A 72,089-nucleotide genomic window follows, 5' to 3' on the forward strand; every position below is an offset into this window, starting at 1 on the left:
TGTTTTAAGCTGGTCTTTTACAACTTATGATGATGGAATGCTATTCCCAGTAATCGGCAGCTTTGAATCATTAACACAACCTAGCACAGTTCCTAGGTTTATCATTATGCCAAAAATATAGTCATTTTATGGATACTAATTAAACCGTTTGCAATCTGCAGTACACTATTGGGAGTAATTACCAATGTCTGCATAAGTACCACATGTGAAACTGAAGCAAGTGGTTGTTTTTCAAACTTTTAATTGTAATTATATTTGGTCAGTACTGTAATGTTATAGTTATATCAGCAACATTAAGAAATGCAATGGTTGTTGCATAGTAATCAAATTACTATGCACCAATCATTTGTCAGTAATTATTTCTTGAAATTATTGTTCACCAGTTTAATTTAGCGTTGGTCAAAGTTTTACTGATAATTTAATTGGTCCCTTGCACCAAGCTGGATGTCAAATCAGTTTGAGTATCATCCCACTTTCCTCACTATCTAAGTGACCGTGACAATCCATGTATAATTAAACTGGCATCATATTTGTATAGATAGGCAGTAGCAAATGGGTGAGAGTCACTTTGGTTGCTGCACTTTTATACATCTACAAGCAAATTTAAGCAAGTTTAACATTAATTTTCTTTCCGGCATATTTACTTACTACAAACTTTAGAATACTGATATAAATGCCATAATCTGAAATAACATTACTTATCTTTTGGTAAAGATGCACGCGAGTGGAGAGACAACCTGGATCCAACTATTGCTGCCAATACAGTCAAAGCAAATCATACCACAGGTATGAAAGACAAACAGCTTAATCCAATAAAAAAAATTAAGCAATGTATACCAATCAGATCAACATCAATTAGTTATTTTTTCCTCAGTTCAAAAGGAGGAACACCAATATGGTTATAATTTACTTATTGGAATAGACCACATAGATAAGCAAAGGAATACAGTGCTACCATATGTACTTAACTGTCTGTGATTAAGTAATGTACCCTTATCACTTTTTAACAGGTGGATTTTGTGCTCCGTAATGTCTTCAGGGGTGGGAATGGAATATCTTTTTACTTTTGCAACCAAAGTCAGTATAAATTGGCCAGGTTAGATATAGCCTAAACCATTTGCAGAATAAAGCTTTCTCTATTTCATCTATGCCAATCCTAACCTCAGAGTAGCATTCTTTCTTGCTGTAGTGTAATTTTTCTATTTGCCACACCAGCCTCCTTATAGCCTGAATGAGATTATCCAATTGGCGCTGAATTAAGGCAGTTTTGTGCTTTGATCTGCACCAAATAAGAACTGGATTGAAACTGTTGGAGGTGCCATCTTTTGGATGTGATGTCTGCCCTCTCAGGTGGATATAAAAGATCCCGAGCCCACTATTGGAAGAAGAGCAGGGGAATTCACTCCGTGATCTCCTAGGGCCAATATTTATCACTAAACATCACTAAAAAAAACAGATTATCGTGTCATTTATCACATTGCTGTTTGTGGGACCTTGCTGTGTGTAAATTGGCTGCCGTGTTTCCCTGTATTACAACAGTGACTACACTTTAAAAGTACTTCATTGGTTGTAAAGCAGTTTGCGACATCCTGAGGTTGTGAAAGGTGCTGTCTAAATGCAAGTTCTTTTCTTTCTTTTTTCTTTAGGACTTTTACAGGCAGCAGAGAGCAGACATTTTCTTAGCAGTCTGGGTTGAATTGGAACAAAGTTAGAAGAAAGAAAGAACTTGCATTTATATAGAACCTTATCTCAGAAACATCCCAAGACACTTTACATACAATGAATTACTTTGAAGTGCAGTCGTTGTTGTTGTTCAGGTGAATATAATAGTCCTTTCTACATAGGATTTGAGGGACTTCAGTTATGTAGAGAGACTAGAGAAGTTGGGAGTGTTTTCCTAGAGCAGAGAAGGTTAAGGGGAGATTTAATAGAGGTGTTCAACATTATGATAGCTTTTGATAGAGTAGATAGGGAACAACTGTTTCCTGTGGCAGGAGAGTCGGTAACCAGAGGACACAGATTTAAGATAATTGGCAAAAAATCAAGCGAGGAAATGAAGAGCAATTGTTTTAAGCAGCGAGTTGTTATCATATGGAATACACTACCTGAAAAGGTGGTGGAAGCAGATTCAATAGTAATTTTCAAAAGTGAATTGGATATGTACTTGAAAAGGTGACATTTTTAGGGCTATGGGGAAAGAGCAGGGGAATGGGACTAATTGGATAGCACTTTCAAAGAGCTGGTACAGACACGATGGGCCAAATGGCTTCCTACTGTGCTGTATGATTCTATAGCAATGAGATGAATAATCAGTTAATGTATTTTGGCGGTTTTCAGTTTTGATAGCAGACAAACTATTTACAAGATGCAAGTCAGCCCAAAGGTAGAAGCTTGGTACTTTGAAGGATAATACGTGTTTTATTTGTAGATTCATTGTTGGCTAAGAGACTGCTGGTTAACATCTTAATTACCTGACCACTGAGAAGGATTCATTTGATCATTCATATAGGCCCGCTTCAACATCAAAGACATATAATTGGTCAGTAGCCCTCGGTCCTTAGCTCCTTTTTTGCGCTGCCTATTCCATGCTGACGCCTGTCCTGTTGCGCATCCACAGGTAGCTTGCCCATTTCAGAAGGTGAATTTCAGAACACTCACCTCACCGGCAGTGGCCCTCAGGTACATGCTGGGGGTGGGGGGAGGACAGTGGGAAGTGGGCCAATTGCAGTCACAGCAGCCGGCAGGAGTGCTCCACATGATTTTAAAAAAAAGTGGAAACTTACCTTTTTGGTGGTGGCTACTTGCTAGGCCTCATCCACGCCCGGAAAATCCGAGCAGAGCAGACCTGATGCCTGCTCCACTCAGGGCAGTCCAATTTTCCTGAGGGGTCGTAAAACAGACGCTAGGCCCCACATTAGCATATGCAAGGAGTCTAATGCCTGTTTCAAGCAGTCGTCCTAGATGCCTGAGAATCGTCTGAGGCCAATATGGAGTCTGATGGTTTTTTAGTCATCCTTAGAGTGCAGAGCATAGTCCTGAGAAATTGGACATTTTTGCGCCCGTTTTCTGGATAGAAACAATGGCCAATTTCTACCTCATTATATGTTGTGCAAACCAAGTAGTGTGCTGTTGGATTCTTACTGTGTTTTTATGCTTATTTAGTTCTAGCCTAAATGTACTGGTTTGACAGTGTGGGACTTACTGCCTTTTGGAGTGGTCAGGAGAATGTGGTTGGCAACCCATGTGGCTTCTGATGCTTCATAGCATAATAATATGAGAGTAATTGTTAGTCCAGTGGAATGCTATCCTGTTTACGGCAAACAAGGATATAAGTTTCAGTTCATAGGAGACTCAGTTTGCTTATGAAAGCTGCCTTTTTCTCTGTGAACATAAGGTTAAAGGTGCTGGGGGGGGGGGGGGGGGGAGAGCCCGATATGTAAAATAAATCTTCATAGTAATTTAAACATGAATATTGAACAAGGGAGAATACAGCAGGTGCTTTTCAACAGTGAAGTGGGCAACAATTAAAAGTAATTTCATAACATTTCCAAATTCAATCATTAATGTGTTTTTCTGAGTTGCAGTAACGGGATTTCCCCAGTTGTTCATTAATGCAATTCCCTGTGTGTTAATTAGTGGTCTAATCTCCACGTTTACCCTCAGTTGTTAATTAGGTCTAAGGGAAAATTAGCAACAGAATATCATGGGAACAGGAACTGGCCAACTTGAGTCTCTTAAGAAACATCATTTCAATATAAACAGCTGAGACAGCCATTATAAATATTTTAGAGGAAGCATCAATATTAAAGAAATGCTGTATTAAGGCTGCTTTTATTGGCATGTGAAGTCTTCATGGACATTATCTCTGTTTTTCTGAAAGATTGCAAGAAGGAAACTATGCCATTTGGGAATATTTTGATTTGTAAATTTGATTTTCTTACAGCCAGTTTTGTGTTACAAAGGTAAATAAAAAGTTAAAAGCTCGCATTAGAAAAGAGTTGAAGCATATGTTACACGCCGATACGGCTTGTCTCTGCATGATTGTGTACTACTGAAAATAATGAGGGGTAGCAATTTGGGCGTGCCCATCTTTGGGCGTGCGGAGGTTGGTGGGGAGATGGTGAGGGAGTGCAGGGTACATTCCCTGTGCCTGACTGGTGGGGCCTGAGGCACCCCCGATATTCAGCCTCGGACTTCATTTCAATGGAGTCAACTAGCTGGCAAAGAGTAATCCAAGATCGGGCTGCTGCTAGCACTCAGCTAAGTGAGGATTGGGGGTGGGGAGTTAGCAGGCCCAGGGGGAGGAGATCAGAGAGCGGTGGCGGGAGGGGGGGGAGGGGGAGGAAACAGGAGGCTGTGGGGGGATGGGACCAGAGGTGAGGTCGGGTGGAGCAGCAGCGAACGGGGGGGGGGGGTGGGGGGAGGGGGGGATGGGGGGCGGCGAGGGTGGAGTGGGGAGAGCGTGGGCGAGCAGTGGGGAGAAAGCGCGGCCCGTATTCTTTAAATGTGGGGTCGGAATGAGCAATCCTGTTCTTCCTGACCCCACATTCAGGTAAGTAGATTTCAAAACCTTGCCTTTTGTTAGCAGTTGATCTCAAGGTCTGCTTTTACTGGCGCCGGCTGCCTCAAGGCAAACCAATCATGCAGTGGGGGCCTCAAACAGGCATCATGCCCCTTATTTGCATATGCAAATTGAAAGTCTAATTTTTTTTCAAATACAAATTCACGTTGCTTTATTTCACAGTACTTTGGATTTCAAGTGTTGTTCCTTGTGACAAAACAGACAAAGTTGAAACTGGAAAGCAACTGTTCTTAGGCAGTTAATTGATTAAATCAACAAGTTTTTTTCCCCCTCTACATGCCCGTTTTTCCTGAAAGCACTGGCTTATATATGAGTACAGTCCCATTGGTGTCAGCAGCTGGCCAGACCTTGTCTAAGAGACCATTTCTCCTGTATAAACTTAAACAGAATGTTGCCAGATCTATTGGACAATCACAGCCAAGCAATTTTGTCTCAGTCCAATATCAAAGATCTTGAATACTTGAGTCTTGGCTCAGTGACAGCACACTTCAGAAATTTGAGCACATAATCTAAGCTGCTGAATTAATCTATGGAGGCGCATCTAATATATAGCAACGTTCGTAACTCTTTGAACAATGTACTTGTTCTCACATACTTTCATGTACTTGTTACTTATGAATATGAGGTGAAGTCATTACAAGGCTATAGCCATTATTAAAAAGAACAAAACAGCATCAAATTCATATAAAATACTTTATACCCAAACTTCTGAAAGTTATTAAAACATAATCAGTAAACAAAACGTTTTGCCTTGCATATTATTTATTTTCGTGATGAGGGTACATATTCCATTTTAAGAAGAGCAAAACACCATTTGAAAAGTCTATGCTTTGTAATGGATCATCAATCACTATTGATTGTGTGAGGGGTCTTATAGAGCAAGGTGCATGTACAATACTTTAAAGCACTTATTTGTGAACTGAGCTCTTATGAGCTTTAAATGTACTGGAAATGTACAGGGCCCCATTCTCATCCAGGCACAGCATCTGTGCTGTGTATCAGGATAGCTTCATTAGATGCATATTGATGCTCTGGAAATTGAATCACTCGCAGAGGAGGGTAATACATATTTATACTGTGCCAACCATAAAGAGATGGAGCAAGATGCATTCCCTCTATGCCATTATTAGAATCAGACCACAGATGTTTAAGGAGTTCAAATTCCAGAGCTGGCTGGCAACCAACTGTTTGCAGTTGCAGTGAATTTTATCATTTTTCAACTATACTAATTGGTAGAAGATCCTGTACTCAGCCAGTATTCTAGTAGAATAGAGAGAGGAATAAAGTTGAGACCATTCTCCTGCACATCTGATGTCAGCTACTCGTCAAGTGATATCTGTAGCATTTATTTCCAGACCAGGCAACTTTCCACAGTAGCAATTAGAGGACAACTGCATTCATTTGAATCGCCACATAATCCTAAACATTATAAAGGGAGGCGTCGACATACTTATGATGTATCTTTACCATGACTCTGAAAAATCATGGGGCGACATCCTAGCGTAAGTGCCGGGATGCGCTTGACAGAACCCTCCGCTGCTGCCTCCGGCAGGCTTTCCTGGGTCACAGGAAGATTCTCTGATTTCCATACCAATAATGAGTGACCACGCCACTAGGGTTGGATCTCGGCTGTCTGCCATTTTGGGGGAGGCTGGTAATAATGACTCCTGAGGTAACAATGCAGAGGCAGGAAGAGAAGCCTTTGCTGGAGATGGTCTGACTACGATTGTATAGGTAAGAGTGGAACCAAGCAAGGGCAGTCACACCCTTTATATTCTATGCATGACACAAATCAAACATGTAATTATATTTTATTTTATGAAAATTCCATTGTTATTTTACACTAATGTTTTTTTATTTAATTAAAATAATAATTCTACTGAAATAACTCTATGCTACACATAATATAAATCACAGCTTTAATTATTGTATGAATATGATAGTTCTCACAAAGGTTAATTTTATGAATTCACATTCCTGGTGCAGAGCTTCATCCATATGAAGAACAAATTCATAAAATGACCCTCTTAGCAATTCAATAGAAACATTAGATATAGTCAATCATTCCCCGATGAGCAGAGATGATAGTTCTGATGTCTGAATATTGGGTTGACATCCAGCAGGGTATTCGTGTCCGATTGGGAGTGGGGTGGCGACATCCCATTGCATCTTGTCAGTCCTCCTGGTAGGGGGTTGTGAGTCCGGCTAATGGCCTGTCCTCATAAAAAGGGTCTTCGTTATGCAAAACCCCAGAGCACAATCTGCTGGATGTAAAGCAGTGGACAAAAGGGTTAACTCATGTGCTGCTAGGCACAAAAGAGAGGAGAAGAAGGTTATATATTTATTAACACAGATCAGAGGAAAAGGTAAGCGCACAAGGGCAATAGGCAGTAAATTGAGCAAAACACCACCAGCATATCAGTAATGTAATATGGAGAGATGCACACATTGGGATCTATAAAAATAATAACAGAAACTGGATTATGATAGAACATAGAGATCTGTAACCTTGTCGGCAGGGGGCAGAGAATGTAGATGGACACCTCAATAAATGGAATGGACAGATGAATAGAAATATAAATGCTATGATAGAGTAGATCTACATACGGGATGTCAGTAGGGGTAATGCTGAAGAGATGGCTACACAATGACTAGCATTTACACATCTCAAAAGCCATAAACAGAATAGCAGATTAAAAATGAGGTACAGGTGGGATTTTGTGGACTGTATTGTACAGTCACCAGAAACATTGAAAAGGGTTGGAAGTATGACAAATGGGAAAGTGTTGGACAGATAGGGAGGCCCATTGATAAATTCATCAAATTGTAGAACTACATGAATGCATAGTGGATGAATTGTTGGGCAAAAACATCGTGACAGTCAATTGCAAGTAAAAGAAAAGTAGCACAGGCAAAGACAAAATATATAAACTAAACATAAACTACCAAAACAACAGTTACAAAGGAAGGGACACAACTATCCTAGATTAACAAACATCTGATATAATTGAAAAGAAAATGAATGATGTGCTCACATCCTATCCTCAGCAAATTACAATTTTGTAGACAAAATAAAGATTTTTTACTGTTTTTTTTATCCGTCACAAACATTAATAATCTGTTCACTAAACTTTAATCTCTATGTAAGTGGCATCTTATCAATCTCAGTAGATGACAGATATACTTTAGGTTATTATTTTTCAGTATTGCAAGAAAATTATTTCAGGATGGGCCAAATTATTGCTTCTTGTTCTTTAAGTATTTGACTGAAATTTAATCTGCCTGATTTATCCAATACTGTACCTGAGACCCTTGTATTGTGGATACAAGCATGAGTGTTTAGTCTATGAACAAAGCTAATGACCTCTGATTGACTGCCCTAATGTCCAGCTTCACAGTTGGAGCACGGTTGATTGTAACTCCTTCGTCACATGTATCTCGTGTTTCATTCTTTGATGTTTCTCCTTTCATTTAATTCCTGAGGGTGTTCATATAGATCTGATGTTGCTTGTCTTAATTTATGTTACTTTTTTAAATCACAAATTTAACTTGAGAAATTTTCAATAAAAGGCATATTTATTGATTGATTGATCTTTGATGCATTGAGATTTGTTCGTGATGAAATGCTTTTGGCCTTCGTTTCTTGGTGTTGCATGGGAATTATTCCAGGGTGTTTGACTCACTGACTGGTATCTTCCTCAGCTTTGATTGCTCTTCAATTAAGACCAGAAACCCTGAATGTCTTAACTGTATAGGTAATTTTCATTTTTTTGGGAGAAGGGGAAGCAGTGAAGATGCATGTTTGAATTCGCCAATGTGAGGGACTTCAATGCTGGGGAATGAAACATTTTTACAACAGTCAGCATCAAGCAATCTTAAGCCAAATATAACAAGGGTTAGATGCAGGGTTAAGATTCATGTACACTGCTCCAAGAATGTATTTTTAACTTTGCTTCAGAAGAACAGCTGACTAAACCAACGAAACATTTTTCATCTTCTCACATCAGCCACCCTTATGATCTTTCCAAGCGAAACTGTGAATCTTGGACAGTTTCAACTATCAAAGAAAGTAAACTTTTCATCCCATCGCTGTTGACTGGACTCTAATCCAGATCTTTGAGGTGGAAGGATAATGTTCTAGACCATGATGCCACTGAAATATATTGTACTCTATATAATTTTGCAGAATAGTGATTGGAACATTCAATTTATCTTGTGTCAAACTAGAACATAATTCTCTGAAGAGTTGTATTCAATATTATCGAAATATACATGAGGTGTTACCTTCCAAGATATATGTAAAAATAAAATGCAAAACCTAAGTTTAAAGAGTATGGGGAAACACCTTATTTTTTTTTTGTAATATACATGTGAGCTCTTTAAAGGACCTTCCATTGATATCACTGTACACCCTGTCAAGTTTACCACAGAAATGTAAAACTTTCACAACTTTCAAATGTCTGTATTAGAGAGATTAATGAAAATATGGCTTGGTTTGAAAGCTGTCTTTGGCAGACAACTTTTGTGCAATGTGGGGAATGAACACTTAATACAGATTTTACTGTGCACCAAATTATTTTTTTTACAAACAAACCCTAGTTTTCTATATTTATACTCCCTTATCATCATCCACAGGATAATTATTCCAATTTCCTTTGGTTTTTTAGTTGTTTTGACCTGTTGGATAAGTATCTGTAATTAACAACTCCGACAATTAGTGTGCAGCTGTCTAATCTATCATACGTAGGCATTTCAGGTGTAATGGTTGCCATGTTCTAAGCAGTCACCTTAATAACACTGTTAAGATAGAGTAATCTTTTGGGATACCATTGCCTTGTTGTTCTATTATAGGAAGCAAAAGAACAAATTATACAAAGTGTTTTCATTTTATTGGCCTGTTAGCAACTTCAAAAAAGGATAACTTTGTGATAATTTCCTAGAGTTCATTGCAACATTATCAATAACTGTCTCCCTATAAATAGCCAGTTGTACATTTCTGTTAAATCAAAAGCAAAATACTGCACATGCTGGAGATCTGAAATAAAAACAGAAAATGTTGGAGAAGCTCAGCAAGTCAGGCAGCATCTGTGGAGAAAGAAACAGAGTTAATGAGCTCAATTTTAGGAGGGAGGCGGGTTGGCAGTGGGGGGTCGACTGGGCGCGTGGGTAACGCGGCCAATGAAATCGGGGTGCTCCGCACGCGATCGCAGTTTAATTGAAGGTACTTACCTTTGCTTCCGGGTTTCGCGCTGGAAAGCTGCGCAGCGGGCGGACTGCGCAGTCGCATCATTGGCTGTCAGCTGGAGGAGCCCTATTTAAAGGGGCAGTCCTCCACTGACTGATGCTGCAGAAAATAGGCAAAATTACAGCATGGAGCAGCCCAGAGGAAAGGCTGCTCCCAGGTTTAATGATGTCTCACTCCAGGTCTTACTGGATGGGTTGAGGAGGAGGGGGAGGACAGAGATCTTCTCCCAAGCGGACGGGAAGAAGTGGCCTGCCTCTGCCACCACGGAGGCCTGGCTCGAGGTGGCAAGGAGGTCACCAGCACCACCAACATATCGCGCACCTGCATACAGTGCAGGAGGCGCTTCAATGACCTAAGTAGGTCAGCCGAAGTGAGTACTCTTACTCATTCCCCTACACTCCGTCTGCCACATCACCGCCCCCACCCCACATCTCCTTCTGCACTGCCAACACAACTCTATCACGTTACTCCTCACACCCACTCAAAGCTCATCCTCATCTTACTTGCACTTACTCACCTCGTCAGTACTCATCCCGCCACTACCACTCAACCCAATCCTCATACAATCTCATGGCTCGATCTCATTCTCACTCTGTCATGCATCTCTTTCACGGCCAGCCTCACTCAACCTGCCACTACCTGTGCTGCAGCCACAGGGCATGCATCACTTATGTGCAGTAGGAAGCGTGAAGGGAATGCACAAGGGTGTTTGAGGGTTTGTCATGGTTTTTACTTCTATTTAATTTCTGAGCAACTCACAGTACATATTATATTGTCACCACTACTGCCACGTCTTTGCAAATCTTGTCTGGTTTGTGCAATAATGCCCTTTCCTGAGGATCACAATGAAGACCCAAAACTGTGCCACCCATTGTGTCACTGCAAAGTGGGTGTAGGTGTATTTGCAGGGCTCTTTTGTGCAGACGACTGAGAGACGTTGGCGATGTCCCCGGTGGCACCCTGGAAGGATGCGGAGGAGAAGTTGTTGAGGGCAGTGGTGACTTTGACAGCGACAGGTAAGAAGATAGTGCTCGGGCCAGCCGGGAGCAGCTCGGCATGAAGGAGGCTGCAGATGTCCACGACTACATGTCGAGTGACTCTGAGCCTCCGTGTGCACTGCTGCTCAGAGAGATCCAGGAAGCTGAGCCTTGGTCTGTAGAGCCTGTGGCGAGGGTATTGCCTTCCGCGACGCATCTCTCTCTGCGGTTGCCCTCCCTCCTGCTGTGCAGGTGGATGTGTCACAGCACTGTGTTGTGGAGCTCCACGTGTCAGAGGTGGCTGGCGAGGCTGGTGATGCTGTTCATCCTCCGAGGAGGTCATGACTGCAGCTATGGCGGCCCCCATCCAGAAGATGTACTTTTGAGGGGGTCCGCAAGGTAGGTACATTTGTCTGCACGCTGGGGTTGAGGTTGCAAGTTAGTGAATTTGATTGTTAGGAGGAGGGTGGTGGAGGCCAAACTTTGTCCAAAGTGACAGAGTGGCCTCATGCAATGAGTGAGGGTCTCCCCCCCCCCCCCCCCCCACAACCTGTCAAATGGACCTTTGCAGCTGCCACAGGCTGGTGGTGGCTGCAACACGTCCATTTCAACTGGGAGTGTTTCCCCCAGTACGGGAAACTGTCTCAGTTGAGTTGAAAATCCCACCCCTCCTAAAATATCATATCAATCAGGTCTGCTAATGACTTGAAGTATCTACTTAATTAGTTTAAGTGGCATCCCGCCAGCTTTAATTGCCGGCGGGAGTCCCGCATGCGGGGGCTGCGTGCGCATATATGCACGTCACTGGGGAACCCGGAAGTGGGCGGGTTGGAGCCGGGCTCCGGACCCACCCCAGGAATCCCCAATTTTCGGAGCGTCCCCCGCCACAAACCCGCCGGCTCGGACGTCCAAAAATTGAGCCTAATGTTTCAAGTCGAAGACCTTTCGTCAGAACTGGAAGATGGAACCAGAAGATCTTCCAGTTCTGACGATAGGCCTTCGACCTGAAACATTAACTCTGTTTCTTTCTCCACAGATGCTGCCTCACTTGCTGAGCTTCTCCAGCATTTTCTGTTTTTATATTGTACATTTCTGTTGTCCACTGTTGATGTTTTCCTGGTCTGTAAGGAAGGATACTCTTCTGGTTCACCATCTTCACTGGTGGAAAATATCCATCAGGAAGGTAGAAACCTTAACACCAGCTGAAAGGAAAAACTGTTGGTGGGCTTGCGATGGATCATTTTAAAACTTTTCGAAGATTAGTTGAAAAACAGGATTGGAGAAAACATCTGCAAAAAATCTCCATTGATCAACTTACTGTGAAGACTCACAATTTGGATAAGAGGGGTGTATATGTTCTTCATTTCTGTCTGATTGATTGATTAATATGTTCACTCAGTTAATAGTAGTCCTGTCTTTATGTGTGTGGATTAACTGCCAGGCGCTAGGGTCCTATTCCCTGTAGCATATATCTGATGATTTTAAATACAGCTATTTTCCTTGAGCCCTTATTCCCAAATGTTTTGTTGTGGATATATATACAATTCAAAAGCCCTTCAATCATACTCTAGCAAACAATGGTAAGCATTATCTTTATTCACTTTCGAGGCAATTTTTTTTGTACTTTGGGTTTCAGTAATCTAACACTTATTGAAGCCTTGAAAATACTAGTATGATGAATTAAAAGGATTCTGTGGATATTAAAACTGCTTAGTTGAAAATAAATCCAAACAATTAAGTATTTTATATCAATTAGTTTCAAAGTCGGATAAGTTAGAAGAATATGTAAATATCAAAACAATTCTAAATTACAATGTTGCTGTTAATCAGAAACGAGTGACACTTGTCACGATGCAAATACAGGTCTGAAATCAGGTATGGAACCAAATCCACAGTTATCAAAAGAACATATGGCCTCAATATCATTGGCCGAGTGTTTGATTACTGCAAATCTGATAATATGATGAGGATGATTAGATTGAAGATTGTTTCTTTTACCATCTGCATTAGCTAAAAAGTTTTGTTAGTGGGCTGGGAAAGGAAGGAGATTTTCTTTATTTTTGGAAAAAAGTTGAGTTATATCCTTTTTTACATCGGACTTGAGGGACTTCAGTTATGTGGAGAGACAAGAGAAACTGGAATTGTTCTCCTTAGAGCAGAGAAGGTTAAGGGGAGATTTAATAGAGGTGTTCAAAATTATGAAGGGTTTTGATAGAGTAAATAAGAAGAAACTGTTTCCAATGGCAGGAGGGTCAGTATCCAGAGGACATAGATTTAGGGTAATTGGCAAAAGAATCAGAGGGTAGATGAGGAGAATTTTTTTAGCAGCGAGTTGTTATAATCCAGAATGCACTGCCTGAAAGGGTGATGGAAGCAGATTCAATCGTACCTTTCAAAAGGGAATTGGATATATACTTGAAAAGGAAAAAATTGCAGAGCTATGGGAAAGAGTAGGAATGGGACTAATTGGATAGCTCTTTCAAAGAGCCAGCACAGGCATGATGGGCAGAATGGCCTCCTTCTGTGCTATATGATTCTATAATTCTATTCTATAATGTAAACATGCATAGAAGCATTTTAATGATGGTCTGTTAATTTCCTAGTTATTAACAATATGCATATTTCAAACTATGTCTTAAATTCTGGCGTTGATAAGGAAAGGAGCAAAACTAGTGTGCTAATCTTAAAACAGAGGAATTAATGAGAATTTCATTTCAATGAGGCTGAAATTATATTCAAAATATATGCAAGCAATTGAAAATGAATAACTTTATGTCAAAGAAGAAATTATATTTAATTATGGGGGTAGTATAAATTACAAATGAAGTAATGAACATAAAATAAGAAATATAGAGAATGAAATGAAAAGAGACAGAGGTGGTTTAGAGCACCTAAGATGCTTGTAATGCCATTCATGCCTCAGAAACTAGGACTATGGTTATGCATAGCACTGCCTGCAGACAAACCGAAGGTTGATGCTAACCACAAAGGGAAAGTGAGTTTTGTGGCTCCTCTCAAATGAGACTCAGGGGGAGAACTGGAATGGAACCAGGGTAGTATGGATACCAGGGATGAGGGGCTTCAGTTATGTGGAGAGACTAGAGATGCTGGGATCGCTCTCCTTAGAGCAGAGAAGGTTAAGGGTAGATTTAATAGAGGTGTTCAAAATCATGAAGGGTTTTGAGAGAGTACATAAGGAGAAACTGTTTCCACTGGCAGGAAAGTCAGTAACCAGATGACACAGATTTAAGATAATTGGCATAAGAAGAGGGGAGATGAAGAGAATTTTTTTACACAGCGAATTGTTATGATCCGGAATGCACTGCCTGAAAGGTTGGTGGAAGCAGATTCCATAGTAACTTTCAAGGTGAATTGGATATATACTTGAAAAGAAAAAATATGCAGGGCGATGGGGAACGAGCAGGGGAGTGGGATTAATTGGATAGCTCTTCCTAAGAGCCAGCTCAGGCATGGTGGGCTGAATGGCCTCCTTCTGTCCTGCATGATTCTATGATTCTATGATTCTGTGGAATATTGACAAGAGCTAAGAGATCAAGTGCCACAAAGGAGCTGCAGTCTGGGAAAATAGGCAGGGACGGAATAGAGCTGGAAGTTATGATCAGGACAGACTTAAGTTGTAATGTCAGTATTTAGAGGAGTTGAACACTCTATACGCCTGTTTAGGATAGATTTCTTGCTAAACCTATGCAAACTTTATCTTGACTATCATAAATGTACCAAACTCGCTATTGGGTAGCTGGACACTTAACAGTTAATTCATTGAAATCCTATAAGTAGTGTCATGGTGAATATCATTAATGTACAATAAATTATCCTAGGTGCATCATTATTAACTTAAACACTGATATAAATTAGTCCTCAGAAAGGTTATTACTTTATTCTGTTTATGTTTCAGAGTCTCCTAAATTGACTATGCAGAAGAAATGATTTGATAATGACAAAAAACTAGTAGGTTGAAGACATAAGACCTGAGTCCTGAACAAAAGGTATGTGTCCTTGGAGATAATTAGATGACAGTGGAAGAGATGGTAGTGCTGGTATGATAATCTTTGGTGTAGTTTGACTAGAACCTGCAGGATATATGCCTTTTCTTGCTGAATTACTATTCAGGGAAGTGGGACTAATTGGATCGCTCTTCCTAAGAGCCAGCACAGACACGATGGACCGAATGGCCTCCTTCTGTGCTGTATGATTCTATGGGATATTAACAAGAACTAAGGGACCAAGTATCACAAAGGAGTTGCAGTCTGGGAAAGTAGGCAGACTGTAGTTGAAGGTGGAGACGAAATGGAGCCGGAAGTTATGATCAGGGCAGTTTGAAGTTGTTTGTGCACATGTGAGCCCATTTTCAAAGTTAATTCTTGCCCTGACATCCTGCCATATTGCCATACAAAAAGTTTTTCTGAAAACTTGCTTAAAAGTGCACCAATATGTTAACACTTAGTCATATTTTCCAAATGCTCAATTAAAATTGATTGAGTCAAGAACAAGGGGACAGATTCTATAAAATAAAAATTCACAGGGCAGGGTTTTTCTTAACTAACACTGGAGTAATCAGATGTAAGGAATCTTACAACACCAGGTTATATAGTCCAACTGTTTTATTTGAAAATCACAAGCTTTCGGAGGCTTTCTCCTTCGTCAGGTGAGCGAGTGTGGGATTCCATGGAAGGTTACCGCATTTATAATCAGAGAACAATACCTGGTGATTACAGATTATCAGAGAACAATACCTGGTGATTACAGATTATCAGAGAACAATACCTGGTGATTACAGATTATCTGTAATCACCAGGTATTGTTCTCTGATTATAAATGCGAATCCCACACTCGCTCACCTGACGATGGAGAAAGCCTCCGAAAGCTTGTGATTTTCAAATAAAACAGTTGGACTATAACCTGGTGTTGTAAGATTCCTTACATTTGTCAACCCCAGTCCATCACCGGCATCTCCACATCATGGAGTAATCAGTACCTTGCTATGCATAAAAGTAGATGACTTTGCCTGTTTGTAGCAGGAATGGATGTATCAGGACTGTAAAAGGTGGAATGGGTAATGTGGTGACAGAGAAAAAGGTGAGTCAGAATCTGACTTTACCCCCAGGAAGGGCTTTGCAAACCCAGAATAAATTGCCCACATGTATCGAGGGAGCAGTGCCTAAGGAGATTAAGACTCAGCAGGAGCTCAAGACTGACATTGTCAAATGATAGTACCTGTTTTAGAGAGATCCTTAGTGGCTCCAGTCGCTCCACCTACGGTGGTTACATTGACAGAAACCATAAATTTCTTTGTTACTGGTGGGGGGAGCGGGCTGCAGGCACCCGGTGGGGCAGGGGGGGGGGTGATTTTTTTTTTGGCATTTCAGAGAGTTGTGTTTGCCTATATTCAGGAGAGACCTGATGCAAAGTTCCAGACGACTGGTAGGTTCATGCATTTTTGCAGAAATCCTGACAGCCAATTGACAATACAGTAAAAGTTTATTCCTGGGGTTGGCTTTCCCATAGACTGTACCCATGTAATGATGCAGACAACATCAGTTAAACTACGAACCAACCCCTGGGGCTTTCATTTCTTCACTTGTGAATTTGGTCTGTGATTTTGAATAAACTATCCTCTTAATCAATGACTAATTCCTAGTGTCAAAACATGAACATTCCTCCTGAACTGATCATGTGTTCTCTGGTCATTTGTTCAGGATGCCCACCAGCAAGTTGACTTTTGGAAAGCTGTGGGTATACCTTAAAGCCTGATACAATCAACCAATCTTCAAACACCATTTGAGCATTGGTATAGCCACACACATGTTTATGCGTATCACTGGAGCAGCTTTTGATGCATTTAAAGGTTTAGCTGTGCTACAACTTTATATAACTATTTTCTCTTTCAATTGTTTCACAGCAGTTCCCATTGAGAATGATTTAGGATCAAAATATATTGTCTGCTACTTAATTAAAAATAGCACAAGGCAACTTTCAAAATTAATGACAAGGTTTATGGATCACTCATAAACATTCAGAATTTAAAAATTCACAAAGTATACTATTTTCAGTTGTTTGTTCTAAGTTTCTTGCAAATTCTCATCGTTGCATGCCCATTTACAAATATGGGGACAGAAATATGCTGTTCTATAGTGACCTAAATATCGCTGTGGAACAACAGACCGGCATCAAATTTTGCACATCAAGTTTGGCACCTATGCCTCAGTATAGACTAAGATACTACTTAAACATCATCTTGTGATGTGTACTGATAGAAAACTTAGTTCATTTATCTTTTCCATTTTTCCATAAGGAAGTATTTTCACCTGGTTGCTAGATTTTTCAAGTAGATTCAATTTCTGGATCACCGGAAAACAGAATCATTGGAAAAACTACCATAGTGACTACAATTTACTGCAGCACATACTCCTCAAATATGTAATTTACTTTACAACATTGCCTCTAAGTGCAAATAACCCAACACCAGTGTCATTGGAGACACCCAGTGAAATCCCCTCGCAGCAAGGGTTTTGGTGCCATTGACTGCACTCTTGTTGGGGCTTACATATTTTCATCCTCATCTATGAACATCATCATCTTCACATCATCACAAAATATTTCCTGGTTTTCTGAACAACTCTGAATTGGAAATTGGGATGATTCAGGATATAAAATGACTCATAAAACCTATTCCAATCTAATCTAGAGTTAAACACAAATCAAAATTCAGTAAATGGAGAAAGAATAAGATGTGTACAAATGACCAATGACAGACATACGGTACCTCAGAATTTTGACCTTTAAATACAATGAAATGTGTTAATGTTCATTTTGATTGAAATAGTTCTTAATTTAAAAAGTAGTTATCTTGGTATTATAAGGGATTTTAATTTTGTTAAACAGGGATTGCACATGGATGATGCAACCATCTGGCCACAGCTAATAAAGCAAAAACTGCTGCTTAAAATAGCACTTTAATTGAGTTGAGGGCACACCTGTAAATTGTATCAGTTGTATTCAATGGCCAACTGCATTACATAGCTAATTTAACTGTTGTTAAAGTGATCGCTTGTGAAATTATTGTATTTGTTTGATTGCTTCTGTCAAGATAATGTGGATTTTTTTTGTTTAATACAGGCACCAGAACAACATTTTTTAATAAGTACAAATCATTTTTTATAAGAAAGAATATTATGGAAGGAAGGAGTATTGTGAAAGGTACACTCTATCTCCTGTTAACAGTGATTGGAATACCAGGCAATCTGACTATCATCGCATCGTTCACCCACATTGCCTACTGTGATCACAAGCTGCTCCCGGCAGATACAATAGTGTCCAACTTAGCCATTGTGAATTTACTGGTGGTCTTGGTAAGATGCATCCCAGAAACCACAGCAGCGTTTGGGCTAAAGCAACTCTTTGACGACTATGGTTGCAAAATTATAATTTTCATTTACAGGACCACCAGATCTTTGTCAATCTGGTTGACTTTTCTACTCAGTGGCTTTCAGTGTATTAGTTTGGCGCCTATCACTTCAAATTGGTCCACTGTCAAAAGCCAAGCAGCAAAATATCTTGGTGCTGTTCTTGTCATTCTGTGGCTGCTGAATATGTCCTTAAGTACCCCAGCTGTATTATTTTCTATTTCCTCAGCAAATAACTCAACTGGCAAATTTGCTGTGAATCTTGAGTACTGCTTTGTGAAATTTCCTTCGCAGACAGTAAAGCTTGCTAATGGCGCACTGCAGACCACCAGAGATGTCATTCCCATTGTCCTTATGGTACTCGCTAGTGCTTACATTTTGCTAGTTCTGTATAGACACAGGCAGCAAGTGAAAGGGATTCGGAGCTCAAACAAAAACCAGGGATCCCCAGTTGAGACCCGAGCAGCCAAAGCGGTGGTCACTTTGGTTACACTTTATGTTCTTTTTTTCGGAATTGATAGCATTCTGTGGGTTTACACCCTGACTGTTGCTAAAACTATGCGGACCTCTCTCATCTCAGACCTCCGAGTTTTCTTTTCCTCACTCTATGCATCAGTCAGTCCCATTGTAATTATTATTTCCAACAGAAAAGTCCACAACAAATTAAAATGTACAAAGACAAAACCAGAAGCAGAGTTGGCAGAAACTGTTCCTTCACGTATTTGAAAGTACTAAACTGGATTAATTAAAATGAACTCTGTAAACAACAATAACATTGAACATATTTCTGGATTGAAATTAATATTAAGATTCTTATTCATTGTATAATTCACACCCATATTTAGGTAGTCTCAATATTATTTATAAAGTCTTAGCTTTGAAAATTGTCATGCTGCATTCAGGATTGCAGGAACTCAACTGAATTAAATAATTTCATGCAAAATAGTCCAGTTGGAGTAAAGATCTGCTTCTTACTCTCACAAACACACACAGACTAGGTGCGTATGAAACACTGTAAATCCACTCTTCCAATTTTCAGATTGGATTAATCTTTCCTATCTCCACACTCTTACAGAATGGATGCCATGGGCTATCAGTCTCATTAATGCATTTTCTGCTATAATGCATTATACCCAAAAGCTTATAACAATTGCTTTGCTACATGTAATAAATGTTCACTACAACAATGTTAAAAATGGATAAACAAAAGTTTGAGCAAATGTTCTTATTAAATGGAGCAGATATTATTTTATTGAATGTTGAAATATAGTAATGTATGAAAAATCCTACAGTTTTACTATTGCATAATGTTTTGCAAAGTATAAGACATTATTCTGTTATATGTTGATCGTGTATTATGGACCCTTTTGAGGTCACAGTTAGGCACATACATGTTAATTTAAGCTAATCAAATAATGTGGCACAAATGCTTGGAAATGGTTACTGTATTCTTTATTAGATTTATATGAAAAGAAGCTGTAGCACTAACACAGAATAGATAAAAAAACGATGTATGAATGACATTTTAGTCATAAACGGGATTTAATTTTACTTTAACTTTATAATGAATGGAAGTGGGTTTGTACATTTGGATCATATCAGAGTAGTAGCTTCATATTGTAAAACCTTAAAGGGGCTACTTCATTTCAAGCTTCTGACTTTGCAAGGCAGAAACTGATGTTTATAAATATTAAAATATCATCATTTTATGCTACTAGATGCTGCATGGTGTAACTACAATCTACAATAATTACAGTGGATGGTAACAATATTTGTGTTCTTTGACTATTTGTAAATGAACATTTTTGAAAACAAGGCTCTTTCAATTATACTATTAAAAGACACTTAAAAAAACTCAGTGCCTAAAATTTCTTTCATTCTGGAATAGCTTTACTTTTCATTACAATGACTGGTAAAAAAAATAACCAAGCCAATCTTTTAACTTGCCAAAGATATCAAGTACTCACTACACTCCTTTTAGAGAGTTTAAAATTAGTGTTGGAAGTGAATCAGGGACTGATTTGTTGCATTTATGAAATCATATTTCATGCTTTGTGTCCAGTGTTCATATAAATTATACAGGATGTGATTGCCCTGCGTCGTAATATTATATAAAAAAGGCTATGTCAAGAAGACATTTTGAGCAGATTTATAGAATAATTTATTAATACTGTGGGGTTTGCTGTAACTTGGTGCTAATTAAAAGCAATGACTGGAGACCACACCCAGGAATAGTATTAAAGCCACTAATGGGAGTAGAGGCTATGGCCTCGATTTTATCCCCCCCCCGCCAACCCAAAGGGCAGGAAAAAGCTGACAAGGGGTTAAAATCCCGGAAATGGCGATTCCAGCTCCAATTCCCTTCTTCGGGTTAATAATTGGAGCCTATGAATCGCAGCCATCCAAAGTAATTGGGGTGCTAAATTGGGCCGTGTAGTGCCCATTGTTTTGGCACTACACGGCCTCTAGAACGTCCAAGGTGGTGTCTTGGCTGCGCATGCACGTCTCCAGCGTGACGCACGCTGGATGTCATCTTGGTATAGGAGTTAGCGCAATTGCAAATACCGAATGCCAAAAGCTTGTAAAGTAATGAGAAAATGGATACAATTAGTGTGCAACACTCTAAAGTGATAGACACCATTTTGGCATTTAACGCTCAACTCAATGCACAGTCTTAACCACGACCATCTGAATATGCCTCAGAGTGCTGGGAGGACCCCCATCAGCACTATTTAAAGGGACCATGCAGGATTTACAGGTTAGTGGTTGATCATTGCTTCTGGCTGTCGATACATTTGTAACTGTTTTTGGAGGACTCCTATACTTGAATACTAGGACACAGGGACATGGCCTAACATTTAGAGCCAGGACATGCAGAAGTGAAGTTGGGAAACGCTTCCACACGCAAAGGGTGGGAGAAGTTTGGAACGCTCTTCTACAAACGGCAGTTGATGCTAGCTCAATTGTGAATTCTAAATCTGAGATTGTTAGATTTTTGTGAACCAAGAGTATTAAGGGATATGGGGCTAAGGCGGGTATATGGAGTTAGGTCACAGGTCCAGCACGATCTCATTGAATGGCGGAACAGACTCGTGGGGCTAAATGCCACTGCCACTTGCTGCCTCCTGTTATGCGCCACCTTCTTCTGTAAGAAAGCGAGACGTGTGTTTGGGGGATGTACCTGTCATGGTTGAATAGCTGCCAGTGTGTGTGGCCTGTGAGTTGTGGGTGGGCGGCTTGCAACAGTGGTGTAAGAGTGAGAGGAAGCATCTGATTGGAAGGGTTGAGTACTGATGGAAAGATTTTGTTGGTATGTGGTTGATGGGGGGTGTAGTTCGTGGAGCAGTGGATGCGGCTAGTGGTGTTGGTTGGAGACACCACTTGACAGTTGACCTCACTCATCTTGACCACTCATGTCAAAGCATTAAACTTCTTCCTGCACTGCATCCATGTTCGTGGTGCTGTGTGCCTGGCATTGACTTCATCCCCCGCTGCCTCCCACTGCCTTTTGCCATATGTTTGGAGGGCCTTGTGCCTGCACCCCCCCCCACCCCCCCCCCCACGGATATAGGATGCCCCTTCTTCTGTCCACCCCTTGCACCAAGGTTTGTAGTGCATCAGCAGAGAACCTTGGTGCACACACTCTCGCAGGCCTGGTACCAACTCAGATCGGCAGATTGGTGAGGTCTGGCATGCAGATTGGAGGGTGTGGGATTTAGTAATGTGCAACCTTTATTCAATGTTTTAACATAACTCATCAGTGTGTAAACATAGGGACGAGACCTGCATCTGTGTTTTATGTGTGCAATGTCTGATCTCCATTCAGACTCCATGCAGACAGCAGACTGTTATTTTTTAGCAAATCACAAATACTGGGTACCTTTAAGAGATTTGAAGAGACATCCTCCCTTTAAGAGATTGGGGCTCCTCCTGATGGTGGAAAGTGCGAATTGCATTGAATCGACATGCAAGGCCTGGACTTCAATGCAGATTGACGGTGAGTACTGAGGCTGGACAAGTTCTCGTCCTGCCTGCGCAGGGGCCACTGGGCGCGGGGTAACAGCGGATCATGCCAGCTACGTCCAATAATAGGCCCTATTGAATTTCCCTCCTTGTATCCCTTTGATCAAGGAGATGAAAGGCTCATTTTATCTGTGATAATGTACCGGGATGGATTTTTTTCACCATCTGCAGATAACTAAAATGATAAACATTTCTGAGTAAAAACCTTTAGAATCCTAACCTTAACAATGTTATGGATCTGACAGCATGTTCCAGTTGAGAGATTTTACTCAGTTTTTATATATTTTCTTGTTACTTTGGAGACCTATTGACTAATTGCAAAAATAATCATAGATTTGCAGTGAGAAACATAGTAACCAGTATCAAAATTTTAAGCATAAGGATATTTTCACCTGTATGTTTAATACATTTTCAATATGGCTGACATGATACTATCAACATGTTGTTTATACTTTTACCAATATAAATCCTATTACACATCTGTCTTTAAATGAGACAGTGCCAAAAAAAATATTTTTATTCCCACTTTCTCTAGAACTAGATACACAGTATATGAGAAGCCTCTTGCTAGGATGATTTAGGGTAGGTGAAACTACTATGATCACAAGCAGAATTTTTTTTGGGTACAAAACTATCATTCTAACCAAATAAGGTAATGCTTTTGGAGGCTGCAGTACCATAAATATTACAAGAGCACTCATATATTTGGTAAATGGATTCCTGATGCTGAAGGGATAAAAGTCATAAAGACTGCAAACTTATTTAAAAATGGGAAATGGTTCTTGTACTCTCAAGGTACACAATGGCACACAATGTAACCATTCTTCAGCAACACTTCCTTCAGCTTGGCAGCTAGTGTAGCCTACAGTAATGGCATCAATATTTTAATTCATGTTTGGCTTTTGTGCCACTCTATATTGTGTCAAAGTTAGTACTGAGATAATTCAGCATGTTGTTTACAAATAGACCCATCTTCAAACCAGGACAAATATTGGGATAAAATCGGTAACTGTTTGTATTTCATCCCCTTTAGAATTTTCTGTTGCTAATAAGATAAAACATATAAGGCAATATGTCTCTGAAAGTGTAGCAAGTTCAATTTATTTTGATCCCATTTTTCCATAGCTTAGCAAAAGTTTCCTCGAATGTAGGCATTAGGAGAGAAGTGATATCATCTATTGCAGCAATTTATAGTTTTCCTGAATAGGATTGTTATAGACAGAAGGGGACAGTGTCCTGACAACCAACCACCCATCTTATCAAACCACAGATTGGTACAAAGCAATTCGATTAGTGATCACAATTTTCTATAGCAAATCGTATTTATACAGACATTGCATTATTAAGAATGAGCAAAGGTTTTCATTTGGCTATTTCTTCAAGGATATTGTACTGGTTGCATTTTGTTAATGCTTCTGCAAGTTCTGCACATCTAAACAAATTGTTATTTTCAATTTTTTTATTTCTTTGTGACAGATTCTCATGTAAGTAGAAAAATAGATTTATTGAAATATTAAGTTTTGTTAAAAGGCACTGCACGCAGAAATAATCCGATAGCGAAACAATAATACAACTCTCTCAATGATGAATCCATACTGTTATTTTATTTAGCCCCTACTCAGCACCATAGAGTAACCCACTAGCTTATCTGTTGTAGAGTCCAATAGAGACTGACATTTAATTAGAATGAGCACTTTCTAACCGTGTTGGTAAAAAGTCATCCTAAGATTAAGTGCTTGAGAATATTGCAAACTGCTGAGTAAACTGGAACTCTATATAGCTGGCAATACAAATGTTGTGACGAGCACTTTAAAGGTTGATAAATCATTAGGGAGGAATGTGGATCTGGGTCAGAAGACAGATTGGTTTAGTCAGACTGTGGTAGAATTACAATTCTGCTTTTAAAGTTCAGTTTTTGCCCTTTGAAATAAAATCTTGCAAATTTACCTTCTCATTGCATCAACTGCTGTCATTCTGCCATTTGAGAATATGGGCCGACAGGTCGTATGATTGGGAAGTTTATCAGACTGGTTATGGGATCTGGAAACATTGCAGTATGGGTAAATTGATCTGAGCCGCCAAGTCATTTACCTCTATTTGCAAAGAATGGAATTTAGGAGGACTTTTTGTTTACATAAAGTGTGCAAACATTCCATTCAACACTGTCAAACCTCAATTAATAAACAAATCATAGTGACAGGGAAGGATTCAACCCAACTATACAGTTAAACATTGTCTGATTCACCAGTGTGGTGAGATTTCTGACCATCCCAGTGATGCCCGTCCCCTGCCCTCCACGCCCCCACCCCGACCCTGCCATAATTGTGGCACAGGAATCACTTAGATGCAGGATCCCCAGCCTACGCTAGGGAGCTGTGCCAGTTTGGGGGCAGAGTTTGTTACAGCAGCTCTTGCAGGAGAGACAGTATTTGAGCTCCCTGGATACTCACAGGTGGGCGACGAGACACATTTATTAAAAATGCTTATTGTTTGTGAAAAAAACATTTTCAGCTGTATTAATAAAACTGCACCAGGTTACCGCTCTTAAATGCATCTTAAGTACACCAATGAATATTTTTTATTGCAAAAAAAAAAGAAATTATGCTCTGTTAAGCTGATGGATTGCGCTGATTTATGGAAGATTTTACGTTTGTGATTATGTTAATGCATTTTAGTGGAAACTCACAATAAAACCCAGCCAGCACAATTTTCAGATGCAATTTATGCAGAATTGCCGATTGCGCCCAAAGCGGAAATTCAGGGCCTACATTTTGGGGATGGGGATTGTGCCATCCACCTGCTCAGTGTGTGTGTGCACAGATCTCTCTGCACCTCCAAGACCCATTATTCATAAATTATCTATAATGTTGCAATTTTATATTTATGCACTGAAAGTATTAATTTCCTTCTCATTATTCATGATACCAACATATCTCTCATCTTCAGACCTGTCTAACAGTGATTTGTAACTCTCCAACTAACCCCATCTAGTAGTGTGGATAGTTATTAAAGATCCAGAGAGCAGCAGCACTGGATTACTTTGACACAACTCCTTCATCACAGCATGCTGAAAAGGTCATAGGACTTACTTCCTGAACCTTAACTATCCTGAGACATTTCATGACATTACTGTTTATGGGAATTCACAGCAGCTCTATTTGTCATCAATATTTACAGCTTTTATGAAAGATGCTTATGGGCGGGATCAAGTGCGATAAAATTGGGCTATAAATGTCTGGAATATGATAAGTCAGAGTTGTATTACAAACAAAAGAGAATATAAAGAGCAAAATGTATCACTGCAACTGTTCTATGCAACTCTGTAATGATAATGGTAGTGATTTTCCTCTTTGTAGTGCCCTGCTCATTTTCCAGGCACCGGAAAATGGCTCACTGGAGGTCAAGCTTGGGTCCTAGCTCTGCCGAAGAGGACAGAGATGCAGACTTTAGGGGCCTAAACTTTAAAGGAAGAATGCTTCCTGTGCAACAGCAATTGCTGAATATATTGAACTGTTTGTCAGGGAGTTATTGCGCCATGTCAGAGATTGTAGAGGAGTCCAGTACTAACCTGTGTGGGGTTCTGGTGCATGGCATCAACACTCTGCAGTCAACAGTCTGCAGAGCATGTGGTCACCTCAATGGATGCTGCAGCTGGGCCCTCCAGAAGTCTGTGGCACCAGTATTAGTATCTTTCGGGGATGCTCATATTGGGGTCATGAATGCTCTGGATTCCACCATTTCCTCTGCCTTGGACAGGCTGGGAGACTGAATGACCAGGGACTTATTTCGCCTTGCAGATGTCCTGCAGGCTGCTCCCCAGCAGATCAGTGGGAATGCTGAGCCGCAGCCCGACAGCCGGGGCAGTCATGTAATGGGAGTGGAATGTGTTGCCCTCACTTAGAATGACAGCACATCTGCACCCTTGACACCCATCCAAACAATGCCCACCCTGATGCTAGACAGCCAACTGGGCTGGACTCCCCCGGTAACCATTGAGTTGCTGCAGTCTGCAGCCGGGTCCTCTCACGGCCAAGCTCCTTGAGGTCACCCACTAAGAAGCATCTCAAGAACTTTTGTCTGGGCCACATCATTCTCCCACCTCCCTGCTGAAGCCACTGGAGGAACACCATAGTAGGTAAAAGATCACTTAAAACAGGTACTTTGGGCTCACACCTGGGTGATAATTAATGTGTAGGCATTTCTGTAGGCCAGCCAAATGATAAATATTTTTGTAATCTTTTTGTACAGGTTGTTCCTATAGCAACTGGTAACCCTGCAATGTCATGTAACATGATTATCAATGTTGGTCCTTGGGCAGATGCAAGTTATGGGAGCGTGAAAGAAGGTGGTAGTGAGATAAAAATCAGACCACAATCTTTTTTTCCTCTGGAGCCAATAACACCACAAATCAACCAGTTTTTAAAAATAAATTCAGGACACAAATTTCCCAAGAAGTTGCAGTATGCCAGACAAATGTGCCTATCTGCTTTCTTGCAAACATTATAATTTCAGTCATGTGTTGTTATCATATAAGATTAGATTTGAGGATGATAGTTACACTAATTCTTTATAATTGCCATTCCATATGTAGCGCATCAGATGAATCTGCTCTCTTAAACAAGGTAAACATGATAATATCCAAGTAATTAAATGAGCACGGGGCAGCAAAGTGTTCATAATTAGTTATTGTCACAATTAATTAAAGTATGTTTATATTGCGTGCTGTATAAAAGGGCTCCAGGTGTTAGCATTCATACAGTGTTGTGGATTAATAGCAGTGTTGACCTTTATACAGGAAAAAATTCTTATACTGAATATTTAAATTCATACTTTGAGCATTAATCTGCTGATGTTATTAGAATTTCATTATATTAAGTAACTTTTAAAGTTGTATTTTAAATATTGTTTGTGAATTTATGCAACATAATAAAGTAAAAAATTGAATTAACAGATATTGCACATCTTGATGACTTATAAATAATTTTGCATGTGAAGGGTGAAGGGATCCGTACGAGTGCATTGCAGTCCAACAACACAATCAACCAATTATTTGAGGCTGGGAATTTCCTCAGAGTTTCTCCCGCTTTGCCGCCAGATTGGAGTATTGGAGTGTGGCAGAAATAGGATTTTCACCACATTTTCAGCAAAGTTACGGCAATGGAGCAGGAGCAGCTCTGAGGAAATTCCTGGCAGAAGTGATATTTCCACAAAAGTAGCTTTATTCATATCACGGCTACACTTTTTACGTTTGTGTCCTAGGGCAAAAGTTGCATTTTCAGCAGATGAAGAATTCTTCATTATATTAACAGGGAGACTGGTTGCTCACTCCCTGCTGCATTTGATGGGATCCATCAGTCTGCCAAGGGCCCTTCTTCCTTCAGTAGGGTTCTTTATAGTTTTTATTTCAGAACAAAATACCATCATAGGCAGATTAAAAGCAATACTACAATAATGTTCATGTTACATGTGAATCATGTATTGTAGGGGAATGGGATAGTGCAGTTGATTAGAATTCTGCCCTTTCACCCTTGGGACTTGAATTGGGGTCTTGCTCAGTCTGCAGGGATCAAAGTTCCCTTTATCTTTACCAGCTGCAAGGGTCCCATGTGAAAGGAATTTGAAAAGTTTCAACTCAGTTCCCAACGGGTGAAAAACTATCCATAATTTGCCACAAATTGGAAATCTCTCACAGGGGCTATGTCTGGTGTATAAAATAAAAAGATCACACTAGTGCTGAGTGCTCTCCTAAGATTAAAGCACAATGGGAGAAGGGTGAGTGAGTCAGTGCCAATATTGCCAGAGGTAGAAGAGATTGCAATCTTTTGGCCATCATCATCCATCTCTTCTGTTTCCTGGCTTGAAGACTCTGGAAGGAAAAAAACACTACAGTTGGGTCTGTACGACCAGCATACTATCTTAATCAGCTATTTTGTGGATAGTTGGGCGAGGGATTGAAGAATACATAGAAACCTTATATAAGGGAAAATGTATGTGACCATAAATCTACTGAAGGCATCTTGTCTCTCACATCGCCATAACCCACTGCCAGGCTAGAGTTGGTTTCAGTAATTGACAGTGCTTCCTCTTCAGGATGAGTTAATGTGCTTTCTTCCACAGTGGCCTGCTGTTCCCTGCAATTATGTGCTGTCTTCTCCTGTAGGAGGAATTCATAGTGCTAATTGGTTGTAGTAGTCTCTAACCCCGCAGTCACAAACTGTTAGGATTCATGGAATGGATAGTAATAATAGTTGGTGGCAGAAAACAAGGATCTAGGATTTGAGACTTCAATGTGATAGCATGTGTTACAGGATGTGAGGCTAGCGTTTCCTACATTATAACAGTGACTACGCTTCAAAAGTACTTCATTGGCTGTGAAGCGCTTTGGGACATCCTGAGATTGTGAAAGGTGCTATAGAAATGCAAGTTCTTTTTTTCCTTATGAGTGATGCCAGGTTACAGTGCTTCCAGGGCAAGGAACAAGGTGTCATATGATATCCCAAAGGGCACTGTTTGAATATTGGGATGGGAATACTCATTTGCCTCTCTGTGTTTCAGTAAGCTTTCCCATTATTCAGCTGACAGCTCCAATTTACCTTTTCTGACCTTGTGAGGGCATTAGTCTTCATACAACACTGTATGGTTTGTGGTTATTGAGGTGCCACTCACTGCCACAGTATCCTCGTTCCACATGATCTGTGCTGCTTTATTTGATGTCTTTTTACCAGCTGTTCCAGTGATGGCATCCCTTCGTTGTCTTATTTTTGACAGCAAAATTTCAACATTAGCCTTAGAAAAAATTGATGTTTACCATTTTCCCCTTCTTTCGTGACCTCTTACCAAAGCCTCCTCCACCCCCCTTTAAATAGAATGAGCCCTTTGTCTGATAAAGTTGAGCTCTTGTTCCGCTCCACTCCCTGTCTGAGTGTTTTGGGCCCCACTGCGGGCATATTTGGCCTATTACTGGCTGGATTCATGGCTTTGCCCTGCCCAGCGTCATGCAAAGTAGCTGATCTGCGATGGGCAGTGGATTTGCGATGGGATCAGCATCCTTGGATGTGAGCGGGTGGAAGTCCCACCCACCGTACTTCTGCCAATGTATTGGGGAGCCAGGAATTTTGGGGTTCAAATATTGGAGATCTTTTTAGATAAGGCAAAAAAATTAATTATTTGAGTAATTCCATTTTTAGCCTTCATTCATTTTTGGGTGTTACTGTACTGCATACATACCATTGATTACATATGATTGCATTAGCATAGTTATATTTGCAACTTGTTTATTATCAGGTGGCATTCTTGGAAGGCTTTCACTGAATCAGTTTAATGAATAATTAAAGTGTAATTAAAGGTTAATTTTATGCTCTTTATTTAAATCCATGTGTGTTTATGTAAGTTAAGGGATTTATGTGTATAAGGTTAAAGATAGAAGCATATTAGTAGTGCAACCTCAATTCCCAGCCACCCTGTGTGGAAATTCTCTAATTAACTGGATGACATAAACTCAGTTTCAGCATTTCCCTTCAACAGAATTTTTTGGAATACTAGCTCATGTATGTTGTCGGGGTGAAAAATATGAATACTTCACTGGTGGTGCTTTATAGGTTGTGAACAGTTAGTTGAATGGAGTGTGAATGGACTTCTGTGGATGAGCTACCATTATATGATGATAATCTTCTGCACAGTATAAAGATCTTACAAAGTGTGGATCTTTTCTGTGTACAAACATAGTAGTTGAACATTAATGTGTGACATTAAGTCATGGTAGAATTGAGATCACGCAGCATTGAATGCAAAATCATTGGTAATCAAACTGCAGCAGAGTGAACCCCAGCATCTAGCATGGATCCAAAGTGCCAGTTTTAGTTGTTGACTAGGATTTATTCCTTTCTTATAATTTCTTTCAGTTAGATTAGAAAAATAAATTATTTGGCTTCTTCTTTCTCACTTTCTTGGTTTTGCTTCAAGGGACTATCTAAGCCATAAACCTCTTCATTGAAGCCATCGATGCTGCCCCATATTTTCCAACCTGAGGTTCTCCACCAAGGTATAGTGCTTGACCATCTTGAAGTGTCCGTTTAGCAACTAAGCTAAAAATTGATAGTTCATTGCACGTGAAGCATTTTGAAATGTTTCCAAAAGACATGTTAAGGCGCTAAGCAAGTGCAATTTCTTTTTTCAAAATTCATGTTTAAACAATCTCAAATGACAGACAAAGTTAAGATATAAAAAAATTCACAATCCTATGAAGGGGAGTCCAATACTCCACCACTGGAGCTTGCATGTTAGTCAGGATTTTTAACAGAAATGTTTCCAATTTTACATCACACTTTACCAATGCCACGATTGCTAAATTGGTGATTTTTTCTGGTAACTTTAAAGTTCTTCAAGGATGTGATATCTTAGTATTTTTCATGTTTTATAAAAAAATGAGTAAGATATAAAGTACAACCCCAATTTTAACCTAACCTGCCTGGTGAGAACAGGACAGGTTCATGCTGATCCACACCCCAACGATAGCTCCGATTTTAACCTAACCTACCCACCATGCTCCATTGGTGGGTAGGTTAGGTTAAAATCGGAGCTATCGTCTAGGGGAACCCCTGGTATCAGCACTACAATTATTCACCCTCCTGATTATGTGCTACAATTTTCATGGGACATAGCTTTGCATGAGATGTCACCTGATTGTACAGTCAACCAATAGCAAACACCTATCTGCACAAACCAACTGCATATCTTAAAAAAAAGATTCAAGTCAATTTATGTTATTTATACTTTACTAGTCTTTATCTCCATGCTTTTGGTACCATATGTGTAAGACCAACATTTTGGAATTCTCAATTGTTTCCCAGTTTCTATTCTTCCCTGTGAGAAGGGAGATATTCCTTCAGCATGGTGAGTAATGGAGATTCCACCATGTGTAACAATCAGACAATTTAGCCACTGATATTTAAAAGCCTATAATTTCTAGATTTCCTTTAATATCGAGTACTACATGTTGTACAGCGCTATTTTAATTTGTGGTCATATTTGATTTTACCTTTTCTCGTATATGATTTATTGCACGAAAGGGTGGGAAGTAGTGTTTGAAGTATTTAGAAGGCTTGTCCATATGTGCATTTTCATCATCTGAAGAGTAGACTATATGCTGCACCGGTTTTCTTCGACGTTTGATGCGGTGAAACACGTTGGATCGGCGCATTATCTCCATACAGTCTTTCTCTGTTATTCTAATGATGAAATATAGACTGATAGCACCCAAGAAGGTGGAGCCAACAAATCCAAAAAACACCCCCCAAAGAACTGTCCTGATTCCTTCAGTGAGTTTTCTAGGATAAGGTGGGAGTTTTTCCATTTCAACAATTAGTTCCAGTTCATCCCAGTTAATTTCCAGAACTGAAAAAGAAAAAATTCCAACAGATTAATAGTCAGTAAATGTGCAAATTGAGACAACTGAATGAGGACAGAGTAAAATGTGCGTGAGAGAGAGCACAAGGTAAACAAGGGTTTGTGAGCACACTTTATGACAATGGCACTTCTGCTTTCAACTAATATTCACGTTTTTGCCTCATTGACAACCTTCACTCACCAGAAGCAATAATTTGCCTTAAAGTCGAAGTATTAGATCCAAATTGGCTCAAATAGCAAGTGTCAATCAGTGGCATTGTAGCTGAAAGGATTTGCAAAATAGAGAAGAAACTAAAGTAACTATGATGCAATATAGATTTCTTTACAAAGCAGCATCACTCCAAATTGTGTTGACAAAATGCAGTCCAATGTTTTGCAGGGAAAAGGATTGGCTTAATAGCTAGAGTGTGTCTAACTTTGGCTCCCATCTGGTATTTAACTTGTCTTAATTGGGCATTTTTTTTTGCTATCTCATTTGTGCAGCTTGATGGATTATTAAATGACAACAAAGCACTTCATCTCAAGGAGCAAAAGGAAAAAAACTGGAATATCCTGCAGAGTTGTTATCTAAGAACTGGCAGCACTGGTACAGGTGTACACAATGGAAGTTGTTTTGTTAATGAGCATTGAACCAACCCTAAATTCTGACTAAACCCAATGTTTTCTAATGGAAGCTATCTGAATGATCCCATCACAGTCTGGAGGGTATGGATTTTTTTTGAAGAGAAGGTTCCTTTTGACCGTTAATCATATTTGTATGTCAATGGAGATTCATGCATGTGTAACTGTTTCTTTGAGTTTCAAAAAATCTCTGTTCTTTTTCACAGTTCCTTTATCCAGTTCTGAAGCTCTCTCCATTGGCAATTACAGGTTTATGGGATGTCACTATTTTTTGTCAGCAGAAAGCAAATGACTCATTATGTGGAAGGTTCAAAAGCAGATGAGTCACCATGAATTTGAATTTACTTGAATGGCGGGTGTCCAAACCAGATTACTGAACCTCAGCAGGCTCTCTGGTTCTTGTAACTTAAGTGAAGGAGAAAATGAAACAGTGAGAGGCAGCAGGTCCCTTAATCATTATTTTTAACGGGCCATAACCCTGTGTGTAGTGGCAATTATGGAGAGGGTTCAGAAGAATTAACTGAATGTGCCTCTTCATGCCTTTCTTTAATCAATAACTGACAAATTTACCACATGCTCAGACGTTCTGCAGTATGAAGCTGTAAGAATGACTGCTCGTACAGGTGCAACAGTTTTAATTTGAACTTACATTCACTACGCTTGTCTCGGTTTCTGTCCCCGACTTTAATCTCATCATCAGTCACGACCAGCGAGGAGTGGGCATGCTTTAATGTCTTACCATAATCTTCAATATTCTTCTTCACCTCCAAAGTCTTGTCCTGGTTCATGTTCTTCCGCATTTCTGGCAAAAGAGGCAAATTGTGACTATCCCATTGATTTTCGGTTTTGTGCAAATGTTTTCCTTCACATTTTTTTCCTGAAATGATACTTTATGAAAATGTAATGCTGAATTATGTGAAACACGTTGAGAACAAAATGTAAATAGAGTCTCCTTATTTGCTGTTACCAGCAAGCTTCCGACAATAACATCCATAAGTAATGTTTTAAACACTTACTGTATGTACACAGCATAATGTCAGATCAAAATTCAGTCAGTCATGGGGTTGATTTTAACACCCTCCACCTGGCGGAAACCCAGCTGGGGGGTAGTTGAAATAGAACGGAAGACTCACCTACTCTTTCCAACCGATCTGGCCAACACAATTTTAAAATAGCAAGCAGCAAGGACACCCGCCTGAAGTCAGCGAGGTCCTCTTTAAGTATGTAGACTGTGCTCCGATGATGTCTTTGAGACCCAGTCTGCTATTTTAACATGAGGCCTGAGCGGGGGAGCAGTGGTGGCTTCTCCGCCAGGCCAAACCTGCTGGGAACAGGAGCTAGGGCCAGAAGAGGTATGGTAAGTGTTTTTAAATTTTCGTAAGTTTCCTTGTGAGTCAGGAAGAGCAGGACCAGGCTCCATGAGAAAACCTTAGGTCTCCCCTGACATGTGTTCCCCCCACCCCAATTAGGACTCTCCTCCCAGAACACTTACCTTGTGCTGGGGACTGTTCCCCTAAGTCCTTGGTGGTGGCCTCCTGTCACCCATTCTTAATGGTCGGGTAGCTGCTTCCCACCAACCTCCCGGCCATTTTGATTGGGAAGTCGGCAAGCCTAAAATGGATCCAGCCTCCCTGCTGCCGGACCTGAACAGGCTGGCCACTCGCTTGGCCGCCATCCTGCCCAAGAGTTAAAATCGAGGCCTATGTGTTTGTGCTTTACATCTAATGAGGCATTGATATGAAAATAAACTTATTGATCCCATGCTCGCAATGGAGAGCAGGTTGGAAACAGGGTTACAATCACAGGCAGTGATTCTCTGACCTGCTCTCCCTGGGAGCATGGGATCACTGAATTTGTCTTATGGGATAAAGAGATGTAATTCCATGCTTTTAAAGCAGGAAATCACTACATTATTCTTATGCACATGTATGTAGGGATAATAGAATTTAACCAATAAAATCTAGGAGCGTAAACATAATGATTTTGGTGCATTGCTTTTAGTCAGGTATTTGCTTATTTGCTGGTAATTTGAATTAAGCAGTAACACTAGTGTAGGTACTTGGAACTAGATATTTTCTGTGTAATCCCACATAGAGGACTTGTGTGTCGTCTCTCCATTATAACAGGACAACAGCGGAGATGAAGTGCTGGGTAATGTAAATCAAGGATCTCCCTTGGGGAACACCTATTATTTATTGGTGTCAATGTGATTAGCCTTTTTGAAGCAACTACTCAGCACAGCTGGAAAGGTTTTAAGATGTCCTATAATAGGTGATTAGACAAGGCCGTGTGAAAGAATTCTGCAAGTGGGATTATTTGGAAAATAACAACCCCCACCACCAAAAAAACAAAAGTAGCTGGGTCATGTCTAGAGATAGCATTTACCGTACTTACCCCAGAAATTATTTTCTTTTTAAACAAATATTGACTTTTATTTTAAATCAAATGTTCTCCCATATACAAATGCAGTTCATAGTATTATAGTTTGTGTATGATTATCATAGGTTCAGCTGAAGGTCAGTCATAATTAAGCTTGCAAACTGATTATCTGTGACTACACAATGTCAAAAGAATACACCATTATAATGAGTTGGTAGGAAAAGCTGTTTATTTTTAACTTGTATGAGGGTCATGTGATTAATTCCAATGCTTAGTAAACCTTGAAATATAGCATGTAGCAACCTTCTCAAACTCAATAAAAAAACAAACCAGTTATTCCCACTTCTCAATGACATTACGATTTATATAATACTCTTGGGAAAATGAAGAATTGTTTTTAAATGTACTGCAGAAGTCTTACTGCCGTGATTAAGGACAAAGGTGACCAATGCTCGTTATTGCAAGTGCATTATTGTAGGTATATTCTGATGGGTTCACCCACAATGCATGTGTTGTAATGAATCTAATCTTGCAGATATCACTGTTGAAAATAATGTACTTCTTCGTTATTGCACTAAAGTCTCAGCCTAGATTATATGCTTAGTTAACCCTTGTTTGTGTGAAACGATGATTTTCAACTGTCCTACTCCTTTGTCCAAAAGTGATTTCCCTCATCTTGATGAAGACAATATGCCCCACTCAAAAGCCTTGGGTTGATATGTAGTAAAAAGTATCCAGCTGATTTATTAATCCAGATTCTGTTATTTTAGAAAGCTTGATAACTCATGACAGACTATGTGTCCGTTTCAGTTTTAATAATCAACCAAACTCATTTTCTATAAATATGAGGTCAGGTTATCAAATTAGTGTCCTACTTAAACATGTGTAATGATTATTAATAGAGAAGTTGGTACCTCTATCAACATCTGCCCGGCCAACCTGCTTCAGTGCTCGAGACAGTCGGTCCCAGTACATACTGTCACCTTCTTTCCTCAACCAGTCAATCAGAGTTTCTTTACAGTCTTCTGAACTGGCTAGGAATCAGACATAGATAAATGATGAGAAAGAAACAGAAAATATGTGTCCTACAATTGTAAAATCTGCACTTCATATTTTAAAAGTATTTACTTTCAAGGATGATTTTTAGGCCATGGTCATATTGCCATTTCTGTGTCTACGCAGAGTAGTTTCGGGTGCGCATTGATGTGAAAGTGACAGCATAGCCCAGTGGTCCCTATCTGATTCCTGAGCACACTAAAGCCAAGTGGTATAAGATTGCTTCCAGCAGGCCATCATATAACACTTGGGCTCAGCAAAATGTGGACAATAACTTCAGTGCAGTGTGAAACCACAGGCTAGACACTGGACCTCCTAGGTACTTTACAACTTAATGCAGTCTTTTTAATGTTGTAGCAAAGCAGACACTCCTTTCCTTGTTTCCTTATGTTACAAAATTCCCAGTGGGGAAGCGGAGCTCTGTGCATGAGCTTACACGTATGCAAAGAACTCTGTCCTGGCAGGCAGAGTGCGATTTGCAGACAGATACAATCTGGACTATAACTCTGGTTTGACTAGCTGCACTTCACACTTTACAGCTACTTGCTTCAGACTAATAGCAGTGTAACCGCAGCCTTAAATCAAAGTAAGCAACCTTGGAAGATCAAACAGGATAGTCTATCAATACATCTCAGAACCTAGCCTCTTATCTGTTTAAAAAAAAATGAAAGTAGCATCATTAGTTTTTTTCAGAGCACAACATTAAGTAGACTAATTAGAACTTATTAAACCACATTTTTCTTCCTATATGTGGGGTTCAACTTTGATTCTCGAGGGGGAATTTTAACTTTCCTTGATCGGTGGCAAAGATGCTGGGGAGCAGTTAAAATGGAGCGGCACCATTTCCCACTACCGAGAGGGGAACTGGGCCTCTTTCTGGGACTATGAAGAAGCTGGCAGCACCCTCCGCCAGCTGGTTGCTCAAAGTCCACACCGGCACAAAATCTACTCCAATATATTCAACCTTAGGCCAGACAAAACTAGAAGGTTTCACACTTTAGGTTTTGATACACCAAGATGGCTAGGCTTGACCAAGTTGTGTATTTACATGTTTTAATATCAGGATAGTTATGCGAGTTTACCTACTGATTTCTCTGCGTTTCCTGGTCTTGAATAAATTGTCATTTTCCGGTAACATTTTGTCAATGTCCTTCATAATGTCTTTCTCGGGGTGAGTGAGCTTTGTGTGAAAAGCCTCACATTCTGCAGAGGTGAGCAGTTCTGCTATTCGAGTCATTTGGTGAATTCCAATATCATCAGCAGCTAAAGGAAAGAATTTGTATGAGTCCATCACAGAGTGAAAAAGAGATCTATGGTCCAGTTTTGAGAATATTTTTGCCGCATACAGAGTATGCCATAGCCAGCAGCATCAAAGATAAATTTCACTCCAAATTGAGTTAACTGGATAACTTTGTTTGCAAATTATAAATGAGATGTGAGAAAAATTTGTTTTTATGATTTCACAGCTCTGTATAGATTTTAAGATATTTTCAAAGTTACTAGACCATATGCATCTATTACTATATTAAAAGTATTGAAGTATTGCGATTGCATCCTGTGTCACTGTTTCTTGTCATGCATATTTCCGCCTTATTTTTTCTGTAATGCTATTCCATTACATCTGCCTGTCATGCCTAAACTTTACCAGTCTATACTTACTTTCGATTAAGTTCTCCCAGCTTCTGTCTCCAAGGGAGGTAGTGCTAACATACTTGTGCTCTTGAGTCCTCCCAGTTCCTGTCTCAAGGTAGGGACTCTGTCCTTCCTGCCTGAGGTCTACCCTGCCTCTCACCCTTTGCTCCCCACCTGCACCAGCTCCCACTGTGACCCTGAGCACCTACTGGACTGTGCCCGCAGCTGGCGTCCTGACCCGACCTGACCCCTGGGTTCCGTTCCTGGTCCAGGCCCCTGCTCCTGAACCAAAAACAAATAGGGCATGCCTCATCTGGTGTGGGGATCACCTTTAAGCAATCCCCACATGGAGAGAATCTCTGCATCCCTGGCAGTGACCAGGAGCCGGCTTTAAGTTGTCAAGTGCTTTTAAAAGGTAATGGAACTTCTTTTTATGTGCAGGCAGGATTCTCTAAAGGGAACACTGCTTGTCCAACATCCAGTACTGGATGAGCAAAAATTTCCACCAACTAATTATTGGGAAGACTGAGGCCATTGTCTTTGGTCCCTGCCACAAACTCCAAACCCTAGCCACAGACTCCATCCCTCTCCGTTGCCACTGTCTGAGTCCGAACCAGACCGTTTGTAACCTTGGCATCCTATTTGATCCTGAGATGCGCTCCATCACTGAGACCGCCTACTTCCACCTCCACAACAATGCTCGTCCCTGCCCTGTCTCAGCTCATCTGCTGCTAAAACCCTCATCCATGCCTTTGTCACCTTGAGACTCGACTATTCCAATCCTCTCTTTGCTGGCCTCCAATCTTCCACCATCCCTAAACTTGAGCTCATCCAAAACTCTGTTGCCCGTACCTAACTTGCACCAGGTCCTGCTCACCTATCACCCCTGTGCTTGCTGATCTACATTGGCTTCCGGTTCGGCAACGCCTCGATTTTAAAATTCTCATCCTTGTTTTCAGATCTCTCCATGATTTCGCCTATCTCTGTAACCATCTCCAGCCCTACAACCCTCCGCGATCTCTGCGCTCCTCCAATTCTTGCCTCTTGCGCATCTCTGATTTTAATCGCTCCACCACTGGCAGCCATGCCTTCAGCTGCCTAGGTCCTAAGCGCTGGAATTTTCCTCCCTTAAATTTCCAGTTCTATGAATTTTTGTTTGTTGCATCTTACCAGTAACATTGTTTAATTTTTATTAAAGTTGTTGATAAACTAGAGCAAACTGGATGTAGTTTACCGAGTTTACACTGTCCACAATTTCCCCTTATGGTCGCCAGCAGATGAGGGTCCTCACTGGCAGCATGAACTCGAAGGATTGGCCTTATTGTGCCATCACTATGTCCTTTATATAGCCCATTCAGATTTTCCTTAAGGAGTTTACTTTTATATATGAAAGTTGCATTACTGAAAAAATCAGAAAGATCTAAGACTGAGATAGATAGATTTTTGATATCAAGGGATATAGAACAAAAGTGGGTAACTGGTGTTGAGGTGCTGATCAATCATGATCTAATTGAATGGCAGAACAGGCTCAAGGGGCTGAATGGCCTACTCCTGTTACCATATTCCTATGTTGTTTATGGTAAGTCGGAGGATATGCTGTTCTATCTCAAGTAGCATACAATATACCATCAGGAGTTCTGACTTACTGTGATTGAATAAGTTTAAATTATGTTTTTTTTGCACATTATAATGGGCCAGTTAGTGGTAATAGCAGGCTCGAGGGGCTGAATCACCGACTCCCGTTCTTAATTTGCCGATGATTCACTAAGGCTTCTTTATTACTGCAGAGTGTTAACACCTTCAAGGTGGAAACATTAGACAATAATGAAGGGAGAGGTACATATAAATTAGGATGGAGGTCACAACCCCAATGATTACATTGGCATGAGGTGAACCAATAGCAAACAAATGATTTCGGCTACTTTTTTAAAAATAAGATAGGCCTAGGTGACAGGCCAAGACCCAAAATGCAGGATATCATCAACACTGAAGAGAGGAGAGAGACAAAAACAATCAACAATGTAGTTAGGTGACTCCAAGTTTGTTTTTTTAAAACTTATAAGAACAAGAGAAGATTGAGGAAGGTAAGGAGTTTCACAGTTTTGAAGTTCTGGAAAAGAATGAGTTGAAGTAGGGGACTGACCCTAGTAGTGAAATTGTGCTGTGTGATATAATCTTAAATGATTTGTGCCTTTGTTAAAATAGTGGATGAAGAAATTTTACACAAAAGTGTCAATATGATTTCACCCTGTGTGTGCATGCTTGTCTTACTCCCTCTCCCAAATCACATTTGACAGTTAGTTACAGCAACCCAGTCAGAATGTTTATACAGTGGAATGAGGTGGGCAAAATTAAAAAAAAATCTAAAAATAACATTCTGAGAGAGTATACCAATGGATTCAAAACACCACAGCAACCAACTGCAGGTTGATACAGAATTGACAATGACCCAACATCTGTTGCTTTTTTTGCAATTTAAAATTTTCTTTCCAACACTTTTTAACTTACCAATTCCAGCAACCACCTATCTAATGTCCATGCACACCATAGAGACCATTATTTTGCACCTAGATTGCCTTAAGCGTTAGCAGGGAGAGCATTGGGTATCTAATCGATCATATCCGTATGAACAACAAAAACTATTATCATTATTCTTAGTGTTTTCTCTTTTCACCATAAGTAGTTGGTGGAAAAAGTGTTCCCATCAGATAGAGCATCAAAATTTGCGCTAACAAGAACGCCCCATTTCGCTGGGTACTGAAGACATTGGTAATCATCCACTTCCGTGACACAGTCCTCTCATCCATCTTTTGAAATGGACTTTCCCCTTCCTCCTCCTCTTCACCCCTCAATTGAGTCACCTTATTATAAAAGGCAACCCAATGTGAATAATATTAAATTAGACATACAGCGCCAATCCTTATCATTTAGATCACGGCCTTCTAAAAGTCTTTGTTCACTCATGGAGATTTTTACAATGATGATTTCAGCGGAGTCTCAAAAATCTAACCTGTATCCTCTCCTGAGCATGTTCTGATGCAGAAAAATAATACTGCTACTCCTGTTACAAGTCTCATCTTGTATGTGAGCACAGAATTTCTGACAGAGTTTGGATTTAAATACATACTTTGGAATTTAGAATCAAGCAACTTTACAATAGGAATCCAGTTCCTTAATACTCCTGGGTCCTAATGCCTACTTGTTAAAACATCACTGAACAAAAGGGGAGGGGGGAAATCAACTATTGATATAACAAAGAAATATTGAATAATAAGGATATCAAATGGCAGAGAGCACTGGTTTGTCAATGTACTATGCCACAGATTGGTAGCATACTGGTTTGCATCTATGTTTCCCTTGGAGCAAGTTCCTGATGTTGGCTCGGCTGGTGAACTAAGGCAGGTGCATTCCCACATGGAAGGTGGCAAAATGGAAATAAGGTCAGCTCATGCTGTCATTGTGCATCATTTGACTGGTTACCAAGCAGTAAGAGTAGAGGCCTGCAAACAGATTGCCTGTTCACCTTAGTGTACATAGAATGGCATGCGGTACACAGGACCCTAGAGAAATAAGGATCATTTTAAAAACAGAGAAAAAAAGGGACAAAATGTTGTAATTCAATGAAGATCATTTGGGGACAGCAACAAACCATGAGAATAAGAAAGGTTTGTCAATTTCTGCAGAACAGTAAACTGAAATTACAGTCTAAACTCACCGATCAGATTGTTATTGTACACAGTGGAAATTGAATCAAAGCTAGGTGCAGATGAGGAAGGCCAAAAGGCCCATCTTAGCTCATCCATCCAAAATGTCCCAAAGGTTTTTGCCTCCACTGCTGTACCCAAAAGTCGATTCCATGTGTTGATCATTATTAGCTTGAAGAAGAATGTTCTGACATCAGTTCTAAATTTGTTTTATTAGTTTGAACCAGTGTCCCTTTGTTCTAATTCCATGGTTTAGTTTGATGTATTGTTAAAGAGTTACCTTGTCCATTCCTTTTACTATCTTATATCATTCTATAAGACCACCTCACACGCATCTTTCATGGTTGAAAAGCTGAAACATCTCCAGTCATACCTCATAACTCAGCCCTTTGACACTAGGGATCAATTTTGTGGCTTTTCTCTGAACCATCACCAGGGCTTAAATGTCCCTATTGTGTTTTAGTAACCAGAGCTGGGCACACTCCTTAAGGTGTAATCTGATCAGAGCACTATACAGTTTAAGTATGACTTCTGCCCACTTGTATTCTACTATTTTGGTTACAATGTTCAGCAGTCTATTTGCTTTGTTGTGCTGCATTGCATATGTTGTGCGTTAAGCCTAGTAAAACCCCTTAGATCTCATTCATTCAATCCTCAGCTATTTCAGCACAATTGCTGGAGTATTTATGTCGCCCATTTTATATCTATTTATTTTTTGAAAAGATCATTATGTTACAAGTCTGCTGCATGTGACTGTGGTGACATAATGGGCCAGAATTTGCTGTAGCAGGGCATGTAACATCCTTAGTTAGTCAGTCAGCTCAAAATATTTTTGCCTACAAAGTTGCTGAAAGTGCGAGCTGATAACAGCACAGTGAGGGAAAGAGGCATCTGGGACCTGAGTGAACAGGGTATCTCCTTAACCAACGAGATTTAAGGATTGGGAAATAAACACTGACTAAGAAGGAGGGTGAATTAAAGAGGGGGAATTCAATGTCAAATCAGGTACAGAAAGAGAAATAGAGAGGGAAAGAAAGATTGGATTAAGAGAGAGAGGAAAAAAGAGACAGAAAGGCAAAGTAAGAAAAAAGTGTAAAATTTGACATTTTTAAAATCACCCTGAAAAATTCAAGACGTGAAAGAATGAGACTCCACAATTGTAATAGTTAATTTTTGGTGCCAAAGAGATCGATTGACAATCATTAATACTTATTATGCTGTTAAAAGTGTACTTATGCTTGTAACGACAAGACTTAACTTTCCATGGCGTGTTTAATAGCTAATTAATGGGCAAATACAGAAAGTTCCTTAAATGGGGAGGCTAAAGGTGAGGTGCCGTTTTCGCGAAGTTAACAGTGGAGTGGCGCAACTTGGTCAGCAGCTTTTGGATATTCGCATTTAACCACACATCTGCTCCTCGCCTTAAGTTGCTGTGCCATTCACCCATAAATAATGACAAGTGCCATTAGCCTCACCAGTATTTTGACAGCAAATTCTGGCCCAATGACACTTGCAAAAGTAGTATTCTTTTTCTTTTCTTACCAATTTTCTCTGTTAACTGTGAATCTTGAGGGTGTTGGTACCTTCTTGAGGTACAGTTGCACAAGTGCTAGACTTCCCCAAGTGACCATTATTCATGCATGATCCTTAAGTGAACATTGATAAATTATTTAACCATGAGAGGGCATTACATCTGACATTGATTGTGTCATCATCCGATGTCCTATGCATTAAGTTGCAACAGGGGTGGTTGGAAAGCCATCAGAAACCAAAATCCTGCCTAGTTTCATCTTCCCTAACCCAGGAGCATGATGCCAGTCAGAGTACTGCCATTTCTGAGATAAGTTAACTCAGCACAGTCAGACAATGAAACCTGGGATCTTCCTGGCCTTTATGATTCAAGCTACTCTTTAATAAACTCACTGGGCTATCAGGGAACTTTCTTTCCTTCCATATTTTTAATTTCCTTTCTTTCCTTCTTTCTGCCTTATTATAACTTGAAATCGGACACCTTTACTATAAAAACAATGTTCATTTTCCATTCTTTTAGTGATTGAGCTCCTCTGTGCTCTGTAATATGTCCTTTGCATACTTGTTGTTATTCAACATTGAAACGATGTAACTAAATATTAAAGGATCGTTCCTTTACAAGTGGGCTCCCAGGTATGTAAATCACAATTAAGCAATTCGGAAATAAAAAGTTCAGCAGGATCATTTTTACAGGGCAAATTTGTAACATTAGAAAGGGGTGGATTGCAAAACCTTTCATATGTGCAACAGCCTTACCAATATTTTGGCTTAGGATAAGTAAATAGGCCAATGTAATGATGATATTACACATGTTCCATAATGGGATTAGCGCAGAATGTGGAGGATGGAATGTGATGTAGAAAATTGTCCGATAATGTCGAAACGTTTCACCAATATACAAACTTCAATACTGTGTTGATGATTGTGGGGTAAGAGGCTATGAGGAAGAGGTGTTGATCCAATTAAAAGGATTATGGATTGGCTCCTGATAAGAGAAATAGATCAAGTGAGAAACCTAAGATGTCCAGAAAGAGAAATAATGATAGTGAATGATGACAGGAGTTTGAGGAACAAGCAGGGAGAAAGAAAGTTTGAAATGGTATAGCATGGGAAAGAAGAACAAGAGAGAGATATAAATCAAGAGCAGAGGTCCAAGAAGAGAGAGACCTAGAGGCACAAGATGAGAACCAGTGAGAAAAAGCAGAAGACAGACAGAGATCGGTAATCAAGATTATGTATTATAAGAAGTTTTAACATCAGTTTTCATTTTGTACTTCTTGGTTATTTGTAATTCTTTCCCTTATGTTACATATCCAAATTTACATTTATTAAAACTTGATTTTTTTTCCCACTTGCCCGTTCTTTAGCCCTAGTCTATATAAGTTTGTGTTCCTTCGTTTCACTTTATGTTTTTAGACTTTGCATCACTCATGTTTCAGCCTTTTGCTTCAGTTTCAGCTCTCAGACTGAAGGTGAGAATACCTCACAAAATTATGGATTGATTCATTATTCATGGCATCTATGGGTGTGGTACACTAAATATATTCTTTTTATTATTTATGACTTGCATGTCTTCACCAAGAGCCCTTCACGGAGCCTGGGAAATGTCAACTGCTGTACTGTATTTATTTTTCCACATATTTCACTGGCATCAAAATGAATGCTCCTTTAAAGATAAATTGGACCTCAAAATGAACTAACTTCTGAAAGAAAAAGTAAGAGTAGCACAACAATGCTCTTCCAGTAAATTAAATGAGGTTTTACTTTAAAAGCTGGTCAAAATGTCCTCATGCATAGTACTTCAAATAGTCGGAAACTGTGATATAGCTGAGGCAGCCTTTGCATAATCCCAAAAGCCACCATTTGTCCCATATCATGTATTTTAACAATTGTAAACAATTTTACAACACCAAGTTATAGTCCAACAAATTTATTTTTAATTCCACAAGCTTTCGGAGGCTTCCACCTTCGTCAGGTGAACGGTATGGTATTTCCATACCGTTCACCTGACGAAGGAGGAAGCCTCCGAAAGCTTGTGGAATTAAAAATAAATTTGTTGGACTATAACTTGGTGTTGTAAAATTGTTTAAAATTGTCAACCCCAGTCCATCACCGGCATCTCCACATCATGTATTTTAACAGCCAGTAGGGGGAGACATTGATTTAAAACAGAATTTTTCATTCCATCTACTAAATTGGAACATCATATCTTCTCAAATAATCCTGTTACACGTATAATTAGATTGCAATATAAAAATTATCTTGTTGGCAAATATCAAGCCTGGTTTCCACTTCAGTATTCTCAGTTACATATTTGGGGTCATTGTCGTACAGATGAGTCCTCAGTGTGTGAATATGAACAGAAATACAATGTTTGTCTCATTTGCATTACATTCGATTAATTAATTAATTGATTTCAGCATTCAAATAAGTTCCAGGTCCATAATAGAAATAATGTACACGCCATGGACAAAAATACAAGGGTCCAAGAAAAGTTCTAAATGCAAATGTGCACATTTCCACACCCTGGGGAAATTTTATCCCGCAGTCTTTTCTATTTTTGCTAATAAGATGGTTTTGGAATGCTCAAAAAGCTTCAAGTATGATATTTACTGTCCCGTCTTTTACAGAAAGATGAACAATTAACAGATTAGCATTTCCTATGCTGAGAATGGAGATGCAGACTCTTAACAGAAAATTGCCTTCATTATACAGTTAGCAGAAACAGATTTTCACATAAATTGAAGAGTACTGTTCTTTTTTAATCTACACATAAGAATAGTATCCATCTAATAGATATTTGGACAGACAAAGCAGGTTAAGGGAACAGGTGGAATTGTGATTGTGAGCTATTTTGATTGTCCAAGAGGAAAAAGGGGGAGAACAGAGGTCAGATGTTGAGAGGAGGAAATATATTTCTGTGGAAGTGCTTTTCTGACAGGTCAGGTGAATCAATGAAGAGATGTCATGTTTGACGTGCAGTGGAATTTGTTAGCAAATTGGAAACGGGTCACACGTGATCAAAATGATATCTGATTTGACTTACTAAGGAGGATCAATGCCATGAAAAGTAGAATCCAAGTTCTGGAATCAAGAGAGAGTCAAGTTAGGAAGATCAGACTAAAGGATGCTCAGGAAATAACTGATACCCTGTTCATGACGAGTGCGCCCAGGAGAAAGAGGAGGTGGCACGGGACAACCTGCTGCCAGCAGCATGTGACATCAGTCAGGAAATCATCACCAATTGTTTCTAGCAGAATGATTTCACTTAATCTGCAGAAAACATAATGCCATTGATGATCCTTTGCATTGCTCTCAGATAACCATTATTCAATTCTGTTATACATTTAAATCCCTTAGAGAAAGGACACTTGTAAACCTGCATCACAAAATAAGAGAGTGCAGGAGGTCTCCATTAAAATAATCCACAAACACACTAACCCGCTGAAGATTTCCACAATTACTGATTGTCTTTTGATAGGAACATAGGATCAGGAGTAGGCCATTCAGCCCCTCGTGCCTGCTCTGCCATTTGATAAGATCATGGCTGATCTGTGATCTAACTCCATATACCTGCCTTTGGCCCATATCCCTTAATACCTTTGGTTGCCAAAAAGCTATCTATCTCAGATTTAAATTTAGCAATTGAGCTAGTATCAATTGCCGTTTGCGGAAGAGAGTTCCAAACTTCTACCACCCTTTGTGTATAGAAATGTTTTCTAATCTCACTCCTGAAAGGTCTGGCTCTAATTTTTAGACTGTGCCCCCTACTCCTAGAATCCCCAACCAGCGGAAATACTTTCTCTCTATCCACCCTTAATATCTTTTAAACTTCGATCAGATCACCCCTTAACCTTCTAAACTCTAGAGAATACAACCCCAATTTGTGTAATCTCTCCTCGTAACTTAACCCTTGAAGTCCGGGTATCATTCTAGTAAACCTACGCTGCACTCCCTCCAAAGCCAATATGTCCTTCCAAAAGTGCGGTGCCCAGAACTGCTCACAGTACTCCAGGTGCGGTCTAACCAGGGTTTTGTATAGCTGCAGTATAACTTCTGCCCCCTTGTACTCTAGTCCTCTAGATATAAAGGCCAGCATTCCATTTGCCTTATTGATTATTTTCTGCACCTGTTCATGACACTTCAATGATCTATGTACCTGTACCCTAAGTCCCTTTGGACATCCACTGTTTTTAACTTTTCACCATTATGTCCTATTACTATTCCTTATCACCATGCCTACCCACTGTGCTAAAATTCTTTTCACAAGTGAACCTCCCCGCTTACTCCTACATGGTGCTACCTCAGTGTCAAAATGTTGAGAGGTTAGTGGCTGGGACTGTACCAATTAAACACTCGAGGACTGAGGTAGCATTTGCCTCAGTAATACTAGTGTCTTTGCAGGGCCAGCTTTCATTGTCATGTCGCTCGCACTTTCATTACCTGTCAGGCCCAAGCCTTCTGTGCTGGGGGCCAGATTGACGTAGCCGCATTGTTACTATCATGAGAATGAGTGATGGTTGCGACCACTCCTTGTAGTGCATTAATGCTGGGCGTGGTCACAGGTGGGCTAATGGTTTGCGTGAGAACCGATCAAATAGTACCAATCAATGAAAGCCCTGAGCTGTTGTGCTTTTGAGGATGTTATGCAAGGAATCTATGGAAGCAGTTATGGCCATCACACTGGAAGCAACAATGACTCTTACAGCCACCTCCCGACATCTTGTTACTGCAACAATCTCCTGAACTGCAGATTTACTGCTTGAATCCTGGATTATATTAAACATATATATCCACATTGTATCACCAAATTGAGATGGTCCTAGCATTTACCAAGTGTGCCACAGAATTAGATAGGTTGTTTGATCAAATTTTTCTTTTTTTTTTGAGTGGCAAGAGCTTTTTTGGTTATCATAATAAAGATGATAATGTGCTTATGAATATGTATATTCTTAAAAATCATAAACTATTCTGTTTTATCGATATTCCTATTTCATTTTTTTGTTAAGCAAGTTAAAGCTTGCTACAGTTCTTTGAAGCTCTGGTTAGACTGCATCTGAGTGCTGCATTCAGTTCTGGGCATTCACCTCAGGAAGGATATATTGGCCTTGGAGGGGGTGCAGCCCAGATTCACCAGAATGATTCCGGGGTTAAAAGGGTTAAATTATGAGGACAGGTTGCATAGACTAGACTTGTATTTCCTTGAATGTATAGGCAGTATTAAGGGGTGATCTAATTGAGGTGTTTAAGATCCTTAAAGGATTTGATAGGGTAGATAGAGAGAAACTATTTCTTCTGGCGGGGTGTCCAGAACAAAGGGGCATAACCTTAAAATTAGAGCTAGGCCATTCAGAGGTGATGTCAGAAAGCACTTCTTCACACAAAGGATAGTGGAAATCTGGAAATATCTCCCTCAAAAGCTGTTGAGGCTAGGTCAATTGAAAATTTCAAAACTGAGATTGATAGATTTTTGTTAGGTAAGGGTATTAAGGGATATGGAACCAGGGCAGGTAAATGGAGTTCAGATACAGATCAGCCATGATCTAATTCAATGGCGGAACAGGTTTGAGGGGCTGAATGGCTTACTCCTGTTCCAGAAGTACTATCGGCAGTCTTCTTCTATAATTAGTGGAGTTTTCCAATAAGGTTCCAAGCCATATAGACTGAGACGATCTCAGTTTGATCCCCAGAATGTGCTGAATTAATTGAAGCAGCGGTAAGGATGTTGCAATTTGTCTCAATTCCCCTGAGTTTGGGAGAGGAAAATTGGCTTGGGGCTTACTGCTCCTCATCACCCACTAATCAGCAACCCTGGAAGTGCATGTGTTCAAACATCGACTGAGGACAAGTTTGGGATTGGCTGTGACGCTCTCTGCCTTGGAGCCAAACGGCCTATCAAGCCTCAGATGTGTATAATGGCAACTTGGGTGAAAATGTCAGAGATGAACCATTGGTAGAGATGGCAGTCACAAGCCTGATGTATTTTATTTTGTCGGTGAATCTGTGGTAAGAACAGACCATCAGAATCATCCACACAAGGATGCTAGAATACAGATAACTGAAACAAAGGTTAGACTAATTGGGCACAGACGTATTGCATTATCTCTTTCCTCTACATTTGTTGATTGAATTCAGACAATGATGGGTCATTCTATTAATCTGTTCTTCATGGGTTTCTTGGACAAAGCTTCCACGTGCAGAAGTGAAAATGATAACTATTATGGCTACGTGCTCGGAAGGACATGCCCTTTTCGGAACTGATGGTTGTACTTGACAAGTTTTGTACAAAAATCAATTGTATGCTCAGTCTCACTTATTAAAAAATAGCCTAGTTCTTTTCAGAAGGCAATAGCAAAAGCACAGAAAAAGCTTAAAATTATAACTATTTTGGGTAGGGGTTATGTTTTGTGCATTCATATATAAACTTACAATTATGAGAAACTTATGTGCCATAGATCATATTACATTCAGCAATTCATTGTAACTTATGAGGTCTTCATTACTGATAGGATTAATCACATTCAATTAATGTGAATAATAGGTCCTGTGCATATCTATATATTGAAGAATATTGTTGTAAATTATTTGTACGTACCCTATGAATTTATGCAAAAATTTACATTTTGTAAGTCTAATTTAAAAAATACAGGATATTACGTGGCATATTCTGGCACTTCCAAGTTCTCTCCACTTTGCCTATATATATATATATATATATATGCTTTGAACTGGATTTCTTCAGCTGGAAGCGCCCAGGATTCCACTCTGAAGATTTCTGAGTGATAAAACATAAATTCTGCTCTATGATTAGACAAAGATTCACCCTGCTTTTGCAGGAGGGCAAACTAACATTGTCAGTGCCAATGGCTACCCTTATTTGGAATAATCCTTTATCATACTGTCTCATGTTGGATCAACAGGATGAAAACTGTCAAGCTCATCATGATAATGGGTGGAAGATTAGTGCCAAGAAATCTTGGAACTTTAACCTGTTGGCTTTTAGATTTATAAATGAAAATTCTAACCACTATGCTACTTACATGGAATTACACAGAATTTACAGCATAGATACAGGCCATTCGACCCAACAGGTCCATGCCAGTGTTTATGCTCCACATGAGCCTCCCCCCTCCCTACTTTATCTAACCCTATCAGCATATGCTCCTATTCCTTTCTCCCTAGTGTGTTCATCTAGCTGCCCCTGAAACCTAGGCCACTGAGACTTGGGTCCCTGGCTCACTGGCTGAAGGTGGTCGTCTCTCCCTCCCTCCATGGAGGAGCGGCCTCTCCCTTTCTTTCACTCCCAGGTCCTGGGTTCTCACTGGTGCTCAGTGTTTCACCTGGTGACACCCCTTCTGACTCATTGAGTAATTTCTTGCCAGTGCGTGTCTCTGTGCTGGTGCTTGTGTGTAAGATGCTAAGGCGGGGTTGGGAGAGGAAGTGACAGTAATGACAGATGTGGGAGTAGCAACGGCTGTTCCTCTGGGGGGTGGGGAAGTCCAGAAAAAAGGGGCATAATAAAATTAGAGCTATGCTGTTCAGAGGTGATGTCAGGAAACACTTGGTCATGGATCTGTTTTATAAAAGTGTCAGCTGGCCTCAGTGATAATATTTGTGCTTCTGATTCAGAGGGGTGTAGATTCAGATCCCATGGAAATATTTGAAGAAGAGCAGTGAAGTTCCCCCAGCATCCTGGCCAACATTTATCCCTCAACCAACACCACCAAAACAGATTAATTGCTCATTTATCATTGCTATTTGTGGGGTCTTGCTGTGTGCCAATTGGCTACTGCAATTGCCTACATGACAAGAGTGACTACAATTCAACAAGTAATTCATTGGCAGTTTTGGATGTCTTGAGGATGTGAGAGGCACTATATAAATGCAAGATCTTTCTTGCTAAAAATAAAATTGCACTATATTTCAAAACCAAAATAGCTTTCTGTACTACATCAACTTTTATCATTAAATGTAGGGTGAAGACATTTTTTTTCATGCTAATAGAGTATTCCTGTTAATACTCTGACAGCTCTGTTTGGTTAATATTTTTTGCTGAATGTGCTCCACATTCATGGGAAGTACGGCCCAGAATTGTTGAAAATGCAGTTTGTTATATCAGGTTCAGGGATACTTAATTTTCGGTAGTTTAAATCAGCCAAACCAACAACATTCTCACCTTTCCAGACTATCCCTGAATAATAAAAATGTTGTAACTGGTTTCTGGGTACAACTAGTTCATAAATTAACACTGAGTTACTTTATGCAAGTCTGTCGTGATAGATTACTTTTATTGTACTTCACAAGGCCGGTTGACAGATTTTGGTCCTTTTCTTGGAGCTGATTGGTGAGCTCAGCCATCGTTCTGTTAGTGTTTCGTTCTGTCAGTGTTGATTGGAAGATTGTGTTCCATGTCTCATGCACTTCACTCCACTGAAATCTGATTGGTTATGTTACAGACTCCGGTGGAATGAAGGACAGCAGAATGCATGGATTACATCAGTACATCAATAGGAATTGCTGGATGGCATCCAGTCTTACAGCATCTGTTACTTTTTTCACTAAAATATCTTGGTCACATTCTCAGAAGCCACAGATGCATATATTACATTTCTATACATTGAAATATGGAATATTAATATAATTACCTATGTGTAGTTGAAGGCATATTTCATGTAATTTAAGTATGGATATATTATCTTATCCTTTGTACTCATACTTCCAGGTGTTCAAAACTGTTGGCCATTTTCAATGTATATTAGTCCACTTTATTTCCAATTCAACTGACTTGAATTTATACATAAAAAGCTATTTGCACATTCTATCAGTCCATTTGTTTTAAAAAAAACCTTCGCGTCCAAGCTGACAAACATTTGCAATGTTGGCCATTTTTAACACAAAGGGTTGCGTGCTTATTGTGCACTGGCAAAGAGCCAACATTTGATATTTTAAAGTTCAGTAGGATTATCTGGTTATGTCAAACAAAATCCCAAAGCATGATAGCATGCTGCTTCTTTGTTCCATTTGTACGCACATCTTCTTGTGTCAACTTGTTTTGCTTGGTGTGAGACAAATTCTGTTTTGGAACTGTGTATTACGCAATTATCAAATGTATACTCTTTCCTCATTTTTCACTCCTTTCGGCTACTCTTCACCATGCATCCCTTTCCAAGAATAAAGGTTGGACCATTAGGACTACAGGTCCTCTCCACAAACTTCATCTGAGTTGCCCTTAATTCGTATGTTCGTATTTTTAAGGCTGAGTTAGATAGATTCCTGATTAACAAGGGAGTCAAGGGTTATAGTAGGTAGACTGAAAAGTAGGGTTGAGGTCACAATCAGATCAGCCATAATCTTATCAAATGGTAGAGCAGGCTCGAGGGGACGAATGGCCTGCTCCTGCTCTTAATTCGTATTTTCGTATGTCCTGATCTGACTATACCAGCACAGCAAAGCAGATTACCCAGTCCCAATTCCTTTTCCCCAACAAATGGAGTCAGAATATTTTGAATTGACAAGCTCTCACTAGAGTAAGTCTGATTGGAAAGCAGTCCTGGGACTGGAGCTCAAAGAATTTCATTAAGTTTTCCAGTGCTGGAATAACATGAGTTGCTAGGCTTCCTGTCACTCCATTATGTTAAGGGATTCAGTTCGGCAAATAGTTTCAAAATGTTGTAAACTATCTCAGTCAAATAACAGAACTTCAATACCAACTTCTCAGCAAGGAGGACAAGTTAATATTGAACTCAATAGGCCAGTGAAGGAGTTACAGCACATTAGCAATAATTAATTTCCTAAACTAACAATATGATTATTTAAATGTTTTTGGTCACTTCGTGCCTTCACTTGCCATCCTCTAATCTAACACATATCTATCCCCATTCTCAAAAAGATATAGGTCTGTAGGTGGAATATTTTAACTTAAATTTAGGCCAGTAGAGTTCTTAAAATTAAATGATTCAACACATTCCAGTCTCAGGTGCCAGAGACTGGTACCTACAGCACAGTGATTGATTGCCCATTTCAGTACTTGGCGCATCTGTCTGTAATAGAGAGAAAGAAAGAAAAAATTATCTCAGTATTTTAAGATTGCATTAAAATATTTCAGTAGATCCCATCAAATGACCTGTTATGAAGTTGATATGTTTCTAATTGTTTACAATGGAGTTGTAGCACAAGACACAAAGAAAATTAAATTCAAGCAGTTAATTAGGAAGCAGAAGAATTAAATCAAAATCTTAAGGCCAGCAGTTTTGCCTGAAACTGAACAGATGATTAATTGGTTATCCTTAACTATGTGACTGCTTACAGTTTAGCCAGATCCCTTAAGGGAGCCTTTGGCTTTGAAAGGCTTTGCATATAGTCTAGGATGTATCATCCTTTGGGCATCTGGACTGATGGCGCACTTTCACTCAATAGACCTGCTTAGATTATAGAACATATAAATATATTTTTTAGTGAAACAAGAATTTGATAAAAATGAGTCTTTTGTAAGCTGCAAAAACACAAGCAATGTATCAACAAACATATAATTTTCTTACAAATTGAAGCATTTGAATTACAAAATGTAAGATTACATTTTTAAGAAAATATGTCAATCATTTGAGACCTGTTCTTGTCATGTTACAACATTCAGCCAACTGAGTATCATTTTAATGTTAGAAACCTTTTTTTGGTGTGAGTGGCTAAGGGAATCCAGTACTCAAAGGGTTAAGCTGTGGAACTTGCCTAAGCTCCTCCTGCACATCAGTGCCTACACAAATCTGTTGCACAGACAGCTTCTTCCCTTTGGGAAAAATCAACTGCCAGATCTTTGGGGAAAAAAAAACTCAAAGCAGGTTTGGAGTGAAGAGGTCCACACCTCTCTGAGTACACCTGACAACTGCAAATTTTTCAGACCATTTCAGACTTGTCATACATACCTACCTTTTGCAGGCTGCTACAAGTTCTGAAACACAAACAGCCATTGTTCATTCCTAATCGCTATAACCCTTTACTGACTGCATTGCTTTTGCAGCCCTATAACATTTTGAAAATGTTAAACACTTTAACCCTTTCATAACTGCAGCTGCTCCGAATACAAATTGAAAGTTAGAATCATTTCAGTTTCTTTAGAGAGAAACACATACTTCTGCAAGATTTTCTTGTACCTTTTTCTGACATCTAAAGTATCTGAGGCAAATTAGTTTGTCTTTTTATGCTTTGGGTTTTATCTATCATAACTGGATTCAGACTGGTCAAACTCAAGATTGTTGACAGATATCAGCGACTAGAGTTCTTCTCCGCATCTGTCTAAAGTCACTCAAAGAATTGTATTCTAACAGAATCTGACATCTCTTGTCTCTCAAGTCTATTTTTTTATATATGGTCAAGCACAGCAGTGCCATGACAAAAATGTTCCAGTCTACAAAAAGTGTTATTTCCTCACATTTACAATGGCCTTTTGAAACTTTAACTTGATTCCAAACTTATTAAGTAGACAGGAGCATTTTAAACATTTCAATTTGATTTATAGTCTGGACACAAAACAGATTTTAAAAGAACCTGTCTGGTATTTCTTCCTCTGTCATATTTCTGAAATATAAACTGTTACTTGATTTTAGACACATTCTGAGTACTGGGAGGTATTTCTGGAATATTACACAGTACACGTTTTTTTTGCAAAATCTTTGTTTGTGTTTCAATTAAATTCTGCAAAGATAACTTCTTTCTTTTAAAAAAAAAGCTTGTCTTTTTTCAATGTAACTTTTGATGAAACTTGAAATTGTTCATTTTAAAGCAAAGGATAAGGTTACTGTGTACCTCAAATAACACAATTAAACCTCTCACTTAAAAATGACCTGAGATGGAAAAGAAGAATTTTTGAAAATATTTCTACAAAAGCAGTGGAGAATTTACTTGTTTCCCCCGTCTCCCCCAACCTCATTCCCCCCTCCCCCCAACCAGTAAAGAAAAAGCTCACTTTACCAGAACTAGGAATGCGTTTGAAATAAGGGCCACGACGGCACAGTAAATAATTCAGTGACATACTGCACTAAGGCATTCCCAAGAAACAGATTCTATCCAGTGAATCCTCCACATGGTGAAGTCGTTCTGATCTTAACCAAGCCACCTGAGAGACTTCAATTGGAATCAGGTTGTTCAACTAAGAGAGAGAAGGAAACGGGAGGTTAAGTCAACCCATACCATGCTTGCATTCCTTCGAGCAGCTATTTCAGGAGTGTTATGTGGACATTCCTGGGAACATATAAATTGTCTATGCTCTCAATCGGAGAATGATGCATGATGCAAATGGGCCTAAAGCAGCAGAAAAAAAATTAATGAAAAAGGAGGATAAGAAATATTATCAATTAGTTATTGAACAACCCGTATTTTTAATTCTTAGAGGAAGCTATTTACTAAACTTCTTGCTTATAAGCCTGTCAAACCATTCCTGTTACCAGTAAATTGTTATAAAACTTACGTCACTCACCAGGTCTCCTTACATGTTGGTCACCAGCCCTGGAACAATCAGTTTGCCACAACTCTAGTAAAAACATTTGTGTTTACTGAGAAGTTAATAAGACCATACCAAGTGATAATTCAAAGGGGAGAGAAAGATTGACATAAGGAAGAGATGTTAGAAAAAGGTTTTTAGAAAAAGAGGGGGAAAAAATAGGATGAGAAAGGGATTTAGCAAAAATGAAAGGCATACATGGCATAAATGAACAGATATTTTATGGAAAGTCAGAAAAGGAAAAAAAAACGTACATTTTAAGGTTAAAAGGAAATGAAAACTATAAAAATCAAAGAAGAGACACAAAAGAGAGACACATCGAGGTAGCTTGAGATGAGGAGTGACCACTTGAGATTTCATACTGAGATCCCTTCCCTTATCTACCTGCCTCAACATATGTGCTGTCAGACTGTCTCAGACAACAGTCCAATAAACAGCAATTCTTCTCACTCTACTCCGCCTCTGCTTTGACATGTAAAGGATTTTATGCTTTAGGGGAAGTCTTTGCCTTCAGAAACTGACACCTGTGGTCTCGCCCAGGCAGACATGACCAACAAACATGCACTTACAGAATATTTAACCCTGTGATACTTGTTGAATATTTTTCATAGTGAATTGTGAAAAAATGCACTGATTTTCTTTTCAAAGCATTCGTGAGAACTAGTGGAAAAATGTAGCTCCAAGCAGTAAAATAATTCTCCAACTCACTACTATACAAATCAATCCTAACACATTTTGATAGAGCCATTCCATGTAAGTTATTTCTAAAAAGGTGTCCAAACTGCAGCCCGTGGGCCACACCCACCCTCCAACCCCTGGTGCCTGGCCCAAGCAACTCCGCTCTATTCATGATTAGATTCCTTATTCGCTGGTTTCTCCTGTTTGAATTTTTGACCATGTGGGCTGTTAGCATTGTTGCCTCATTGGTGGATACATCCTCAATCAGAACACCAAGGTCTGTTAGTAGAAAGAATTTGAGATACATACAAATTAATGGCAACATGGACTTAATCTGTGGCTTGGGATATCCCATATTACACTTGTTGGGATACCCCATATTAAGGACCAAAAGCTTGGATGCTCCTGTTCAAAAATAATAGTCATAGAACTTTACAGCACAGAAGGAGGCCATTTGTCCCATTGCATCTGTGCTAGCTCATCAACTTGCCCTTCCACTTTTAAAAATTTGTAATTTGTAAAAATGGTTTTACCATTTAGTGTACATTTCCTCTTACATTTTGAGAGAAAGAATATCACCTCACATTTCCCTCCATTAAATTTTATCTGGCATTTATCTGCCCAATGTACTATCTGTCTATGTCCTCCTGAAATGGCATACAGTCCATGCTACCTGTTTTTGAGGTCTATAGTGCTTTAAATCTGTAAACTTTCCACTAATTTTTTTAATAGAATTTTTATACAGCTATCTTGAGAAACTCAGCAATCATTTTCAGGGACAGTTTTCTACATAAGCATAGGCTACAGTTCATGCATAGATGCTAAAAATATTTTTTTTTTGCTAAGAGTACACATTCTTTCTCTTATATTATCTTCTACTAACTGTAGCAGAGAGTCTGGGCAGGCAAACTGCTCCCAGGCCTCTGCCAAAGCCATTCTGAGCCAAGGACTAGAAGGTGCTCAAGAGTGGCCTGATGATTACTCTTTTTCCATTATTCCCTCATCATTAAACATATGCCTGGTCTTGACTTCTCCCATATGATGTTGCTGAGATCAGGAACTCATTTCTGTTAGAAGATTGTAGGGTTCAAGCCTATTTTCCTATCTCTCAAGGGCCTCAGATATTCTAATGCTACAATACCACCTCCAAAAATAGAAATCTTGATAATGTTGAAATGTATTGATATACATGTAACATACCACCCAGTTAAGAATGTCATTGTGATATCAAAATAGTGACCACTCAAGTTAGAGTTACAAATCCGGTACCACAGCTTCTCAATCACTGTAAAATACCAAGGCAATACTGGGCAAGATTTGCATAATAATCTCAGTGAGCAGAAATTAAAGAAATAGTATCGGCTACATGGAAATGCTAACATTACCTTCATTGATACTAAATAGGTCTGGATATTTTCACTCACTGATAAAAATACTAATCCTTATCTTAGATTTTATTATATGAAATCAGTAGACCTACTTATATGAACAAAGTGTACCCATCATTGCAGTTTAGATACTTTGTTCTGCAGCAGCCACATTCCATGAATAGGGCTTGTTGATGTCATGCTCCACATACAAAATAGATACTACAGGATCATTTGCCATTTGTTCCAGAAAGGTGGGGAATCTAGTAATCAAATACTTACAAGATTGGTGTGTAATTTACAGTTTCTGCAGAATGACCATGCAAATGTACTTTATAAAGTAAAACTATGATTGATAAATCCATTGCAGGGCTATAAGATACTCTACCATCACAGAAATAAAAGACCTTTGGCCTATTTATACTGCTGAACTGCTTCAAGAGGTGGTGGTACAGTATTGCCTGAGATTCCTGGAGATGTGGTAGGACAGATTCCACAGCATCAGAAAAACAGCTACAGTTTTAAAGTTAGGGTTTGCAACTTTGTTTCTGACCTCCATAGACTTCCCCAATGGCTGAGCTGTTTCAACAACCAGAGAGGACGGTGGCCTCTACATCCTGCAATGACATTTATGTTGCCATGGTGATGGGGTTAGGGAGGGGGACGGTGGAAGGGTACGGCTTCTGGAGATGCCTGTGGAAAATACTTCTGGAAATGGATCTCATTGCCTCCTGAAGCAGAGGCACCGCCTCATTTGCTTCACCGCACTGCTGCCAAAGTAGGGGTCACGGTTAGCGGCAGTGGAGTAAAGTCAATGTACCACTTGTTTCTGGAAGTGGAGAAAAACAAAACTACTAGGACCGATTCATTTGAAGTAAGTAGTAGCAGGATTATGACGCTGCTTTAACTAAAATGCTGTTCACACTTCATTCCAAGAGTATGACTTCAAATTAAGATTGTAAGGTAATTAGAATCATTTCACAAAATCACAAACAATATGGGAATAAACTAAAGAAATAATTTTTTAATTGGTGGCAGTATAAATTGATTTTGTGAAATTTGCATGTATGAAGCAGGGATATTATTCTGGATGAGTTTTACCCCAATATTACTTAAAGAATCCATGATGTGGAGATGCCGGTGATGGACTGGGGTGGACAAATGTAAGGAGTCTTACAACACCAGGTTATAGTCCAATAGTTTTATTTGAAATCACAAGCTTTCGGAGGCTTCCTCCTTCATCAGGTGATGAAAGAGGAAGCCTACAAAAGCTTGTGATTTCAAATAAAACTATTGGACTATAACCTGGTGTTGTAAGACTCCTTATACTTAAAGTATATCAGCAAACCCTTCAGTACACAACAGCAAACCCTATGGTTTACATCATTTCTATTATAGACCAATCTGTTTTTCTCCCCCATTTTGAGCCATTGCATGTCATAAAACTCTGTTACTTCAAAGAGTATAATTTTGCACTTTTTAAAACAGTATAACTGTTTGCAAGTAGCACAATGTGAATTCTTCTGATCTAAACCATTGTCAATCGTAAAGAAATAAGCAAATGAATATAATAGTATATTGATAGTAGAGTGTGAAGATCTGCATAAGTGAACTAGATGAGCCAAATAGGCCTGTATGGTTTCTAACTTTCTGAAACTTTTCAAATTTATACAACTTCCTTTTCTTATGAATTAACAGCTTTGCTATTCAGATATTTAGTAGTATTATATGCAGCCTTAAACCTAGTAGATCTTAGTACGTGAGAAACCAGCCCCCAATCTCTTGTATAGGCTTGTTTTAAAAAATAAATTACAATACAGCTGAGGACTGCACAGTTTTTGCATGTTGAAACAGTGCCTTTTCACTTCTGGCACCTCAGTTCAAATCAAAGTTCCCTTCTCTTTGGCAATTGTTAAAGTCTTAGGTAAAATGATCTTGAGTGGATTTAATGACATTGCCCTGAAAATTGATGTTAAGTGTCACAATCATTCATAACTAGGCCATAAGGATAGAGAATACAGGAAATTATAAAGTCATATGGGTTTATTTCAAAGGGTTTCTGTGGATTTGCCCTTCCCTTCAAATGCCCCTGGGGATGAAATGCCTAAAGAGGAATCATTGGTCTGTGGGAGTTTACAAAGGTAGTACAACATTGATTCCTTTACCACTGAAGTACAACAAATTATTTTTTTTACCCTTTTTAAATGTGTATTTTTGACAAAAATGCACATTTTTGACAAATATACTTAAAATAGGTTGTGACACTATACAGCAAAATGAGAAAATGGGGCCAAAGAGGATCCCCTTAGAGACCCTTGCATTGGTGTGGTAAAAAGAGGACAAATATTTTTCATGACCAGATGTTTGATCCTGTAAAGAAGCTACATATCCTGATTAACAGCTCACCAGATATGTAAAAAAAAAACCCTGACTTATACTTTGCTAGTATGTCAGAATTATCAACACTATGGTTCTGGGTCATTTAAAAGGATAGTTATCTGATATCGATAAATTCAGCAAGAATGTTAAATGAGGTTCTTGTATGTTTATAGAACATTGGAGACACAATTATCAGTACAGTATGGGTTGTAGGAGCACACCCAAAAGAATTCCTCACAAAGTAGTTTAGTAAAATGATTCATTGAGAAGTCTCCTCCTTTATAGGAGAGATTTTTAATGATATTTCTCCAGCTCCACTAAAACTATAATTGTAGGCCTCCAAACTTGCTATTTGGGCCTCATCGGTAAGTGGCTCTACACACGCAGCACAGCTCATCATTTATCTTACTCTCACGAACATTTATTGAGCTGTATCTGAGCATGTAACTTCGCTATTGGACAATACTGAGAATATTGTAGCTGAAGATGTACCTGGAACCAGCGCTTGGGAAAAATTTGTTACTAAACTGGGGCCTATTCCAAAGGTGAATGGAAATTTGTTCTTGAAATTATACATGTTCTTGGTCAGCAATAAATTGCACAGCAATATTTAGCAGTCTTCAGATTTTAGTACTAAAGATAATAATAGGCCTTTTAGTTTCGGCTCGGGGTTGTGAAAGGAGCTCCATCTGTTTTTGAGCCCAAGGAGGTAGATGCTGATAAGGCTCACAGCTAATGTTAGCTGAGCAGCTTTGTTGGAAGTTTAGAGGTCTGAAATGGTGGGTGTCCATGGAGCTAAGGAACTTAAATTACATTTCAAATTTCCCCTGTAAAGTAGAAGACATTTTTATGTAATTTTTTATACTAAGTTCAATGCGAGAGTACATTAAAAGCATTCCCCTGAGCTAAACAGGGTTGTTTCTTTAATGAAATAAAGTTTCTACATTTGCACAACCGAATCAAAGATTCCTCTTTATTTTATGCTAATATTTCTCACTTGAGTATGGAAAGTTAGAGCTTAATGTTAATAACTGATATGTTCATTGATACAGCCACTTTTTGCTTGCTTATTTGCAGTTTCTTTACAAAATCCTAAAAGGGGTCGAGCATTTAGAACTGAGATGAGGAGGAATTTATTTGCTCAGAGGGTTGTGAACATTTGGAATTCTCTACCCGAGAGGGCTGTGGATGCTGTGACGTTGAGCATATTCAAGACTGAGATCGATAGATTTTTGGGCTCTAAGGGAATCAAGGGATATGGGGATCAGGCGGGAAAGTGGAGTTGAGGTCGAAGGTTAGCCATGATCTTATTGAATGGCAGAGCAGGCTTGAGGGGCCGTATGGCCTACTCCTGCTCCTAGTTCTTATGTTCTTATGTTATCCTATTCTGGTTACACCAGTTGAAGGCGTGGCTGAGGATGCCGTGGAAAAATTTGCCACTTGGATTACAGAACTGGGAAAAGTCCTATAATTTTCAGTTTGGTCTCAACGCTATATAAAATATTGGGTATGGTAGTGTAATGGTTATGTTACTGCACTAGCAATCCAGAGGTTTGGACTAATAATCCAGATGGCGAGACTTCAAATCCCACCATGGCAGTTTGAGAATTTGAATTCAGTTTTTATAAAACTGGAAATAAAAAGCTGGCATCAGTAAAAATGACCATGAAGCTGTTGGATTGTCGTAAAAACCCAACTGGTTCATTGATGTCCTTTAGGGAAGGAAACCTGGGGGCCGATTTTCGGATGGCTGAGCGGGTGCGTTGGGGGTGGAGGAGCTCCGAAAATGGCGGAATCCTGGAGTGGTTTCAGAGCCCGGCTCCATCCCGCTCACTTCCGGGTTCCCCAATGATGCATTTGGGTGCACATGCAGCCCCCGCATGCGGGACTCCCACCGGCAATTAAAGCCGATTTAGATTTAGATACTTATTTAGCCAGTTGAGGTACTTGACAGACCTCATTGACTGGAGATTTTGGCAGGCGTGCAATTTTGAAGGATCCTCAGCATGTTTCCCATGCTGTGGGAAACACTCCCTGTTGGAGCAGACATGTTTCAGCCAGCAGCCAGTGGGAGATGCAAAGGACTTTTTGACAGTTGGGGGCAATACCTCATTTATTGCAGCAGGGCACTCTGTCACTTCAAACAAAGTTCTGGCTGCAACACCTTTGTCTTTCCACTCAAAATTATTAATTTATACCCTAAACTCTGGTGTGCAAACACATTTGCCTACTTTGCGGACCCCCTCATACTCACACCGTCGGGATGGGGGGGGGGGGTGCCATGGCTGCATTCATCACTTCATCCGAGGACGAGCAACATCACCAGGCACGCCATCCACCTCCGCCATGTGGAGCTCCACAACACAGTGCTGCGCCACACGCACCTGCACAACAGCAGGGAGGGCAACAACAGAGAGAGTGGCATCGCTGGAGGCACTACCCTCGCCACAGGGTTTACAGACAGAGGCTCAGCTTCCTGGACCTCTGTGAGGAACAGTGCAATCGTCAGGTAGTCGCGGACATCTGCAGCCTCCTTCGTGCCAAGCTGTTCCCAGCTGGCCCGAGCAGCATCTTCTTACCTGTCGCTGTCAAAGCCACCACTGCCCTCAACTTCTTCGTCTCCGCATCCTTCCAGGGTGCCACCGGGGACATCGCTGGGGTCTCTCAGTCATCTGCACACAAGTGCATAAGGCAGGTCACCGACGGCTTGTTTCACAGGGCCTCGCACTATATCGGCTTCCCCATGGATGACCTCAGCCAGACGGAGAGGGCAGTGGGATTCCATGCTGTGGCTGGCTTCCCACGGGTGCAGGGTCTAATTGATTGCACCCATATAGCAATACGAGCACCTTCACACTAGCCAGGGCTGTTCATCAACAGGAAGGGCTATCACTCTATCGACACTCAGCTCATCCGTGACCACCACAAGAGATTCCTTCACCCTGGCAGCTGTCACGATTCCATCATCCTCCGGGAGTCCAACATCTCGCCCCTCTTCCACGCACCGAACACCCGCAAGGGCTGGCTCCTCGGGGACGAGGGATACCCCCTGCACACATGGCTCATGACACCTCTGAGGAACCCCACCACTGAGCAACAGCATCGCTATGACAACAGCCACATCGCTACCAGGTGTACCATTAAGTATGCTATAGGGCGGCTCGAGATGCACTTCAGGTGCCTTGATCATTCTGGGGGAGCGCTTCAATACACACCAGACAGAGTGGGATGCATTATAGTCATCTGTTGTGCCCTGCACAACATGGCACAACAGAGAGAGGTGCCGCTGGAGGAGGCCCCATCCACATCTGCCACCCATATGGAGGAGGAGGCAGAGGAGGAGGAGCAACCCATGGGCAGAACAGCGGCTCATCTGGCTGCTCGTGATGCCAGGGAGTCACTGATATGTGAACGGTTCTCCCAACATAAGACAGTGGGAAGAGTCCAGTCCTCACCACCTGGCCACATCAGCCCCCTCCCCCGCTCCCTCCACAAAATAGTCATACAACTACACCTACGCCCACTGTAGAATGTCCCAATGGGTAGCATCAAATGTGGATGTTCATGGTGAACCTCATGAAAGGGACTTATTGCACAAGCCAGTCAAGAATGGCCAAGACGTGGCAGTAGTGGTGACAATATAATATTTAACGAGTTAAACAAAAATCAAATATAAATAAAAAAACGTGACAAACCATCAAACACCCTTGTGCATCCCCTTTGTACTCACAAAACCTTTGCCTTACTCTACTCCTACGCCCTCTGGGTTTTGGAGCCTGTGAGGGCCCCTCCAAAGACTGCTCCACCTGCACCTGTGCAGGGGCAGAGTCAGCCATCTGGAGAGGAGGCAGCATTGCAGGTACTGGTTGAGAGGGGGGCAACGGGTGAGATGTGGGAGCGTTTTGAGTGGCATCCCCGCTTCCATGCCCCCTTTCGCCATCATTCCTCTCCTGGGCCAGGCCCACATCACTCCTACCACCCTGCCGGATGACAGTTTGGAGGACATGTGAAGCCTTGTATGCCAGTGCTAGTGTATCTGCCTGCCTGTTTAAGGTGGCAGAAAGTTGCTCACCATGAGTCCAAAGGGCCATTGTCATGGCCTCAATGGACTCATTGGTGAGCCGTGCTTAAAGCTCGATGGAGGCCAGCCTTCCCTCCATCGCAGACATTCGCGCACTTACCCGCGACGCTATCTGAGATGCCCTCACGTCCCAGTGACACTATCTTGGAGATCCCTTCCTGTACCTGTGCAACCATTCCACTCATGTAGGAGTTGGACTCCTCCATCCTCTGCGCGATTGTGGAGAGTGCGCGTGGCACCTGTTACAGCACTTCGCAAATGTGCTGCTGCCCCTCGATCATTCTCCTTTTAAAGGATGGCTCCCAGTGTTCAGCATCTGTGTCCATCTGAGCAGAGCCTGGAGACGCATGCTCCCACCGACACTCTCCACAGCTGCCCCTGCCACCAGTGTCTGCTCATGGTCACGTGTGTGGTGGCTCACCATGTGCAACCCCAACTAACTGAGGACGGGGACCCACCGAGGTGTGTGTATCTGCGCTGGTGGATGGCTCGCTCAGATGTGACGGTGCCCCCTCAGAGGAATCGCCCTCCGCCGTCACAGCAGTCACTGAAGGCCCTGTAAGAGAACAGAAGGCAATATTGAGCATGATGACAGATGTTGAGCTGCTGAAGATGGCAAGGCATGTTATCATTTGCTATTGTGAGTGCTGAATGTTAATGTTCCGTCACCAACCGTTTGTCGGGTGGCAGTCTCGGCGTCCCTGACGGACAGGCACTCGAGGGTGTAGCTCACTTCGAGAACCCCCTGCTCCGCGTCCGTGAGGACGACCTGATGTTGTGGTCTCCCTCTGGTCTTCGCCCTCTGCCATGCATTCTGGGCTCTCTTCTCCTATAAGGGGAGAAAGTAGAGGGGCGTGAGTGAGGGATGATGACGTGGCCAACCACTGAATGCCATTGGTTTGGGTGAGGTTGACCGTGAAAGAGATGCATCAGAGGGTGAGTATGAGACAGAGCCATGAGATTGTATGAGGATTGGATTGAGTGGTCGTGGTGGATGAGTACTGGGGAGGTGAGTAAGTGCAGGTAAGTTGAGGATGAGGTTTGAGTGGGTGTGAGGAGTGATGTGATAGAGTAGTGTTGGCAGTGCAGAAGGAGTTGTGGGGTAGGGGCGGTGATGTGGAAGATGAAGGTAGAAGAATCCGTAAGTGTACTCACTTTGGCTGACCAAGTTAGGTCATTGAAGCGCTTCACGCACTGTATCGAGGTGCAGGAGACGTTGCTGCTGACCTTCTCTGCCATCCTGAGCCATGCTTTCTTGGTGGCAGAGGCAGGCCACTTCTTCCCGTCTGCCGGGTAGAAAATCTCCCTCCTCCTCCTCACCCCATCCAGTAAAAACTGGAGTGAGGCATCATTAAACCTGGGGGCAGCCTTTCCCCTGGGCTGCTCCATGGTGCTGTGTCATTGTTTGCTGCAGGATCAGTCATTGGAGGACTGCCCCTTTAAATAGGGCTCCTCCAGCTGACAGACTGTGATGCGGGTGCGCAGTCCACCCGCTGCGCAGGTTTCCGATGGGAAACCTGGAAGCCATGTTAAGTGGCTTCAATTTACCCGTGATCGCATGGGGAACGGATGGATTTTACAGGGCAGGTTACCCACGCGCCCAGTCGCCCCCCCCCCCCCCCACCCCCCCCCCCGCTGCCATCCCACCTCCCTGGTAATATCGGGGCCCTGCTGTCCTTGCTTGGCCTGGCCTATATGTGGCTCCTGTTCCACACTAACATAGTTGACTCTTGTGCCCTCAGGCAGCCTACTAAGCAACTCAGTTGTATCGCCACCATCTCAGAGCAACTAGGGATGGGCAATAAATTCTGGCCTTGCCAGTGATGCCTACATCCTGAGAATGAATATGAAAAGAATGGGGTCAATTTGCCTTGATGATTATGCATGGTGGAGAAATATTGTGGCTTTGTACATGCCTGAATGGTACGTGTGCAACTTGACTAATCATCTTGGGTCAGACTTAATTACCTGTTCAAAGAAAACTCCTGGCATAAATCGGGTCTGCCATTGGGAGACAGCCCAAGAGGCAGGTGAGGGATGGAAAAAGTTGTGTGTCATTTTGTCCTCAATCATTGCCAAATAGGTGGTGTAAGGGCCTTCAGATATGGCCGTTCTGTTACCCAGCCCTGGTGACTAATGATCTTCCTAGAATGTATATCATTTCAACCATGTCAAATAATAAGGTGTTTTCAAAGCATCTCCCATTCACTTAAAATTATGCTGCCAACTGACACAGGACTCTAATATTTATCAGATGACTTGTTGCTTCCCAATTTGAGGATTGCAGCAGGGATTAGTTGGGATTGTGTACCATCAAACTTTCCTGTACAAGCCTGCCCAAATTGTGCTGGGGGGAATGATCATGGCGAATGAAAAGTCTATCCTCATGTTACCTAGGTGAAAATATATATGTATTGTGGGTGAAAGTCTGTTTTACTTTCCTTCTGCAATCTTTGAGTTTATCATCACCGAATCACTCCTTCCCGATTTCCCTGCGATTCTAATTTCCTCTGTGTGCTAAATAAGCTGATGACTGCAGACAGGTATTTTCACAGATACATCAACCAGTTTACTAAAAATATCTCAGGAAATTAAACCCAATAGTATCTCTTTTACTCATTGCAAACTTGGTTGTGCCTGCACTGTAACTTTTTTTTTCTCAATAATTTATTTTTAAAAATGCACTTGTAACTTTATCACTCACCTATTCACTCATTTGAATGTTTTATTCCACAATCTGTGTGGTATCCTCTAGTACATTAGAATTCATTATTTTGGCTCAGTTATGCATTGATGTGGAAGCAAGCACACTAAGTTATCCTTTTGTTATTATCAAGATGTTGGTGATCACAAAGATATATATCCTTAGATTAGTGTGATTGTGCAAGGAATGATGTATATTATAGTGATTGTCAGTTATTTTATAGAACGGTTAGTTTACCTCAGTCGTTACAGTCTCAGTTCAGGTAGAAGGTATTGGGCTTAAGCCACAACCAAGGCTTGAGCACATAATTTATGCTGACACTTCAATGCAGTACTGAGGGACTGCTGCATTGTCTGAGGTAATGTCCTTCGGATAAGTCACTGAACCCTGTTTATTTGTTAACTGGATGTAAAAGATCCCATTACTTTACTTGAAAAATAGTACAGGACTTCTCAGTGTTCTGGTCAATATTTATCCCTGAACTAACAGCATCAAAACAGATTAATTGATCATTTACCTCACTGCTGTTCGTTGGACCTTCCTGGACACACATTGCTGCATTTGCCTACAGAACAACAATGCCCACATTTCAGAAGTAATTCACTGGTTATAAATACAGCAATATTTTTTTAAAAGTTACTAGTGTAAGCAGACATGGGAATACACTTTAAATTGCAACACTTGTGTTTCTTAGTTACCGTTTTAAACTTTTTTTTACATTGCATTCCACTTTACCTACTGGTAATTGTGCATTTCAGCTTCAGGAAGGCTTAACCCTAACATAAACCATTTTTTTAAATGAATAAAATTGTTTATTTTTCAGATTGAACCACAGGCTACTAAAAGAAACAGTCAACAGTGTAAACATAGATTGGTTTCCAACCAAGCTTCCTCCAACATCATCTCCACAAAGCGTGGATCCATTGTTCCAACAACATTTCAGCTTTTCCCTACAAGCTACAATGTGAGGAGATGGATGGAAATTTTTCCCTTTGGTATTAGTCATTGCTGTGAAGTTAAACCACCTCCCATAGCCTTGAGTGAGTTCTTGACGTTTGCCAATTTTGCCTTGATGCCAAATCCACCGAATAAAGCTGTACCTTTTCTGGCACTGCTCCCAAGTTCTTTTCGATTCCATGGTAACAATTCAATTAATAATTATCACTTCCCATGCTAAATGTCCTTCTTTTGCCTGGATGTCTTTTATTGCTGATGTGTAAGACTCTCCTTGAACATTTCACTGTTAGCAACCAAATATTCCACAGTCTTCTTATTAACAAAACACTTTTCCTTATCCTCCTTAACTTTATGTTTCATTATCCACTTTAGATGCACATATTCATAGAGAGGTAGCAATCTAAAAATCCCACTATAAATATAAATGTTAAGGTCTATGCGTTATATTATATAAATTTCTGCATTTGTATATCAATATGATAATGCCATGATTTACATCTGAGTTGGCACACAAACATTATGGAGAAGAGTTGTTTATTTGATATGTGAACATGACTAAGGATTTACATAAAACTCCTTCCACTTTTATAGAATTTGGTAGTGCATAAAAGTAAAACCCAGACTAAAAACATATAAAGTGCCCCAAATCAATCCACTTTGGGCTATTTCACAAATATCCAAAATTTGTACAATGAAAGTAACTTTGCGTTTGCTCTCTCCCTACAAGTGCATTCTGTGTGTAATTAGACACACAATGATGATAATATGGAGCTGATTTTAGTTTCTGCTGTGCCTTGGAAACGGGTGCAGATGAGGTGTAATGGAATGAAAAAATTGGAGGAAGATCCATCTGAACAGATCTGTGCCCATTTTGTATGCTGCCTGATTCTCTGTAGGGGCTTGGGGTCAGCAGTGGAAGCTGCAACCTGACACAGGTGGGAATTTCTCAATATTATTTAAATCGATGTGGGAATGATGTTGCAATGCTTCCCATGTCATTTTCTGGACCTTGCTCCAAAACAGCGTCAGATCATAATAATGCCCAACATCTTCCAACTCCATTACCACCAATGGGGTTCCTAATGGGAATCCCCCATTTCAGCTCTTTGGAAGAAGAGGGGGACCAACAGAGGGATATCAGGAACACCCGCTGCACCAGTGGTGTTCTGTGCCCAGCTGTCAGCACCCACACATTCATACCTGCAGATGGAGGTGCACATGGTTTGGTGGATGATCAGTGCCCCAGAGGTTCCTATTCTCAAGAAAGGCTGTGACAGCAGACCTGATGAAATTAGAACAAAGTTGACACTTCCGCTTATGCTCTCCCAACATTAAAATGAGTTTCTAAGAGTACAGAGTACATGCATTGAAGAACAAATATACAGATTCCATTGTTGCTGCACCTCACTATCATTTAGACTTGGGTCAGTCGCAGTACAATAAGTGTATGCTCATTGCATATAGCAGCCAGCAAAAACCAGTCTCGGATCAGTAGCTGCAGTATAACTGCAACCTTAGTATGATCTGTTTTCTACAATATCAGTGGGGGGGTTATGTGTTATCCTTGGGAATTAGAATCAGCAGCTCTTTTTGATATTTTAATATTGATACAGGCTATACATTCATTGGCGATGAACAGTAGCAAATTCTGATAGACTTCTAAAAGGAAAATGCCCTTTCAGAGTATGAAAGCAAGCTGCAAATGGCAATACAAATGTAAGGGTGTGTGCATTTATTTGCAGTCTGTCCATAGTAGATGATATAGACCAAGACTTCCAGTCAAATTCGTGGAGATTGACTCTTTATAAGTCTTTTTAATTTGATAAAACACCAAGAATTATCATTTTCCTTGTATTTTATGTGAATTGAATGTTTGAGTGTGAAGAACTTTCATTACTTCTCTGAGACAATATCGCCATCAATTATACGGTTTTCAACCAGGCCATAAATCTGTCCTAACTTGCTGTTTGAGGAATGTCGTATCTATCATTATGCTGCCGACACAATGTCTGTGTTGAGCTATGCTTCGAGGGAGGACTCAGCCCTTGTCATGTTGTAACAGATTCAGGCAAACATGAATACACATGCTGTCCTGAGGTTTGATGATTTGATCTACCTGAGCTGCAGGTACGCCTGGAGGATGCTGGCACAATAATGTGTGCTCGCTTTTACCCAGTTCACCCAACAAGATGTGATGCAATTCAAGAGCTCACGCACCTCTTTTTGTCTGTTCGGGCATGCATTTTTTTTAAACAGAGGAAATGTGTAATTTAAGTACCTGGACCAGGGCTGGAACTCTTATTTCATATCCTTTCCTTTACCTTGTCCTACATAAGCTATTAAAACCCAAGTCTGTACATGCTTAATGTATCTGTACTTTTGGAAAGCAAATGAATTAAATAAAAATTCTGTTCATGATTATGCAAAAGAATTAATGATCATCATGGAGAAATGCTTAGGATTAGTAGTTTCAGATCAATAATTAAATTCCAACTAGCAGTACCTGTCTAAGTGACTGTTAGACTGTAATGAAGAGAAAATGTGACTTTTTTTTTCATTAAAAGTTTTCGCTAAAAAAACAATGGGCCAGAATTTGCTGTCAAAATAATGACAAGGCTAATGGGTTATTTATGGGTAAATGGTACAGCAACTTCAGGAGCAGATGTGTGGTTACATTTGAATATCCAAAAAGTTGCTGTCGGAGTTGCACTGCTCCGCCGTTAGCTTTGCGGAAACCACATCTTGTCCTTAGCCTCCCAATTTATTTAAGGAACTTGCTGTATTTGCCCATTATTAAACTCACCACAGAAAGTTAAGCCTAGTCATTATAAGCATAAGTACCCTTTTAACGCCGTGTTACGTGTTAATGACTGCCGATCAACATCTCTGGCACCAAAAATTAACTATTACAAGTGTGGAGTCTCATTCCTTCAGGTTTTGAATTATTCGGGGAGATTTTTAAAATGTCAAATTTTAAATTTTCTTTTCCTTTCTCTTTTTTTTCTCTCTTAATCCAATCTTTCTTTCCCTCTCTCTTTTTATTTTTCTTTCTGTACCTGATTTGACACAGAATTCACCTCCTTTAATTCATCCTCCTTCTCAGTCCTTCTGATGTTTATTTTCTAATCCTTAAATCTCATTGGTTAAGGAGATACCCTGTTGGTTGCCCTGTTCACTCAGGTCCCAGATGCCCTGTTTCCCTCACTGCACCGTTACCAGCTCGCACTTTCAGCAACTTTGTGGGCAAAAAAGGGCTTCAGGGGCAATTCTAACTACAGCAAATTCTGGCCCAATCAATTCTACTGAAATGGTCAATAGATCTCCTAAATTTGATAAACTTATTAGGAACACACAAGCCGATGGGCCAGATTTTGCTGTAAAAATAACTAGGCTAAAGGTACGCTACGTTATTTATGTGAAAATCGGACAGTGACTTCTGGTGACTGCACATGCGCAGTAAAACGTGGATATCCGGCACAAGATGCCCTGCTCCTCCAAAAGCTGTGCGAAAATGGCATCTCGCCATCTGACTCACCATTCAAATATATTGAAGGGCGTGAAATTCTTTTACTTACCTCATAAATACGGACTAAACTCACCAAAAAAAGTTAGGGCTTGTCGATTACAGTGTAAGCACCCTTTTAAATCTTAATTACTGCCAAACAACCTCTCTGGCATTGAAAATTAACTTTTTCAAGTGTGGAGTCTCATTCCTTCAGCTTTTAATTATTGTTGGACATTTAAAAAAAATATTTTTTTTTACTTTTTCTTTTGGTCTCTTTTTTTTAATCTCTGTTTCTTAATCCAATCTTACTTCCCCTCTCTTTCACTTACTGTACCTGATTTGACATTGAATTCACTATTGTAACTTACACTTCCTAGTTCAGACTCTGTACTGCTCATTAACAATTCTTCAATCTGATTGGATAAGGAGATACACTGTTGCTTGCCCCGTTCACACAGGTCCCAGATGCCCTGTAGAGGGCGCCACACCATTTGAATGTCCCATTGACAGCAACTTGCCGTGCAAAACGCCATAGAAAGTCTATAGGCAAGTGCAAGTCTAACAAATGGCTGGTGCCATTTGTTCACCATTGACAGCAAAATCCAGCCCATTAAGTGTACTGATTTGAGGTAATGACTTGTAAACTATTGAGAACTATTGGAATTAGACTGTTAGGAGTAGAAATTGGTATGTGTTTTGCATGTTTTCAATGTCCAAAACAGGTACCACGAAGTCTAATTTTGCAGTGTGACTTTCCATGCCAGAATGTTGCAAGATATGCATTCTGCACCATATTGGTTCAGGTGTTTGATAGGCATCCCTGGTGACTTCCTGAAATAAATGCAGGCATGTAAATATGTTAATACGGGTCCTGTGTTTGAATCAGGATTCTTTTGTGAAATTGGTAACCATGCGTGCCTGAAATGTCACTTCCTTAACCCACTCAGCAAGTCATGGCGGGAACAGTCGGCAAGCAGCTTTCACAAGCAGTATTTATAGGGATCCTCACCCCCTTTAAGGTAAGACTCTGGTTAGTTGTTTTTGGCTTCTATAATGACAGCCATGCAGCAACAAGGGTTTTGACTGAGCAAACTATTGGTGCACCGAAAGTATGGTTTCACTGTCTGGACAGCTTGGGAAGAGACTTTCAATACAGCCCAGAGCGAGTGTCAAGATTCATAATTGTTTACTGCATACTCCACAATCTTGCAATTCCAAAAGGAATTGTGTTTGATCTTCCTGAGTAGGAAGAAGTGGAGCAGTTAGATGAAGAAGTGAATGAGGAACTGGAGGATGCAAAGGAAGAACACAGCCCAGCAGTGCTGTGAGCTGCCAAAACTGTCTGGC

The 72,089-nt window shown here is 40.3% G+C and overlaps 1 protein-coding gene and 1 long non-coding RNA gene across 3 annotated transcripts; one reads left to right on the top strand and one right to left on the bottom strand.

Annotated features, from left to right (window-relative positions):
* Positions 1–17,997: 17,997 nt before the first annotated feature.
* ora2 (olfactory receptor class A related 2) lies at positions 17,998–18,954 on the top strand. The gene has a single exon (XM_068007767.1). The coding sequence runs from the start codon at positions 17,998–18,000 to the stop codon at positions 18,952–18,954; it is 957 nt and encodes a 318-aa protein (XP_067863868.1).
* Positions 18,955–51,320: 32,366 nt separating this feature from the next.
* On the bottom strand, positions 51,321–55,274 carry LOC137344704 (uncharacterized). Of its 2 annotated transcripts, XR_010968446.1 has the most exons (3): positions 55,048–55,274; positions 52,885–52,996; positions 51,321–52,618 (listed from the first exon to the last, which is right to left on the bottom strand). It is a non-coding gene; the product is annotated as an uncharacterized lncRNA (long non-coding RNA). The 2 variants fall into 2 exon arrangements; XR_010968445.1 differs by having other exon boundaries at positions 51,321–52,996.
* Between the last annotated feature and the right edge of the window lie 16,815 nt (positions 55,275–72,089).

This window comes from Heptranchias perlo, chromosome 27 (assembly GCF_035084215.1).
Source record: "Heptranchias perlo isolate sHepPer1 chromosome 27, sHepPer1.hap1, whole genome shotgun sequence".
NCBI classification, from domain to species: Eukaryota; Metazoa; Chordata; class Chondrichthyes; order Hexanchiformes; family Hexanchidae; genus Heptranchias; species Heptranchias perlo.

Bases quoted from the DNA above. Each gene is read 5' to 3' on its own strand.
- ora2 (XM_068007767.1), top strand. From the start codon at position 17,998: ATGGAAGGAAGGAGTATTGTGAAAGGTACACTCTATCTCCTGTTAACA.